The sequence below is a fragment of the Elgaria multicarinata genome, chromosome 3, assembly GCF_023053635.1.
Source record: "Elgaria multicarinata webbii isolate HBS135686 ecotype San Diego chromosome 3, rElgMul1.1.pri, whole genome shotgun sequence".
Lineage (NCBI taxonomy): Eukaryota > Metazoa > Chordata > Lepidosauria > Squamata > Anguidae > Elgaria > Elgaria multicarinata.
In genome coordinates, this window is record NC_086173.1 from 145,430,780 (window position 1) to 145,495,158 (window position 64,379).

The 64,379-nt window shown below is 46.2% G+C and overlaps 1 protein-coding gene across 2 annotated transcripts; it reads right to left on the minus strand.

The window, feature by feature from the left end:
• Positions 1 to 24,051: 24,051 nt before the first annotated feature.
• Positions 24,052 to 45,157, minus strand: ZNF692 (zinc finger protein 692). Of its 2 annotated transcripts, none has more exons than XM_063122132.1 (12): positions 44,870 to 45,157; positions 41,081 to 41,286; positions 39,969 to 40,000; positions 39,196 to 39,729; positions 38,034 to 38,088; positions 36,967 to 37,122; positions 34,874 to 35,005; positions 33,477 to 33,539; positions 32,578 to 32,656; positions 30,525 to 30,639; positions 27,523 to 27,622; positions 24,052 to 25,401 (listed from the first exon to the last, which is right to left on the minus strand). In XM_063122132.1, the coding sequence occupies exons 1-12, from the start codon at positions 44,954 to 44,956 to the stop codon at positions 25,083 to 25,085; spliced, it is 1,878 nt and encodes a 625-aa protein (XP_062978202.1). In that variant the 5' UTR covers positions 44,957 to 45,157; the 3' UTR covers positions 24,052 to 25,082. The 2 variants fall into 2 exon arrangements, with proteins under 2 accessions (XP_062978202.1, XP_062978203.1); XM_063122133.1 differs by lacking the exon at positions 44,870 to 45,157 and adding an exon at positions 44,536 to 44,860.
• Positions 45,158 to 64,379: the final 19,222 nt, after the last annotated feature.

Consider the following 64,379-nt stretch of genomic DNA (forward strand, 5'->3'; position numbering starts at 1 on the left):
AATGGGGCTTAAATAAGAATAAAACTAGATTCAACTCAACAGTCTCTTGTATCACCACATCATAGCTTTCCCCAACCCATCCAAAGCCCATGCAGACATGCCCTATGGTTGCAGAATTAGGATCGCAGGACACTTAATGCCATGCCTCCACCCAGAAACATCTATTTCCCTCCTGCATATCCGGCCTGAGGAAGAGTTCCGTTTAAGTCAGAAGCTTGCATACCCTAGTTAATGTTAATAAAAAGGTATTTTACTGAATCTGAAGCAGATTGGTAAGGCCATGAAAATACTTTTAGCCATGATCATGTGCTCTCAGTTAGGATGGCCAGAGTGTTGTAGAAATTGCGGTTTTCCTCTCATTCGTAACACATAGTTAGCATGTAAGCCGTGGTTCTTTCTCACCTGTAAGTTTGGGAAACAGGGTGAGCAAATTAATTCCTCGCGTATAAGAAAGAAGAGAAAAGGAATTCCTAGAGGAGAAGCCCTGTACTCCAAATTGGGGTGGGGGGCCAATTGATAAGGTCTTTGGAAAGACACTGATTCGTTTTACCCACTGTGGTACGAAAAAAAAAGGGTTCGGTACCACGGGATGGGGGTCGGGAGAAACGAATCAATTTTAGACTATGTTCTTTGCCCATATTCTTACCTGGAGCCGAAATCCTGGTCAGGGTCTCACCTCAGTTAGCTTTAGCGAAGCCTTCCTCCTTCCGACGTAGCTCTCCACAACTACCATTCAACTCTAGAAAAGGAACAATAAACCACAGGAAGTTCAGCATGTAACATAAGTCCTACGGGGTTGGGACCAATATTCATCCCTTCGACAATCCAGGAAATAGGTGTGTGTCATATGACCAGGGAAAAAACGACAAGAACCATCAGGCTGAGCTGCTTCTGTGCCTTTAAGATATGCAGCAGTCAGCATAGGGGAAGCTTTTCACACCCTGGAGCTAAACCAGTCCCTAAACCCATCTGCCGCCCCTTCAGCCCCCTTTGTTTTGAGGGAAGATCCTGGGGAAAGGTGGGCCATAACATCAAAGCCTCCGTCATACGTTAAGGCCGCAATTCTATGCCTATTTAGAAGTACATTCTACAACTCCCAGCATTCCCCAGCGAGCATGCTGGCTGGGGAATGCTGGGAGTTGTAGGATGGTGATGATGATTTTTAAACAGGCATAGGATCGCACCCTAAATGGTCTAACGATTGCCCCCTCCCCCCTAGACGGCTGTGTGTAGAATGTTTTTAGGATGTTTTTTAGAATGTATATTATGTTTTAATTCAGTTTTATGTATTTTATCGATTATTGTTGTTCCCTGCCTCGATCAGAAGGAGAGGCAGGTAAGAAATAAATAAATAAATAAATAAATAAATAAATAATAATAATAATAATAATAATAATAATAATAATAATAATTACTTCAGCTGTGAAGCTGACAACTAACATTTCTCTTCCCTCCACTTTTCCTTACCACTTCCATTCCATACTTTATAACTGCGGGGAATTGTAAGACTTTTTTTCTTGTATGAACATACTATTTCTTTGATTCTAAGACACACTTTTCCCCCCATATAAACATCTCTAAAAATGGGGTGCGTCTTAGAATCGCAGGTGTGTCTTAGGGTTTTTTTTTTCTGTTGGTGATACTGAAATTAGTGTGCGTCTTACAATCGAAGAAATACGGTACATAGAACTGTGAACTGATTTGCTTATTTCTCTCTTTCTTCCCCATCACCTTTTTTCCTTTTGTGTCATGACTGTTATTAGTTTATTACATTATTACCAGCTTTCTTCCCAGGAGTTCAAGTCCCCTGCTCCTATTTTATCCATACAACAACCCTGAGAGGTAGATTAGGCTGAGAAATAGTGACCGGGCCAAGGTCACCCAATGAGCTTTAAGGCTGAGTAGGGATTTGAACTTGGGGCCTAGTCAGGCACTCTAATCACCCCACTTGTAAGAAATGACGGGGTTAATTGAACTCTAAGCTGCCCTTTGTGCTTTCTGTAGACCCTGCGAGAGGAAGTAGCTGACTCACACATTCCAGAGAGATGTGGAATGGCAGGGAAGGGGGATGGGACTAGATAAAGGTATCCTATTTAGAAATGTATCCCACTCCTCTCACACAGGTTGTGTAAATGTATCCCACTCCTCTCACACAGGTTGTGTAAATGTATTCCACTCCCCTTTTTCTTTGTGCATCCCACCCCCTTCATTCCACTCCCCTTTTTCCATTGTCAGCTGACCCTATGTGAATAAAAGTGGTGTGCAAGCTCCGATCAGGGTCCAACCCTGTTCGAGTCGCACCTCAGTATACTGATACGTGGTGTCCTCTGCAGTGTTTTTCTATGCTCGTCTTTTGTACCTAAGGTCAGGGACAAGAACCTGCCATATTTCTAACACACTGTTCTTCCTTTTATTAAGACTCTAAACCTGCAGGCAGGTCTTTTTTTAAAAAATGTACAGCACCTAGAAATTATAGACACTTTATGAATGAAGGAATACATGCCTACAAATCAAATTGTAGTCAGAGAAGTTGGCAAGCCTAGATGGAGCGCGATGGGATTAGGTTAGGAGCAGAAGGCCTTCCTTGACACCAGCCTTGCACCCATTTGTGAAATTTGATGGGCCTTTGGCTAGGGTGACCATGTGAAAAGGAGGACAGGGCTCCTGTATCTTTAACAGTTGCATAGAAAAGGGAATTTCAGCAGGTTCCTTTGTATGCATGCAGCACCTGGTGAAATTCCCTCTTCATCACAACAGTTAAAGCTGCAGGTGCCCCACCCTCTTTTAAATCTGGTCACACTATAGCTGCAGTATAGCTCCTGCATTATAAAAAATAGATGTTCAAAACATGGTTACACGTGCAGTTATCCGACTCCTGCTTAATTTTATGCCTTTGCTGCCTTTGTAAGTTAACATTTTAATTACACCAGGGTGTTGAACCCCTTTTAGCACGAGGGTTGAATTGCACTTTGGAGAAGCTCTTGGGCCACATTCCAGTGGTGGGGTTGGTGGGGGCCAAAGGCACAAAGGGTATGGTCAAAAGCTAAAGGAGTAGAACTAAAATACCCCAAAATACCACATATATTAGCTTGAAACTTCTACTGCCATTAACCAGGCCTTAGGAGAAGCATTTAACGCTTTTTAGAAGGGGGGACAGGGAAGGCAAAGAAGCCGTGAAAACACAAAATGATCTGTGGTTGGGGTACAGTGGCATGGTCATCTAGAGAAATCCAGAAGACCATATTGTGACCCCAGATCTGGCTCCTGGACCAGAAGTTCTCAACTGTGCCTTATAGTCAACCCACAACCCAAACGCAAATCCCCACGTTGAAAAACAAAACATAGACACAGTCACACACTTCGGTGAATAAAGCTGCAAAACCCCTGATTTATTGGAAGAAGTTCATATATGGTGTTTCTTTTCCATTTAGAAGCAGCTCCACAAACAGTTCTTTCAAATATATATATTTGATCATGGCTGTTCCCCCCACTCAACCTCTGCTGGTTCTCTCAGACATTATTGGGATCTTTCTCCGGGCACCGTTTAGTCCTCTCCCTTCTTGCCCCAGCTGGAGAAGGGGAGGCATGTTCCTCTAGGCACATTCATTGGTGGTGGGTTCGGACGTGTGCTTGGCCAACTCCTTTTCCATGGCCCCCTTCAAGGCAGTTTGCACATCAGCACCGGTGATGGTGGATGACTCATCCTTCTGGCTCAGGGTTTCTACCTCGGTGGCCACCTGGTGGTAGAGGTCCGTCAACAAGGTCTTCACCAGACCCCTGGCATTGGCCTCCATCCGCACCTTGGGCATCTGCCGCAGTACCTTGGATGCAAAGAGCCTTGGGGAAAAGATCTTCTTCTCCTGCTCACCGCTCACTGCCTTTTTGGCATACGTCCGCTTGACTTGACGCTTAAGAGGAGACTGGCGCTTCTTCTGTTTTTGAGGCTGCAGCTTCTTCTGCTTCCGTCCGACTTTTTGATTCTTCTTCTGGGTCATCTTTCTCTTCACATCCCTGGTTTTCTTCCTGCCTTGCTGTTTAGCAGCCATTGTTCTTTTCTCCTTAAGCACCTGCCTCAAATGTCACCAGACTTTGGCCAAGCACCATCAGTTATAGGCAACAGCATGCAAATGAAGGAGCTGCATTATGACTGGGTGGCTTTACCTTCATTGTAGCCAAGGAACCATTGTTACCCTAAATGTGATTATTATCCTTGCCCTGTTATGATGCACATGAGTCTGACAACTCCTTGGCTCCTGGAAGATGAATTTGCAATGAAAATCAGCTTTCAACAGCCATCATTATTATCCTTAGCATGTTTTGAGAGAATCAACTTATATTCCACCAGCCTAAAATCTGGCTGGGATATCCATAGCTATACCAAAACTGGCTTTAATGTCATGAATATCACCCTGTCTCTCCTGCAATGCAGACCAGGCTGGAGTGTGCTTAATTTTATCCATGGGAAGACTGCCAACATCTTCTAAGGGTTAGCTAGACCTAAGGTTTATATACAAATGACACCTGCTGAAATTCTCTTTTCAATACAACTGTTAAAGATACAGGAGCCCTGTCCTCCTTTTCATATGGTCACCCTACCTTTGGCAGTTATTTATATTTACTAATGAATATGATGTTGCCACTCCAGGTATGAAGAAAACGGAAGCCTGGTGCTATGGCACAAGATGAGAGCATGTCCTCCAACATGTCACGGATGAAAATAGGGATATATCAAGTACCAATCCTATTAAACTCCCCCCCCCCCCGGCAAGTAATTGCATGTTGCTGTAATGTTCTGCCTGAGATATGCTCTATTTTTTTTATTCTGCCAGTGTTGATGGTCCAAGAAGCAGAGCCCAATTGGTGTGTCTCCCATCCCTTTGCTAGGGCCATCCCTCTAAAAAGTCTTGCTGCACCATTCCGACACCCATTTTTGCCTTCATCTGTTCCTCCACCCACCCTGCATGGTGCCACCTGAAGCAGGGATGGTCTCATATTCTGCCATTGCTTCTCCTTCATACACTCAAAAGCAAAAAAGGGAATTGGTTCTTTTGACTAAAGATGTATGTTACAGAAAAAACAAAGCAACAACAACAATAATAATAATAATAATAATAATAATAATAATAATAATAATGTGAAATGGTGTATTGGTGCTCATGTGCAAATAGTTTTTTCATGTGCACTGGAGCCAACACAGAGATCAAGTGGCTAAAGTGTTGGACTGGGAGTCGGGAGATCCGGGTTCTAGTTCCCACTCAGCCATGGAAGCCCACTGGTGACTTAAATCAAGGGTGGAAAGCTTGGAGCTCTCTAGGTTTTTGGCCTACAACTCCCATCAGCGCGAGCCAACTTAGCCAATGGTGGATGGGATTTATAGGCCAAAACATCTGAAGAGCCACAAGTTGCTCACCCCTACCTTTAATAGGATGACCCTATGAAAAGGAGGACAGGGCTGCTGTATCTTTAAGAGTTGCATAGAAAAGGGAATTTCAGCAGGTGTTTATTTGTATGCATAATCCCTCATCGGCACACCAGTTAAAGCTGCAGGAGCCCTGCCCTCTTTTGTATCTGGTCACCCTTGCCTTTAACAAATAAAATGTGGGTAAAGTTAACACAATGGCTTTTAACGGCTTCTTCCAATATATCTTGTGTAAAAAAAGCTGAAGACCTTTTTATTTTCTCAGTATTTTAACATCTAAATTTAAACTTTGCTGTTTTAGTTTTGTATTTTAATCCTATATCAATTTCTGCTGTGTGGTTTTATCCTGGTTGTGCTTTTTATATTGTATTTTGTATTTGGGTTTTTAGCTTGTTGGATGTTTTATTATGTTCCTAACGGTTTTGGTTTTTGTGAACCGCCCAGGGAGCTTCGGCTATTGGGCGGTATAAAAATGTAATAAATAAATAAATAAATATAAATAATATGCAACTCTTAAGTGACAACAAGACTTTAAATGTGTCCCCAAAGGCCTTTGTCACTCTGTGCAACAAGGCCTGTAATGATGGGACACATTCTCAGCTGGAAAGTGTCAGGAACTTCTTCTTGCGTATTGACTGTAGAAAGCCGGACACACCTTAAGGCGTGTTGCTGAGGGATGGCGTACATCAAGAGGCATAGAAGTACAGATTTTTTGTGTCCCATCTAAGGAACAGCTGAACTGAGTCAAGCTTCAAAGGAACTGATTTAGTTTGGTGATTAACCAAATTATCATTTTGACCGCTGCACAAAGCCTTAAAGGCGGCTGCATGGAATGGAGCTGTGGTGGAAGGTCAGAGCAAAAGGGATAGCCTTATGAAAACCTCAGAGGGCCAAATAAATAAATAAATAAATAAATAATAATAATAATAATAATAATAATAATAATAATAATAATAATAATAATTTTTATTATTATTTCTTACCAGACTCCCTCTGGATTGAGGCAGGGAACAACATTAAATACAATATAATACGTAATTGGGACCCCAGGAAGGCGAGATTTGACCTATGCGCTTAAGGTTCAGCACCTTGATTCTATCATCCAATGAAACTGACAGTCGATTTAGAACCAGCCAAAGAAAACAGCTTCTTCTGTAAGATGTGGGTGGGAATGGCTTTCAACTTCCCTGGCTTTAAAAAGGACATTTAAAAGGACGAATTCAGAGAAGCTGGGTGTATCACTGGGTATTTAACATGAGAGATAAATTGAACCTTTGTGTTTAAGAGGCAGTCTCCCTCTATATATCAGTTGCTGGGGGCAAGAACTGAGCAGGGAGCTGATTCCCTTCAAGCAAGAAACTGACTGGCCACCGTAGAAAACAGAGCACTGGGCCTTTGGTCTGATCCAGCAGGGTGCTTATGTGTTTGAAGGTAGAAATCGCTGAAATGGACATGCTGAGAAACACAACTTTTTATTTCATTCTGGGGGACAGGCTGAAATAGCTTCGTTTGATATAGTGAAGCCTTCAAACACGCTTTCGCAGTTGTGAGATTTAGACACATTATGCCCACCATGTCTGAGTGGAGGTATGCCAACTGGCACCTCTAGCATGGTCCCTATACCTCCCTGAGGGAGGGCTCTGCCCACTCCATTTTCCTTGGGTGGGTGTGGATGTGGGAGGAGCCTAACAGCAAGTGGGAGGGGGCAGGCAGATAACTCTGCCTCTGGGCCTGCTAATCTCCTCTGGATTCAAAGGGTATGGACTACAAAGCTACATGCTACTTACTGTATTTCTTCAATTCTAAGACGCACTTCCCCCCCATATAAATATCTTTAAAAACGGGGTGCGTCTTAGAATCGTAGGCGTGTCTTAGGTTTTTTTTTTCTGTTGGTGGTACTGAAATTAGTGTGCGTCATACAATCGATGGCGTCTTACAATCGAAGAAATACGGTAAGGAGGGCTTTCCTAGTGGCTGAAGATGCTACTGCTGTCTTCAACCACATGGGCACATTTAAATTATTAATAATTTATGCATTTTAGTGTGGTGTAGTGGCTAAGGTGTTGGACTGGGAGTCGGGAGATCCGGGTTCTAGTCCCCACTTGGCCATGGAAACCCACTGGGTGACTTTGGGCCAGTGACAGACTCTCAGCCCAACCTACCTGACAGGGTTGTTGTTGTGAGGATAAAATGGAGAGGAGGAGGATTATGTATGCCGCCTTGGGTTCCTTGGAGGAAAAAAGGCGGGATATAAATGCAATATATAAATGAGAGTGCCTTGGACTGCAAGAAGATCAAACCAGTCCATACTCCAGGAAATAAAGCCAGACTGCTTACTTGAGGGAATGGTGTTAAAGGCAAAACTCAAGTACTTTGGCCACATAATGAGAAGACAGGATACCCTGGAGAAGAGGCTGATGCTAGGGAAAGTGGAAGGCAAAAGGAAGAGGGGCCGACCAAGGGCAAGATGGATGGATGATATTCCGGAGGGGACAGACTTGACCTTGGGGGAGCTAGGGGTGGCGACGGCCGACAGAAAGCTCTGGCGTGGGCTGGTCCATGAAGTCATGAAGAGTCGGAAACGACTGAACGAATAAACAACAAATAAATGCAATAATAAAATAAATAAATAAATAAATAAAATAACTCTGAGATGCACACCCCTAGGGCCCCCTTAGAATGCATGCCAAGTTTCAGTTGACTAGGTTTTGCAGTCTTGGTGCTATGATGCTGACAGATGGACAGACAAACTGATGGTCACGCATCCTCTTTTATTATTATAGATTGAAATTTGCACTGCAATGTTAAAAGGTTAGACAGACATTGCATTACTGTAGAGGATACAATTAAAAGAATTTACAACTAAAAACAATTATGTGCTACCCAATTCTATACAGGTTTACTTGGAAGTAAGTCCAACAGAGCACAATGGGGCTTACTCTCAATTAAGCCTGCATAGGACTGCAACTTTAGTTGTCAAAATTAAGCATTTTTGTTTTGTTTTGCAGATGACAGTGTCACATTTTACACAGAGTTTTGGTTGAAACATAAACTGCAACATTACTATAGTGATACGGCAATTACCACAACCTTATCAAGCAAGAGAAGAAAGCAGGGACGCTTTCCTGGTTGTGTAAATAGCTGTGATACAGAAATGTACAGAAAGAGTCTTGGTGTTTATTATGATACTTCTATCCATGGACACTTTAAAAGACTCCTGACACTTTTAAAGGACAACTCAGCCTTTTTTTCCAGAGCTTCCAGCCCTTTCCCTGGAATAGCTTCTGCTTTCTGAAACCATTTCAGACTCAAGTACTACATAATTTGCTCTGGCACAGAGCTACACCTGACATATATGAGGAGTGAGAGAGCTCTAAGGCGGCGCTCATGCACTTTTCCAGGTGTTTGTTTGTGTGCTCCAGGACAAAGCTAAATATATAGGTGACAAGTTTGGAGCAAGTGAACGAAGACACCAAATCCAGTTGCAGACTTCAGGCAAAATCCATGCGAAGTTAGGCACTTTTAAACTCAAATTAATTTTGATGGGCGAGTAAACCATGTGCTGAAGACCCATCGCAATCTATGGCAGGCAAGGGCTTCATTTTGGCTGGATCAGGCCTTTTGGCACCATTTTGCTCCTCCCTTACTTTTGCTGTCTTCTCCCGGAGGGGAAAGGAGGCTACTATTCTTGCGAGGGGTGGGGTGGAGGGACACGTCCCTCTCTATCATTTGGCAGACTGAATATATATTTAATTTTTAAAATGTGGTAAATAAATCTATTAAACAATTATAAAAATAGGAAAATAATGGGTTGGATCTAGATTTACCTGGATCAACTGCAGTGGACTTCCCCGCCCACGGTAGCCCTTCTAGGCCCCTGAAAATCCTACACAGAGAGTCAGGAGACCCTACTTAATGGGATGAGCTGTGATGCAAGTACCTTCTGCAAACAGAGCGCTTTCTCTTGGCAGAAGACAGGTAAGGGGCTAAAACGCTCGTATCTCAGTTTGCTTTTGAAGGGAGGGGTTGAAACTGGCTGTTCTCACCCCATTTCCACCTCCAAGAGCAACAGTCCTGCCCGTGTGATCATCGGCACGGACACAAGAACCATTTATTTTTGATATGCTTGCCCCTGGCTTATTGAATCAAACACAGGTTCAAAAGCTTTCAAAGTTTTTCTAAGAAGCCAAAAAGGAGTACTACCGACATGGGTGGATGGACAATTCTGCCCCCGCCCCAAATTTAGTTAAGGAATGAGCAGCCTTTGACCCCATCTGAGCCAAAGCAAAGAATCTTGGGAGACCTCCTTATTCATGAGTTGGGGGACAGGTTCAGGGGGCTTGCCCCTCTCTTGACCCTCAGTGACGACCACAGTCCTGCTATGACATTGGTCTGGACAGCTTTCCCAACCAGTTTGGCCTCGATAGCTTTGATATCATTACAGTGCTGCACAAGCTGAGCCTTGGTGTTCTGGGAGGTGTCCTCCAAATTGGAAATCCTGTGCTCAGCCTCGTCAGTGCACCCGGAGAGACTGCCTAGGGCATGATGGATGCCAATTATTGTGCTGTGCAGGCTGGAGACTGCAGACTTAATTTCTGCAGTGTCTGCAGCCACTTGCTGCAACACGGCTATTAATTGGGCCACAGTAGACTCAGTGACCATTTTGTCTAGAAGGGGAGGGGAAGAGCATCTCTGCTGAGGTGCCAGACCTTTGTGATCTGAAGAGGAACATTCTGGGCCTAAGGACATGCTGACAGTCTCTGATCTAGGATGAAATGCGTTACGGGTCTGGGCATTGACTATTAAAGGATTTTGTCTTGGGTGTTCCTTTAGGCCCTTTCCTGCCTCAAGAAACCTGCACCTGCTTTGTCTGTAGCCCCTCTGGTCCACCCAAAGCAAACGTTTTTGGCGTTTCCATTTCAGGTGGGTTCTCTGATGTGCTTCAAGAACAGACTTGATGTGCATGTTTCTCTCTTTAAAATATTGCCCTTTTTTGCCAAATCGTCTGCATTTTATAAAAGCTGAGAGGCCATCAGAGTTTCCCCCAAAGTAAGAGCAGCTTGGCTGTATGATAGGATCTGAACTTTGGGTGAACTGTCTTGCATGCTTTAGACATGTATTGAGGTCTTCCCCGTGGTCAGTTTTCTGACTGCCAATGCATTTTGAGGGTTTATCTTGATGCCCAGAATTGATGCACATATGCTGGGCTTCCAGGGCTGATTGAGTATCTGGGTAAAGCATGTCTTTTGTTAGTTCCCTCAAACTATTTCCAGAAAGAATGGGTTCCTCCTCCTGTCCTTCATTTCCCAAGCTGTTGGCCTGGTGTTTCTCCAGAGTGTGGCTCTCACTGACTGAGTCTGCAGTCCCATTCAACTCAGCAGGACTTAATGTTGAGGAAGTGCACATAGGATCGGCCGGCAAGCCTTGCTCAGGACAGACATGCTCAGGACAGACCACAGACATTTCCCATGACTCCTTGGGCAGTACCCTCCATTCAGAATCTTCTCCACTATAGATATTCTGATCACCGACCAGTGTTAATGATTCATCTTGTTCTGTCCTTTCAGTGGATATGCGCTGAGTCTCTTGACCTAGTCTAGTATCTTGATGAACTGGGCCCCTCAAAAGGATGGATTTCCCTTCTTCCTTTCCCAAGTGGTTTGACTGTTGCTTCTCCACATGGTTCTGGTCCTCTTTTATTAGAGATTGCTCAGGATTCTGGGGACTTTTCTTCTCAGATATTACATGCAACTCCTCAGATAGTATCATAGGCCCTGGGTCTTCTTCAGTGGAGATTTTCTGCGTTGAAGATTCACCCCGTTTCTCACAATCAGTACATATGCACCACCTCTCAGTATCTAAATGAACTGGGTCTCTGGCTAGGTCTCCCAAACCCTTTCTGAAATGAACAAACTTTTCTTCTTCTTCTTCTTTTCCTGAGCTGTTTTTTGTCTGCCTCGTCAGACAGTTCTCCCTGATCATGTCTCGTTCAGGGCTCTGTGAAACGGCCTCCTCAGATTTTCCCAGCAAATCCACCACAGAGCTTGTGCTGGGTCCCCACGAAGTGTCCTCCTCTTTTCCTTTGCTGTCTGTACCATCACCTGCTGAGGCAAAGGAACAATTGTCACTCCCTAAACCCATAAGAATACATCTGCACCAGAGCCTCTCTTATTGCAATTAAGAAGCATTCTGAATGAAATATTATTAACTAAACGTTATTTGTAAAGCATCTTGATGCTAGGCACCATGCAATCATTGAGGCAAAAAGAACAAACTTCGTTCTGTTCTGATGCCCTTTATGTTTGCAACAAAGGTGCAGAGGTAGGACAGTCATGATAAGGGGTGAGAAACAAGAAGAAACCAGCCAAACAAATTCTTCAGTTCGTTTGTGTATTGCTTTATAGCAGGGCTGTCGAACCTCTTTCAGCCCTAGAGCTGAATTCAACTTCAGAGATGCTCTTGGAGGATGCATTCCAGTGGTGAGCAGGGCTGAAGGCAAAAAGGGTGGGACTAAAAAGGGGAGGGACTAAAACACCAAAAATACCCCCAATACCAGCACTTTAGCTTAAAGCTCCTACTGCCAGTAACTAAACCTTAGTGGAGGCATTGCAACCTTTCAGAATGGGGAAAAGTTGTGCAAAAGCTGGGAAACTACCAATACACCCATTGCTGGGGAACATGGGTGGGAGGGTGCTATTGCACCTGCGTCCTGCTTGGGAGTCCTTGGTCGGCAGCTGTTTGGTTACTGTGTGAACAGAGGGCTGGACTAGATGGACTCTTGGTCTGATCCAGCAGAGTTCTTGTGTTCTTAATCTGGGGGGGGGGGCTTATTGGGGAACTGTGGACCACCTGACTGGGACCTCAAGTGGGGCAGATTTGACCCACATGCCTGAGGCTAAACTTCCTGCTTTATAGCTTGCAATTCTTCTGAGGAACTTCATAACCAAGCAGGTATTTAAACTCGTGTCGTTGTCCCCGCTCCACAGACCAAAATCCAACTATCTTTCCGCTACATCAGGGGTGGGCAGAAGGAAAGTCAGGATCTACTGGTAGATCTCTGGGTGATTTGTAATAGATCGGCAAGGGCTTGATCCCCAATGATCTAACAATAGTAAGAACTATAAAACTTCCTCCCGCTAAATTAGGTTGCTGAAAGTGTATGCTTGGAGGAGGGGAACCAGGGTGGGATTTTTTTTGGTGAAAGGACATGAGGGCTTTATTCTGGTACTGATCACACATTCCTGGGTTCAACATGTACTCAGTGGCACCCTGGTTCTTTATTTTTAGAGTATGTCTGTCTGTTTTGCACCTGGGCTCTGATTGGTGGACCTCAAGGTTCTAGTGAAAAACAAAACAGATCCTGCAAACCTGAAGTCTGTCCACCCCTGCAGTACATCATAGTTGCTGTCCAATATATACAGTCATTCAGTGCACACTCTAGGCCTTCCAGCCTTAAACCCCTACACTAGAATTTTCTAAGAATTCTTACCTAGCCAGGCCACATTATCATAGTTCTGATGCATGACGTTCCAGTAAAGGTTTTTTTCTCCATGGCCCAGCAGAGCCCACTCTTCCTCCGTGAAATGCACAGATATGTCTTCAAAGGTCACCAGGCCCTGAAACAGCCAAAGGGATTCTATTAAAATCATGATATTTTGCAAAGACCAGGAGACGGGATTTGAGCAAGTCTCAGCTCCACCAAAGATTTTCTGCACAGCTTTGAGTAAGCACTTTCTTCAGTCTCAGTCCTAATTTGGAAAATGGAAATAAATGATGCATCACACATAGTTTTTGTATGAAGAGATATGAATGCATTAGGTGCCCCTTAAGCCTAAGGAAACAAGGGTGATGCTATACATTTTAAAGAGTAGGAGAAAAATTACAAATCTCCTAAATTAACTCTATTGCCATCTAGAAAATAGTACTATATTGAATTATACCACCAGTCACCAGCAACAGCCATTCCAGCAGGCTGTACTGATGGAGATGAGAGGGGACAGCAGGGGCATTCCACCAGCCCTGCTGAAAGACATTTTTCCCCTCTTCCCTTTTTCCTTGTGTTATGTCTTTTTAGATTGTAAACTTGAGGGCAGCGGCTGTCTTGTTTTACTGATATGTAAACTTCTCTGGGAGCCTTTTTGGCTAAGGAGCAGGATAAAAATACTTTTAAATAAATACATATATAAATAAATATACCCAATCGTACACCTCACTGGTATGATAGGTAAGCAATGTTTCCTCTGCTTCCTTTCACAAATATTTGCCACAATATGTAGTGATGGTCACTAGCTTAGATGGGTTTGACACATTCATGGGCAGTAGGTCTACCAAGGGCTATTGGCCCTAGACTGACCATATGAAAAGGAGGACAGGGCTCCTGTATCTTTAACAGGTGTATAGAAAAGGGAATTTCAGCAGGTGTCATTTGCAGCACCTGGTGAAATTCCCTCTTCATCACAACAGTTTAAGCTGGAGGAGCTGTACTGGAGTGACCAGATACAAAAGGGGGCAAGGCTCCTGCAGCTTTCAGTGTTGTGATGAAGAGGGAATTTCACTGCACACAAATGGCACCTGCTGGAAGTCCCTTTTCTATGCAACTGTTGAAGATACAGGAGCCCTGTCCTCCTTTCCATATGGTCACTCTACGCCTAAGGCTTAGTTATTGGCAATAACAACTTTAAGCTAAAATGTGCTGGAATTTCCCCCCCCCCACACCCCTTTGCCTTTAGCCCCACCCCTTTGCCTTTAACTACACCCACCACTGGAATTCCAAATTGAAGTGGGACTTGCTGCACAGGCTGAAAGTCGTTCAACACCTATGGGACAAAGAGACTTCCTCCTGCTCTTAGGGCCATTCCTAGACGCTGGCAGTATTTCCATAGCTTTAAGAATTGCCGTGAAGGGAACATTCTAACAGCTGCTCCTTCTCCTGTCACTGTAGCAGTGTGACGGGAAAAGCTGCACTTGATGAAAATTCCCCCTGGGTGTAATAATATCATATCAAAAGTATGAGTTACATTGGACCCTTGTGATTCATATAGCTATTCTTCATCTCACTGTGAATTATTTTAGTCTAAGTCTTGTTGGTGGAGGGTAGGGATATGATTACTTAAGAACATAAGAAGAGCCGGCTCGCGCTGGATCAGGCCAAGGGTCCATCTAGTCCAGCATTCTGTTCACACAGTGGCCCACCAGCTGCCCACAGAAAACCCTCAAGCAGGACATGAGTGCCACTGTACCCTCCTGCCAGTGTTCACCAGCAAGTGGTGTAACTAAGCATACTGCCTCTGATACTGGAGGTAGCACAGAGCCATCAGGAGTAGGAGCTGGGGTATTGGTTCTCAGCTGTAGTTGGACTACAACTGCATGCATGAGGTCTCAAGATCAATCCCCAGCATCTCCACTTCAAGGGACCCAGCTAGGAGGACTGGAAAAGTGCCTTGCCCAAGACACTGGAGACTCTGGGCCAGTCGGGGAAGACAATGCTGAACTAGATAGACCAATCTAGACCAATCAGTGTAAGGCAGTTTCAGACATTCAGTAGCTTGTAGTTGGATTCCACACCAGGATTATTTGCTTTAGATCATAATTTTCATCATTTTCTAAAAAGCCACATTCCCCTCTGGCCCTGCACCTTCCATTTTTGCAGCATAACATATAGGGATGGTTTGTATACAGCCCCACACTGTTTCTGATCATGCATTTCTATACTGTTCCATGTCACAGCACCTTGTGAATCCCCTTCATCTTGGTACTCCGCCCCGCCCTGCCCCGCCCCATGCATTTTTCTCTAATCAAACTGAATGCTAGACGAAGGGAGGACCAGATAGCAAGATGCTTCCCATTTTCTCAGGGGCTGGGGATTAAGGATAAACTTCACAGCCCATCTGTTTAATAAAAGGCACAAGCATTCCATGTTAACAGCGAAGATGCCAAACGGGCAGCAGACGGACTGGTTATGCAATCAGATTATGTGTGTGAGTGTGCAATCTGTGCATGAATCAGGAAGTGCTGGCTAGCCTGCTTCAACATGGGGAGAGCAGCCAATATTTTCTCCTCTCAAGCCTTTTGGAGCTACAGAGGGGGGAAAAACCCTCTTCTAACATGACATCTGAATAGCAGAAACATGCTTTATTTCAAATAGCTTTTAAAAGAAAAAAAAATCATAGGAGCCCTGCGAGCAACAAAAGCTGGCACCCTTAGATGGCCTGGGTAATGCCTGGGTTACCAGATAAAGCCTTTTCTACAGTGTAGGCACAAATGCATCTCTTGTATTTGCTATAACCCCTTGCAAACTGCTTTCTAGTGGATGTTCTAGCTATAAGAAAAATATCACAACAGACATCCATTTCTGGCCAGGGAGACAGAATTCATTGGTCCTTATAGCAGGGCTGTCTGCATTGCTTGCTGCTAGTTCAGAGAAGGCACTCAAGGGCAAAGCCAGATCCTCCAGCACCACATTAGAATCAGACACATATCAGCTTTGCATTCTAAAGAGAGCTCCATTCAATGCACCTGGAGCGTATCCCATCCCCAGCACCTGAGTCATGTTGGCTGGTTCCTGCTCCCTGCTATAGCCCTCGGCCAGTTGAGCTGCCTCCTTGCTGCTGCCTGGCTCCCTGGCTCTCAGCCATGCCTGCATGTCCACTGGCAGCACGTTCAGGAACTGTTCCAGGATGACCAGGTCCACAATCTGGTCCTTGTTGTGCGCCCAAGGACACAACCATTGCTGAGCTGCCTCGCTCAGCTGGGACAACATCTTCTGGGGAGCTTCTCCAGCTGGGATGGGGCCCGTGCGGAATCTCTGCCGGCCAGCTTCTTGACTGGTCCAGGTCAAGGCTGAACGGGATCCCGCCTGTGTCTCGATACTGAGAATGGGGGCGGCCATGAAACTTTCATCCCTGGATCCGTCTGAACACTCTTGTAATCTGGGAGGTGTTAGTGAGGGTGATGAAGGTGGGTCTGCAGCAACTGTTTCAGCAATGGCGGCAGGCTTCTGCAAATTGGATATACCTTGACGGGTTGCATTCAGACATGCTCTCAAGCGCTGGATTGTCTGCTTTGGATTGTTTTGGATACGGGGTTTCTTCTTTGCCACAGCCCCTAGCAGCACATCACAATTCGCTGTGACCCTTTCATGGGCTGATTCTTGGCTGGAGGCCATTTCTTTCATGCCATACACCACCTTCTGGGCTTCTACTGGGGTCTTGTGGGGAGGGTGGAGATGTGGCACATACTTGACAACTTGGTCGTCACATGTGTGGGCTCTTCCTGTGCAACGATACTTGTGGTAGTCAACACATTTCCATACAATTTTGTCTCCACTCGCCCGCTCTTTCTTATGCAGGTATCCTTTATAAAGCAGTTGATTCCTACCTTTTTGACTTTTGATGTATTGCAGTGACATTTTCTAGTTGTATCCCGGGGTGTGGTTAAGGAAATCAGAGATGGACGGTCTCAAAGGAGAAGGGGAAAAAGATAACCAGGGAGGAAACGAAAAGCCCTGCAAAAAACCCAGAGAAAATGTATCTTGTTGAGATACTTTGCCAAAACGGCTCTTATTGTGAGCTAAATCCAGGGAATCGTGAAGAGATGCTTAATAGCTACCAGAGAGTACAAGGTCTTCTTCTGGTGCACAGTCAAACTGCGCCCATTTTCTCTGCCTTCTTGAAGGCGATCCGAATCAAACCGGTTCGTTTGCGTCTGACTCTTTCAAAGCGGAGGAAAAAGCTTTGGCACGATCTCCCAACGAAGTTCTTGGGTTGATTCCTTACCTCGTTACGCCCGAGCCCCTTTTCTTCCCGGCGTGTCTTAATCTGAGATATTCTAGCCAGCGCTTAAACCGTTGGTTGGAGATAAAGAATCCGACAGCATCTAGCTAGTTCCCACTCCGGTCCGCCTAGTGACAGCTGGTCCAGCTTTGACCAAGAGCGTCGGGCGCTGCTTAGTCACGCCTCCGAACACGTATAAAGAATAAAGGCGGAGCCAGTGCCGGATCAGACAGGGCGTGGACTACACAAACTGCGTGCCTGGGAAGTAAAACCTCTGCACAGAGAAAGATGGAGAAGAAGACAGGCCGCGTTTCTTTCGATTAGCAATATTTAGAGAGCCCTCTAGTGTGGGAATTAAGCCAACTAATGCTGCAGTCCTATACATCCCTACCTGGGAGTAATCACATTGAATTCTATGTCACTTACTTCTGAGTAGACAGGTATGGGATTTCACCGTAAATTTACTCGGTCCAGTTTGAATAATCCAGATGGTATAATCTAACTAAAATTCCCCACTCAAAACTGATCCCCTGGGGGGAGGATAATCTGCATCACTTTAAACTCCTTCGAAGGAGGCTAGTATAAAATTACATATTATTTTATGAATTATTAAATGCATATCCCAAAACCTTCTGCTTGAATGCTCGGAAAGCAACTAACAAGCTTAAAACAATACAACTCTTCAATGTGAAGAGCAACGGACTTTGGCAAAGCCCCTCCTTTATTGCCAATCACTTTTATCCAACTCTTGAGCTACATTGATCTCTACCAATTTGTGGGATCGGATGCAGTTTCTCTCCTGGCGACCCAGGAAAAGAAACACGGATTGGGGTGATATTTTGGGGGCGACTGTGCACTCAGCAGGTATTCACAGATCTCAGCCCGTGAGAAACGGCTTGGTCGGGAGTCAATTGCCCAAAGAGCTGCTGACACAAGTTTCCATTTCGGTCGGATGCCGAAAGGATAATACTGATCGCTGCTCGACACTTCCCGCGGGAAGAAAAATAGAAAGCTAAGGGAGTCGCCCAATCAAGACACTCAATATATGCTCCTCCCACTGTGACAAATTTCCACTTTCTGGTCTTTCTTTCTCCAGGTTTCTTGTTTTGCTTCATTTTGCTGCTAGCTTTCAGGCTCCGCTTGGTGCTGCTTTAGTCACCTATCTAAACGCAGGAGCAGCGATGAATACTTATACAGGAAGAGGCGGTCTATTCTGCACTCCCCTTCCTACTCCGTCCCGACGCTCTTTTTTGAGTAGGGTAATAAGAGAATCACACTTTCCCATAGAAATAAGTGCACTTATGAAATGCACAGAACATTTTCATCAGACAGGATGGATTCCCCATAGCTCCTTCTCCGGTAAGCATCAGAGAATCCAGGTGGGACAGACTTCCTATGAGTGCTCTTCTTGTGGAAAAAGCTTCTCTCAAAGGTCACACCTAATTAAACAAGAAGGAACCCGCAGGGTCGAATAACCTTATGAATTCCAGCATATGACTCAAGCTTCGATATTATCTCAGACATTATTCAACAAATAAAAATTCACCAGGGAAAAAAGCTCCCTGCATGCTTGGTATGTTGGACAAAATGCAGAATTTGTTCAACATCAGAGATGCCACCCTTTCAAGTTCCTTGTGTGTGGGAAAGGTTTTAGTCCGAGCTCCAACCTCACTAGACATGGAATAATCCACAAGGAGAGACAAACCTGCTTGTAGGAGGGAAAGCTTTAGTCACAAGTCAACCTCAATACATACCAGAGAATTCCTGCTGAAGTAAAGTGAATCACGGGGGCCATCTGTGGGAGAAAAGTTTAGCTGCAATTTCCAAGTTCTTGATCATAAGAGAAGCCACACAAGAGGACCAACCCACTTCACTCAGCAGCTGCATGTAATTAAGCACATGAAATGTTATGCTAGAGCAATGCCCTATAATTATTGGTGTGAGACCAGATCCAATTGCTGAACCTAATATGGCATATGAGACAATTATTTTGCGGGTGCCAATCATGGAGGCAATTTTAGCCACAGTATATACCGCCTCCAAAGAGGGTGGGTTGAGCTTATGTGAATTGTGGTGAAGGTATTTAAAAGAAGTACTTTTTTTTTGCTAGGGGCAGCTGAATGTTTTTGGAGGGAGGGTTAGGTCAGTATCCCAGATCCAGTTTGGCTTTGCTAATCAAAACTACCATGTTCAGAGCTGTGGAGAAAGGAGAAGCTGCTCATACATAGGGTGACCATATGGAAAGGAGGATAGGGCTCCTATATCTTTAAAAGTTGCATAGAAAAGGGAATTTCAGCAGGTGTCATTTGTATGCTTGCAGCACCTGGTGAAGTTCCCTCTCCATTAGGGCTGTGCATGGACCCCCCGAACCGCTTCGTGGCCCGATCCGGAACCTCCCCCGTTCCACTCTGTGGAGCGAGATCTGGACGGGTGGATCGAGATTTTGCCCACCCCACTTACTTGCTTCCATGGCGGACGGCGGAGGCAGGTAAGTGGGAAAGGGGGGACAAAATGGGGGCTGATAAGCCTCCCTCCCCTCCCCCACGGTGCAGACCGTGACAGCCTGGCCCTCAGTTGAAGCCTGTGACAGAACATGACAGAGGCAGGTAAGCCCCCCTCCCCCCTTACCTGGCTCCGCCGCCATCGCCGCATGGACCGCAGTGGAGCCAGGTAATCCAAACTACCCCCCACCCCCTTACCTGTGTTCGTCGCAGCCTTCAATTGAGGCCCCAGCTTGAAGCCGGAGCTGTGGTGTCTTCCAGCTTGAAGCTGGGGCCTCAATTGAAGCCCGTGACGGAGGCAGGTAAGCCCCCCTGCCCCCTTACCTGGTTCTGCCGCCATCGCCGCATGGATGGTGGCAGCGGAGCCAGGTAAACCAACCTCCCCCCCCCACCTGTGTTCGTCAGAAGAGGCCATGGTAAGCATCCCCATGGCCTCTTTTGGCTTGAAGCTGGGGGCTCAGTTGAAGCCTGCAACGGACACAGGTAAGCCCCTCCCCCTTACCTGGCTCCGTCGCCACACAGATTGCGGCACCAGCGCCAGGTGAGTCGCCCTCCTCCCCACTTACCTGCGTCTGGAGCTCTGGATTGAGGTGAACTGCTTCGCCTCGATCTGCAGCTCCCCTGACCCGATCCGTCTTTGGTGGAGGCGAATCAGGCTGCTCCGGTATTGCTTCTATGAACCGAAGTGAAGTGGAGCACAGCCCTACTCTCCATCAAGTGCAAAAGCAAGGAAAACCCTGTGGGGGAGTAAAAAAAGCCAAAGGCAAGGGTAGAACCAAGCAATCTTCAAAAACAAATATTTGCAAAGGTTTATTTACAGTGCCAAGGTGCCTACGCGTTTCGAACGCAACTGCGCTCTTCCTCAGGGCTGTTATCTAAAGTTGCGTTCGAAACGCGTAGGCGGTACCTTGGCACTGTAAATAAACTTTTGCAAATATTTGTTTTTGAAGATTGCTTGGTTCTACCCTTGCCTTTGGCTTTTTTTACTACTCTCCATCAAAGCAGTTAAAGTTGCAGGAGCCCTGCCCTCTTTTGTATCTGGTCACTCTAGTATAGCTCCACCACTGGAATGTGGCCTATGAGAGCTCACCCAAAATTGAATTCAGCCCTCAGGTTGAAAGTGATTCAACACCCATGAGTTAAAAGGATCAGTTAGCAGTTGCATTCTCAGCCTGAATCTTGAGAGAACCATCACTGGGTGAGATGGACCAATGTTGGACCCAGTCGAAGGCAGCTTTGCATAGTTCCTACTATGCTTTGCATAGATCTCACCACCCATTATTAGACAAAGAGCAGAAATAAAGGGAAACCAACATGTATATAGACCCAAGATTAGTTTATTAACAAATATTTGTCCCCCAAAAATTATTTATTTTTTTGCAATTCCCATAAGGTGTGTGTGGGGAAATGACACATCTTCCAATCTCACACAACATGTCAGCCTCAAAGAGATATTCAAAACAGGAGCAAAAATCTAGTTTTGGCATTACAGGCATTCTTCCAGTTAGGAAAACAAAACAAAAAATGTTTTCAATGGGAAGTTAAAAAGTCGTAAACCTTCACTTCTGTTATGTATATTTATAGAATGAAACTCAAGATTGTTTCAGAAAATGTCTGCAGGTTAAAAGTTTCATTGATGTGACGGATGAAGCATAGAATAAAGCCTCTTGTACTCTTGTGAAGTCACAAACGACACCTTTCCCCGATGTCTGTTGGTTTGAGGCTATGCAACAACTTCCTTGGGACAAAGCAAGAATCTCCACCAGATGTAGAGAAAGTGGACAGTCCTCCCTTATAATACTACAACTTGGGATCATCCAATGAAGCTGAATGGTGGGAGATGCAGGACAGAAGAAAGGAAGTACGTCACACAGCGTAGTCAAACTATGGAATGCACAACCATAAGATGGTTAAAAGGGGGTTAAACAAATTCATAGAGTAGAAGGCTATTCCCTCCAGTATCAGAGGCAGTATGCCTCTGTATATCAGTTACTGGGGAACATGAGCAGGAGTGTGCCATTGCACTCATGTCCTACTTTTGGGCATCCCAGAAGCATCTGATTGGCCACTGTGCCAACAGAATCCTGGGCTAAATAGTTTGATTTGACCCAGCAAGGAAATGGCCAGATGTCTATCCACCATCTTGTTTCCTCTGGGAAGCCCATAAACCAGGCATGAGGGGGAACTCCTCCCCCCGCCTGGTGTCCATTTGTCCCCAGCATTTATGGGTATAGCATACAGACCTATTCTGTTAAATTTGTCTCTAGGATCAGGCTGCAAGTGCCATCTCTGCAACCCTGAGGACTAGATACTTTAGTTTACTATAGATCCAGGCCAGTCACACTTGTATTCTTGAAATGATTAAAATTCAATTTAGTCATGACTCATTTGTCCAATTGATTTCAATAGGACTCAAGGGCAACTAATTTTGTCTGAGTCAGGGTTATACTGTTTTAATAAAAATAACTGAAGAATGTCCAGATTCTTCTCAAATGGTGAAATTGTTTTATGAGTGGAAGGACAAGATATTGGTTAGCTAACCATGCTACGCTGAGAGCAAGGGTTCTCTGGAGCGTTGACGCTACATGCTGGTAACCATTGTGGTTCAGGCACTACTGTTGCATTTCAGTCTGCTCACCACGTGACACAGCAGGCCTACACATTTGAGGATGGTATACATGCAGGTTACCCCACTTTAACTGGAGAGAAAGTGACTATCTCAAGGTTAACTAACAACTCTGAGGGTTGAGAGGGGAATCAAAACCCTGTGTGAGATATTCAGGGAACTATAGGCAAAGTTGCGTTGCGTTTTAATTATAAGCAAGTATAGAAAAATTACAGAATGTAGATTGCCACATTCGGCTGCATAATAATTCCCTTTCAAAAGTTATTGCAACTTTCTAGTCCTCAGGGCTGAAAGATCCACTACATGTGCAAAGCCCAATAAAGCAAGAGGAGCTTCTGAATAAGATGGCCAGACAGTAGGGCTTCAGTGCTGTATGTTCCTCCTTTTTCCTTCCCATGATTAGCAAAATAAATTTCACAAAATAGAACAGTCCATATTTGTTGCATATTTGTCTTGGTGTCATAGTTTGGCGTAGCTCTGGTTCAGAATTTAAACTCCTACTCCCCTTTTGCAGAAAGTGCACAGAGATTTGTGAGGGAGGTGAGAACTCTTGTTATGAAATCCCCTCCTCAAATCTATAATTCCCAGGGTTCATCATGAACTTGCGTGAGACTGTTAAAATGGTTTAAGTTTGTGGGGTACACGAACACTTGGACTTTAATCTGTGCTCAGCCATTACTTCAGTAGCTATGGACTTGGAATGATCTTTTATCATGAATTCCCCATAAAACTGGGAATAACAGTGCTCCAAAAATCAATGAAGCTAAGACAATGATAATGCACTTCGCACACTGAACCAGTGTTTACAAAACATGTGGTAACTGAGACATATTTTAAAAAAAATCTGAATGAAACATTGAAGGGATAATTCCCTCATATCCTTGAGGAGACTGAAAGGAGGCACAACCAGAAAACCAACTCTTGCAGAGATGCAGTGGGTGACCTCCTTTGAATGGGGATAATTTGGGCATCTCTTTACAGCAGTTATGTCTGAATGAGACATCAGTTAAATGCCCTCCAAAGAGGCATGTTTGGAGTCTTTCCATTCAATCTATTTCTCATGGCACCCTAGTGATTCTCCCAAGTCAAACTAGCAATGACTGTGCTAGACAAATAAACGTTTCTAAATTAAGAACATGACGTTTGGGCCTCCTCAAAAGGGTGGATCTAGATTCCCATGTCATTCATATGACCAGCTTACCGTTTTCATCACAAATCTGCCTTCTGATGATCACCCTGTGATATGGCTAATCTGAGTCTGCCCGTAGCATCCAAAAGATGCAGGAACATAGCTTCAGGCACAGAGGTCCTCAAACGGAATGTCAAAAGTGGCAGAGAGCCCAGACTGCTCGCGCTGGTTTCTAAACATCAGCTTCCTTTCCTTAAGCTGTGATCTATAGATTCTCTCATACCAACACCTCATTGGGCTTAGAATACTGTACGAATGACAGCAAGATGTCTCCAGCTGACAAAGCACAAAACTGGAGTCTCAATCCGGTTGATGTGAAATGTCTCGCTCGCTGTGAGGAACGAAGGGGTGAAGGCTAAATTCGCTAGCAGCCAACAAAACAATTCAAAAGCCAGGCAACCTAGGCAGGAAGGGGAAGCGGCCATGGCCAGAATGGCATGCATTTAAGAACAGCGCCCAAGCCCAGAATTAAAATGCAGGGTGTAGGATTGGCTGCACAATTTAGCTTCCTGAGAATCTTAGCTTCTGTTTAAAAGATACCCCCCCCCCCTCCAAATAAACCTCCAGCCTTCCCTAGCCTTTTCACAGCAATAAGGGCTCGATACTTGTTAATAACTCTAGGCTTAAGAATTTGTGGGCAATGCCTGGTGGATTTCAGAAGCCAATGTGTAAGATTTCTAGCAGCAAGAGGTAGGACTAAAGGGCCCATCTCATTTCCTTGCCCATCTCCCTAACTAGTCAGCCATGACCAGCAAAACGTCACTACGGAAAACAAACACACACAACACGAATTGCATAATTTATACAGGTTGCAAAATCCAGTTTTTCTCAGCACAGAATTCAGATCCCCTTAGCGCAAAGTACCCCCGAGCCCTGATCGTAGCTCTATAGCAGAGCACATGCTTTGCATAGACAAGGGCCCCGGTTCAATCCCTCAGCTCAGCCGGCATGATCTCTGGTTAGCAAGAACGGCTTTTGCAATCATGCCCAGGATGAAACACGAGGCAAACTGATCCCAGCAATGAATGGGAGGAGGAGAAAGCGTGGTGGGCCATGTGGGAAGGAGGCATCTTTGAAGGTCCCCAAAGGGGAAGCTTTAGAAAGCGCCAACAGGGTGCTGCACATCTTTCAGCGTCAAACGATAGCAAGCTAAATCCAGAGCTGCCATCAACGCAGGGCAAGAGTTAGGGAGGAACATCTAGGCCTCCCCTAGCAGCTGTCCAGGCCGCCTTAGCTTCTCTCGTGCTAAACAGGAGCCTGGGAATCATCCACCACCAAGGTAAGGCTGGCGAGGGATTCCTACTGGACGACTCTTCGTTGTCCTTTCCCCAGGCAAGGCCGAGTTCAGGACCCTCTTTGTGTTGCTGGGACTGAGCCAAAAAGGAGCTGGGTTAAAGGAATGTGGTCGGTGGGCCACTGCTTCGTGGGTTCCAGGCCTTCCAGCGTCCCCTTCTGGGGAGTCTCAGCCATGCATCCTCACTGCAACCAGGAATAAGGCCCTAGAGCCTGTTTCTGTTGCTAACAGGATTAGCCAAGAATCCTCTCTGCCGTTTGCCTCCTCGCTTTGCAGAGTGCGCTAGTCTATAATGACTGCAATGACCAGGGGAGATGCCTCCACCCTCTTTTCTAAGTCACTAGGCTGGCTCTGCACGGCGTTTTCCAGCTGCTCCACAGAAACCGGGTGACCCAGAACCGGAGCCTCCTGCACAGGCTGGGGAGGCCCAGCGGCTGCCTCAGGGTGGCTCTTGCTCTTGTGCGCCGTGACGTTGTCTTTCTTCTCAAACTTCTTGCCGCAGAGGTCGCAGGAAAACTGATAGAAGGAGTCGGCGTCGTGCTTCTTCATGTGCCAGTTCAAGGAGGCCTTCTGGCGGCAGGTGAATCCACAGATCTCACACCTAAGCAAAAAGGAGGGCGGCTATCATTACGAGAGATGGAGGGCTGAAACAAAGGTCACACTAGAGATCCATGATTGAGTACCCCTGTACTTCATAGAATCATAGAATAGCAGAGTTGGAAGGGGCCTACAAGGCCATCGAGTCCAACCCCCTGCTCACTGCAGGAATCTACCCTAAAGCATCCCTGACAGATGCTTGTCCAGCTGCCTCTTGAAGGCCTCTAGTGTGGGAGAGCCCACGACCTCACCAGGCATCTGATTCCATTGTCATACTGCTCTAACAGTCAGGAAGTTTTTCCTGATGTCCAGCTGGAATCTGGCTTCCTTTAACTTGAGCCCGTTATTCCGTGTCCTGTACTCTGGGAGGATCGAGAAGAGATCCTGGCCCTTCTCTGTGTGACAACTTTTTAAATATTTGAAGAGTGCTATCATGTCTCCCCTCAATCTTCTCTTCTCCAGGCTAAACATGCCCAGTTCTTTCAGTCTCTCTTCACAGGGCTTTGTTTCCAGACCCCTGATCATTCTGGTTGCCCTCCTCTGAACACGCTCCAGCTTGTCTGCATCCTTCTTGAATTGTGGAGCCCAGAACTGGACGCAATACTCTAGATGAGGCCTAACCAGGGCCGAATAGAGAGGAACCAGTGCCTCACGTGATTTGGAAGCTATACTTCTATTAATGCAGCCCAAAATAGCATTTGCCTTTCTTGCAGCCATATTGCACTGTTGGCTCATATTCAGCTTGCGATCTACAACAATTCCAAGATCTTTCTCGTTTGAAGTATTGCTGAGCCAAGTATTCCCCATCTTGTAACTATGCCTTTGGTTTCTATTTCCTAAATGTAAAACTTGGCATTTATACCTATTCAATTTCATTCTGTTGTTTTCAGCCCAGCACTCCAGCCTATCAAGATCACTTTGAAGTTTGTTTCTATCTTCCAGGGTATTAGCGATCCCACCCAATTTTGTGTCATCTGCAAATCTGATAAGCGTTCAGTGGCAGAGGAAGGCTGGGTTCACACGTAACACTAAGCCCTGATGGGTTGCTAACCATGCATCATAGATTATGCAATCAGCCTACTATGCCCATTCTGTAGGATGTGGGTGTTTGGGCACCTTAACCCATCGTGGGTAGCAGAAATATCCCACAGACAACACACAAACCTATTATGGGTTCCGCCAGAAAATAAACCATCATGGCTTAGTGTGTTGGGCAAACCCAGCTGAAATGTTTTGCATGCAGAAGGACACAGGTTTGATTCCCGGCATTTCCAGGTAGGGCTAGGAAAGAATCCTGCCAGAACCTCTGGCGAGCCACTGCTGCCAGTAAGTGTCAACAATGCTGGGCTAGAAGGACCAATGGTTTGACTCAGTAGAAGGCAGCTTCCTAAGTTCCCATCCCCCATCCTTATACTTACACTTACACACACACACACACACACACAAAAGCAGCCACTTTTGATCAGAGCAGTGCTGCTAGGAGAGGGGCCATTTCCCTGTGCTGTTGCCTCCATCTTAATCACCCTCTCAAGTTTTTCTCCCTCTTTCCCGAAACTGGAACTTCATCCAGATAAAGGGCATCGTATCCAGGACAGCCGAAATAAAAGTACTTCTTTATACAATGGATACTGAAATGTATGGAATTTGCAGCTGCAAGATGTGAATGCTGCTGGTTTAGATCGGCCTTCCATAACCTGGTCTCCTCCAGATGTGTTGGACTACAATTCCCATCATCCCCAGCCAGGGAATGGCTTTCAAAGGGGGCAGATTTGTGGAGGACGGCTCTGCCCATAGCTACTAGCTGTGTTGGCTATACGAAAACTTCCAGATTCAGAGGCACTAGGAGGGAAATCCTATGCTGGCTGGGGCATACTGGGAGTTGTAGGGTTTTTTCTTCTGTCTAAACATGCATAGGATTGTGCCTTAAGTCACTGTATACCAGTTGCTGGGAGGAGGCGGGGTCAGCAGTAGCGGCAACAACAGCAGGATGGACAATGCGATTGGCTTTCTGACTTGCTTGAAAGCTGAATGCTGGCCTGGATAGGCTCATGGTCTGATCCAGCAGGGCTCTTCCGCTATCTTTATGTCACTACTGAGGCTGGGAAGTGCTGGGGGAAATACTCACTGCAAGGGCTTTTCCCCTGTGTGGATCCGTCTGTGGATGATCAGATTGCTGCTGGTTCGGAAGGAGCGGGCGCAGAACTCACAGATGTAGTCCCTTTTATCTGCAGGAAAGGGATGTCACTCAATGGCAGGTGGTCGCCCCTCCAAGCACTGACCAGACCCAGAGCTGCTTAGCTTCAGCAAGGTGGCTGCTTCACATGCCTTCAGACCAAATCAGGGCCAGCCCAACTCACTTTGCTGCTAGAGGCAAAGGACAAAACAGGGTCCTACCCCACCCCCATTCCACACACAAAAGCCAACCAGGTTGGCAATGGGGCAGTGTCCCCCCATCTTCCACTGCACTCAAGGGGCAGCAGCCTGGCTTAGGGAGCACAAGTCAGGCAGTGTGGCACACACATCTCCCATGTACATTGATGGTGCTATATAAATAAATAAATAAATAATAATAATAATAATAATAATAATAATAATAATAATAATAATAATTTATTATTAATTTATATAGCACCATCAATGTACATGGTGCTGTACAGAGTAAAACAGTAAATAGCAAGACCCTGCCGCATAGGCTTACATTCTAATAAAACCATAATAAAACAATAAGGAGGAGAAGAGAAAGCAAACAGGCACAGGGTAGGGTAAACAGGCACTGGGTAGGGTAAAACTAACAGTATAAAGTCAGAACAAAATCAAGTTTTAAAAGCTTTAGGAAAAAGAAAAGTTTTTCTCTACCATGGAAGAAGGCAGGTTTGGTGGGGAGGAAGAGAGGCCTTTCTCAGTGGCCACTCCCAGGCTCTGGAGCTCCTTGCTGAGGAAGGCTAGGCTGCCTGGGGCAGTCTAGAGGTAGAGCCAGTTTTGATTAAAACAGATTTCTAAACAATTACAATACAAAAACATACAAATAAGCTCCAACACATCTTGGCTTCGATCCCAAATTACTCCATCATTCATGTAACGGTGGGGGTGATTTCTGCCAACTTCCCCCCTCTACCTGGAGCCCTCTGACCACATCTCACACCATTCCCAAGGCTCCCCAAACCCCGGAAGAAGATTTTGGGGGGTTGCAAGGGGAAAAGGAAGGCAAGAAAACCTTATTCAGTGAACCCGGTACTGTTCATGGAAGGAAAGATAGGATCCAAACTGAATCCAACTGGTTCCAAAGGCACTTAGATGGTAATCCTATTGCCACCTACCTGTGAGTAGGCCTCATTGAGCTCAATGGGACTTACTTCTGAGCAGACATGCATAGGATTGCAGTGCAAATCTCTGAAAACGTTTCTTTTTCTGTACATCATTCTTTCATTAGGGTGAAGAGGCTAGATGTGTTTTCTGGTGTTGCACAGCATGTTGCCAGTTTTAAGCCTTGGGTATGCAATAGTATCTGAGTCTAGGAATCACACTGCCAAGCTTAAAAACCATTGACAAGGTCCCAAGGCTTCGGGCACAACCCTATGCCGGTTTAGAAAGAAGAAAGTCCTATGGCATGCTGGGAGTTGAAGGACTTTTTTCTTTCTAAGCATGCATAGGATAGTGCCCTAAGTCACAAATTGGAATTGAATTTGTGGAACCTCCCCAAATATACGTCTGCGTACCCCGCAGTTCAGGCTGGTGCAGTATTAGCATTCCTCCTGCATTCGTTGCACGATGGAGCCTCCATGAGTACAAAGGACCATTCTGCTGGCCCCATCCTCAATGTCACCCAGGTCTCCCACACCCAGCATCCCCTGTGCTGGGTTCAGACATCAGCACAGGGGAAGTCTAGGCAATATCATGGAGCTCCTGCTGCTTCTTGCAGTGAGGAAACAGCTAAAGCCTTCCCCACCTCCAGCGATTGTCATCAGGACTGCCAATGCGCTCTACATAGGGCTACCTTTGTGCCTAGTCCGGAAACTTCAACTACTTCAAAATATGGCAGCCATGTTGGTCACCGGTACACCTAGGGGGGACCACATTACACCAGTTTTAATTAGTTTCCGGGCAAAGTATAAAGTGCTGGTTATCACCTTTAAAGCCCTACATGGTTTGGGTCCAGGCTACCTGCGGGATCGCCTTCTCCCGTACAATCCGCCCCCCACACTCTCTGGGAAGAATCTACTTCAGTCAGTCAAAGTTAGGCTGATGGGTATTACCCAGAGGACCTTCTCTTCTGCTGCTCCAGACTGTGGAATGGCCTGCCGGAGGAGACACTTGACAGTCTAGTAGCATTCAAGAAAGCTAAAGACTGATCTCTTCTGGCAGGCCTATCCAGGGGAATTTTAGGATGTTTTTAGAATGTTTTTAGGATGTTTTAACAATGTATATTATGTTCTTAATTCTGTTTTATGTATTTTATATTTACTGTTGTTCCCCACCTCGATCAAAATGGAGAGGCGGGTAAGAAATATTTTTTTTTTATTATTATTTTCTCGCAGTGAGGAAACAGCATTCTTGATGAGCACCCCAGTGATCCAGCTCAGGAGTGCATCTAAGGCCCACCCCTGGGTGCCTCCCTAGTGGAAGGCTCAGAAGGTGGCAACAAGGTGGCCCCCAATTCTCAGTGGTGGCCCCCAATTTGGGAATGATCTTTCTGACAAGGCATGCCTGGCGCCAACATTTTGTAACCTTTCTCTTTTCTCAGGCATTTGGCAGTGTGTGATGAGCTTTAATCAATTCCTGGATTTGTCTTATGGTTAGGGTTAATTGCTCAAAGTTATTTTTAGATATATGTTGCCTTTTTGCACAACTGTATGTTTATGTGTTTTTATATAAACTTTGTATACCGTACCCCCAGAGAGCTTTGACTATGGGACGGTATAATTTTAATGTAATAAATATAAATAATAAAGAAGGCTGTGCCTAGTGATTATCCCACACTATCCCTCAGCTTGAATCAGGGGGCACTAGCAAAGAGTATGACGCTGAAGCAGGTCAAAAGCCCTTGGAGCACTGGGGGAGCGGGGGGGGGCGTGACTCTACAAGGCAGGCCAGAGAGGAGTCCTCAGGCTGTCGCAGGGGTCTGCTTACCGCTGTGCAGTTTCTCGTGCTCCTTCAGGTGCTTCTTGAAGTTGAAGGACTTCCCGCAGCTGGGATCAGAGCACGTAAATGTTTTTTGGTGAACGTGCTGATATTTCTTGTGGTGCTGGTGGGAGGACACACACAAAAAATAGTCCAAGTAGAACATACACACTCACTTCTGTGATAAACTGAGCTTACAAAAACACAGGAAGCAATAGAAAAGTCTTCTCAAGGGAACACTGGAAGCTGCCTTATATTGAATCAGGCCCTTGGGTCATCTAGCCCAGTACTGCCGGCACTGACTGGCAGCAGTGGCTCACCAGGCTTTCCATCAGGATTCTTTTCTTTCCCTAACCTGGAGATCCTGGGGATTGAACTTGGAACCTTCGGCGTGCAAAGCTGGTGCTCTACCACACTGAGTTACAGTCCATCCAGTATTACAAACATAGGAAACTGCCTTATACCAAGACAGACCCTTGGTCCATCTAGCCCAGTATTACTGACATTGACTGGCAGCAATGGCTCTCCGGGGTTTTAGGAAAAAATCTTACCCAGGCCAACCTGGAGATCCTGGGGATTGAACCTGGGACCTTCTGCAAGATGCACTACCAGTGACTTCTCAAGGGGATAGCACATCATATAAACAATGAGGACAATTTGCAGATTTCTGAGCATGCAGGGTTGCTGCCGCTTTGCATGGTCTTTCCAAACCAATTCAGGACTTTCCAGTGATACTATGAACACGGGGACGTTCGCATGTCTACTCCACATCAGCACATCTGATCCATCCAGATGCCTACAAGCAGGACACGATGGAAATAGCTACAGCATTGTTCATCCTCAGAGCAATGCCTGGGAATTCAAATGGAATACAGAGGTTCCACCAGAAGCTCTTAAAAGATGGGCAATCTTCTACATTTTCTTGTGCTCAGGCCATGCAGTCATTGAATGTGGGTGTTGGGAGAGGGGGGTTGCATGGAAATACTCTGCAGTAAACGGATTGGGGGCGGCTATGGGCATATGAAGACCCCATTCATCAGATGGCATGTCGGCAAGCCAACTCAACCTGCCAATCCTCTCCAACCAACAATCTACAGCAGGGGTGTTGAAACTCCGGTCTGCAAGCCAAATGTGGCCCTACAAGGCCGGCCATCTGGCCCAAAGAGCCTTTGGCAAGGCCCCTTTCTTATGCCCCACCCTGTCAGATGGAAGATGGGTGGGGTAGCGACTGAGCTCGCTTCACTGCTCCAGCGTCTCCCCAACTGAGGTCCCGGCTGAAGGAGCTCCCAGCCCCTGCTGACATCATAGATGTGGCTCTGCCCTTTGATGTCATCAGGCAAGTGGGGAAGGTTGGCAATCCGGCCCCATGGGCAAGAAGTCATTCAACACTCCTGACCTACATGATTTGCCCTTCCCCTGCCTTTTACACCAACTTTTGCTGCTGTTGGTAATCCTGGAAGCCCAATCCAAGCTGCTGTGTTAACTCTGGATTTTGTAAATATGCAGTGCCATAAGGCAGCCTTCCCCAACCTGTTGTTAGACTAGATATCTACCCCAGCCATGGCAACCTAGATTGGGTATCCAGCAGCCACTGGGAGCAGCAGGCCAGGGAACGGAAATCCCCACCCCACCCCCCGCTACACACACACACACACACACACACACACACACACACACAGAGTTGGCACCTCAACTGTGGAATGCCCTCCCCTTGGAGGCCTGATTGGTGCCAACATTGATTTCATTTCGACGCCAAGTAAAAACATGGCTTTTTAACAAAGTCTTTGATGGTTAAACTCACTGGCACATTGTTTTAACTGCTTTTACTGCTTTTAAATTATATATTATTTTAACTTGGATCATGGTTTAATTTGTTTTTAACTGTGCATATTTATTGTTTTATACTGTATGTTTTTATCTGTACACCGCTCTGAGATTGTAATGATATAGGGCGGGATATAAATGTTTTAAATAAATAAATGACACAGTACTGGATCTTCTAGGAACCAGGCCTGTTTTCATAGCCGGATGCGAACAGGGCAGTAGTGCTTCCTACACTTACATTCAAGTATTGGCGATTGGAGAAAATCTTTCCACAGCCGTCGTAGTCACAGAGGAGGATCTCTCGCTTGGCTGCCTTCCTGTGGAGAAAGTGAATGGAGAGAGGAACCCGTAAGACCTCCTGCTCCAAAGATCACAACAGAATCACAGAAATGTATCACAGTCCTTCTGTGTACTGTAGTACAGCACACAGAACTGTGCAAGAATCCGACGGATGGCCCTCTATCCGATCTCAATACAACTAAGCTCCTAAGGGTGGGCTTTTAATGGTTCAAAAAACTTTTGGTCAGTTTGGGGATCACGTACTCCAGAGCATCCTTGAGAGGGAGCCCACAGACAGTGCCGTGCTTAGTGGTCATGGTTGTGGCATCCTCCAAGATGGATCCACAGCCAAGAATTAACTTTATTAGAACAGCCAAAATACAACTTGATACTGCTGCAAATTACCAAAACAGTTAACAGCTATTGTGAACCAGCGTTCCTCTTTCTGGTGTGTGTTGGACTACAATTTTAATCACTTTCAAGTTAGTCCTAAGTACCTGGGGGGGGGGGGGCACCAGGTCAGGGAAGTCTGTTGCAAACCAACGGAATTAACAGTTTAAACAAACTCCAAGAACTGCAGTAGCATCAGCTTCATAAATATTTGGCATTATTTGATCAAGGTTTATTAGTTTATTTTTGTGTAATACTTTGTTAGCCACTTTCAGCAGTGCCTTTTTGGAGGGGGAAAGAGGGATATAAATGTCTGTATCGATAACAAAATAATAGGCATCCAATTGACTACTGTGCCAACCCTAATCAGGCCTTGAATTAGAAGACTTATTCCATGCCACCTTGGTTTCTACATTTGGCCCAGCAACGTGCCCTTCTAGGTTAAAAAGCCAATGGACCAGCACCCACCTGATTCTCTTTGGACCGATCTGGGCCACATCCTCATCTCCAGGCTGCGCCCGCTTCTTGCAGCTGTAGAGGAAGAAACACGCTTGGCAAGTGTAACAAAGAAACCTGTTTCTCCAGAAGGACCCTCAAGCTGCCAATGGGATAAGGATAGAGGAAGCCACCATCTTTAAAAAAAAATGGTCGGAAAATTGAGGGGGGCAAAAGATTGTCTGGCGAGTATTGATTTTTGGACAACTCCTCTAGGAACAGAGGCTGCTTCATACTGACTCAAACCATTGGTCTGTCTACCCTGGAGTAGCTACACTGACCGACAGAAGCAGCTCTCTAGGGTTTTGGGCAGACGTTTTATCAGCCCTACCTGCTGGGGAATCAAACCTAGGACCTTCTGTAAGCAAAGCAGCTGCTCTACCATTGAGCTATGGTACCTCCCCTCTGCTCAGCCAAGCTCTGGTCACCTAGGAGGTCAAATCAAGCTTACAATGAAGCCTAGCAGGCAACTCTACCCTGATGGCTACTGGATTCTAGAAGGAATGGTTTACAGGCCACCTTTGAGGTGCCATCCACTCAAGAGTAAATTCATTAAGGAGCTCGGCTCTTACACATTAGAGAAGTTTTTAGCTCTGGGCCACTTCACACAACCATTTGGTTATGGGGAGCTCATCATGTTTCCTTTTAGACTGCAGTGGCTCATCCACTTGGCGGTGAAATGCAATACTGGCTGCACCAGGCTTGGTGCTGAGCCAATCTCAAGGAATACTGGAACGTCAACAAGACTTGCCATGGCAAAAAGAGAGGCAACTCTTAAGCTTCAACAATGTGGTTTAACGCCACAGCCATAAAGGAGGAGGGGGGCTAAAGTCCTGCATCGAACATTAAGTGTCACTGCTGATCGAGGCCAAAGTAGACGAGACTTGGGAGACACATGGAGTTTCTTTTGAAATTCCACCCACACCAGCTACTTTCTTCCTACAGGGAAAAAAGTATGTGTGATATTCCCCACCCCCGGTGTGGAGAAAAATAGCTGGTGCGTGTGAAGGGGTGTGTGTCTGTGTGCGTGCATAAGAGAGAGAGAAAGAGAGAGAGAGATTTTGGTCAGGAAAGCAGCTTGAGAGGAAGCGGTTGAGCACTTCTTTCCCTGCCCCTCAATGCTGCTATTCTAGATAAATTCAGGAACACCCCCCCCCCCCCCCCACTATTTCTCCACACATCTCCCATGTCACACAGTCTGGCCCTCTGTTCAGGGGTTTTCTCATTGAATGCTAGCATCTGCTTTGCACATTTGAAGAGTTCTGGTGCCCAGTGCTGCCCCTCTGCATTTTGGCTGAGATCAGCAAATCCCAGGCTCCTCTGTCCACCTCACCCCTCTTTTCTCACTTATGGCAGATTTGCCCCCTCACCCCACTCCGCCGCCACCCTTGTCCTCAGAGGGGCTGTGGCCAGTGGGGCAGGTTTCACTGGAGGGCTGCTCCTCTTCTGTAGGGCTCTTGCAGCTCTTGGTCAGGTTTGGCTGTCTTTGCAGTCTGGAGTCCCTGGAGATAAAAGTGAAACGGAGGCAGAGTTTGATTCTAGCTTTTGTCCAATGTGTGGTCCGTGCAGGGCACAGAAAAAATGTTAACTAATATGAAACAAAAATAGCATCTGCAGTTGGTTCATAGAATCATAGAATAGCAGAGTTGTAAGGGGCCTACAAGGCCATCGAGTCCAACCCCCTGCTCAATGCATGAATCCACCCTAAAGCATCCCTGACAGATGGTTGTCCAGCTGCCTCTTGAATGCCTCTAGTGTGGGAGAGCCCACAACCTCCCTAGGTAACTGATTCCACCGTCGCACTGCTCTAACAGTCAGGAAGTTTTTCCTGATGTCCAGCCGGAATCTGGAGTCAGCATTGCTATATATTACCCCATGAATTCAATTATGGGGGGCCAGGTTGCAGCATGTGTGTCACATGCCTTACGGATTTCCGGTCACTGGAGAGGCGCAGAAGAGCCTGCAGACCTGGCGATGGTATAGGTGTGCAAAAAGTGCAGCCCCCCTGCAAGTTTTGTCTGGCAGCCCCCAATGCCCAAAATCTGCTGCTGCTCCCACCCCCAAAAGGGAAAAACACTCTAGGAACAAGCTCTATGGTTCCTGCCATAAAAGTCTTATTCCTAGAGTGTCCTAGGAAGCAATGCTTGAAGGTTCCTGCTGGTATCCTAGAATGCTCTAGGAACAACACTTCTATGGCAGGAACCATAGAGCCTGTTGCTAGAGTGTTTGTCCCACTCTTTTTTTGGCGACCAGGTTAGGATGGATAGGGAGGGGACTTCGACACCTTGCTGCTGTGACATGAAACAGATGCTGCTGTGTGTGGGTGTGATGCAAGAAAGTGGTGTGCGCATATGAACATGCGCGGTCCCCACCCCAGGAGATATCTGTTGTGGCCCTCGGGGCTGAAAACGATGTGCACCCCTGCCACGGAGCTAAGCTTGTACTCCTGTGTTCTCCTCCAGCTCTGCTCAGAATATCAGAGGCGAAGCCATGTCAAGGCACGGGAGCTGTATCGTTGCACAAAGAGAGCGGTACTCTCTTGTGCTTTGGACTTGATATGTGACACACTGGGTCAATACTGCATTACATCACATGATTAGCCATCTTTCTTCCCCGGACCCTCAAGTGGCAGACATGGGGCCCCAAGGAGGTCTCCCATCCAGGCAGTGACCAAACTTAAACCTGCTTAGCTTTAGCACGGTGCCTGCATCATGTGGCTTCAGACCATTCCACTGGACCAACCAGGTCATCAGCTCCAGCTTGATCCAGCCTGTATACTGTCCAGACACTAAGAGTGCACCCACAAAGTCATTTAGATGAGTGAGCATCCCTGCTGTCTGCAGGATGTATACCCATCTCACACCAATCCCTCCTTTGTTCCCATCAGCCCACACTTGCAGGAGCAGCAATTGCCAGACCGCTGCTGGTCTTTTAGTTTGCATGGAAAGAATCGCACTGCGAGGCTGTTCCCTTGTTCAAGGTACCTGCGAGTCAGAATTGTATTTAGTTTCTGTATCTTGCTGCTAAGGCATCTTAACTGACCTGTATTTTAAATTAATTGGGTGCTGCTGTTGTAGAATTGTTTGGTTGATCTCAGCTTTTAAATTTAAAACATAAGAAGAGCCATGCTGGATCAGACCATGGGTCCATTTAGTCCAGCACTCTGTTCAAACAGTGGCCAACCAGGGACCTACAAGCAGGACACGAGTGCAACAGCACCCTCCCACCCATGCCCCCCAGCAAGTGGTGAATATAGGCTTACTGCCTCTGATACTAGAGATAGCACCTTGCCATCAGGGCTAGCAGCCATTGATAGCTTTCTCCAAGAACACACACACACACACACAGAGTATATATATTTATCGTGCATGTCACCTTGTGATGTCGGAGTTTAAACAGCAGCATCTGTCAGCTTTTCAGGCCCCCACACCAAATGAGAAGCTGCTCCCTCTAAATTCCTTACCTGTCTAGGGAAGGATGGTAATTCTCATCTCGCAGGTCATCTGTGTATGCAAGGTCGTCTTCTTCTGCCAAATCCTCTCCTTCTCCTCCTCCTTCTCCTCCATCCTCTGGTTGGTCAGGCAGTGACTCAGGCGTCCCCTCTGGTGCAGTCAAAGTGCTGAAGGAAAATCCCCCCCACAAAAACAAAATTTATTAGGAGGAGGGATGCAGAACACCTAGAAATTGATCTTCTTTCATCTAGTTCAGCCATACTTCAAAGGCAGAAGAATCCCCCCATCACCAACACATCACTGACAGATGCTTCCCCCCCCATCCCCTCCAGGAATATCTCCTTCCATGCCTCTATGGTCCAATTTGGCATAAGCCTTGCTCTGCCAAATTGCACTAAAGGCCTATCTAGCCCACCATTCTGTTCCCACTGTAGCCAGCCAGATGGTTCTGAAGCCCACGAGCAGAACATTACGGAAGTGACTGCCTGCTGTTTACTTGGGCATCCAAAATTCATCTGCATTCCTTCTAAATATTAATCTATCTTTATCTGATAGATTAACAACCAAAGCTTTAATTGAGAGCTGTTGGCACTCAGGCCCAGGATCCAAATTCAGCCTACCCAGTGTCCCCAGATTAGCCTGCCTTTCCCCGTCTCCCCTGGGGCTACCTAAGATTTCTATGCAGGGCTGGGCAGAGGGGGACTAGTTGGCATGGGCCTATGATTTTGAGGGGGCCTACTCCGAGTCCCCCTGGGCAAAGTTGCTTGATTTTTCTGTTGTTGATGATGAATTTGCCCAAAGAAAAGCACGTAAAGCATTTCTGAATGTGAAGAAGTGATGTCTTATATACACTTTGAATAAAAGTGCTTTTTTATAAATCGTTCTAGTTCATATGTATTTAGAACTGACTAAAAAATACTTAATGAGCAGTTTGAAATGGGGCCTACATTTCCTATCTGGCCCGGGGCTATTACCAGCTTTGCCTGGCCCTGTCTCTGTGTGGCATTATAGCAAGCAAGCCATGCACATCTGTAAGCCGCCTCGGAGAAGCCAAGAGGAAATGAGTGAAGAAACTTACTTTTCTGGCCCTGTGATTAATTCTGTGCTACCTGGAATCTCTTCTGAGGGAACTGCTGCAAGAGAAAACAGGGCATCATCAGACCTGGGGGGACAAGAGCTGCAGAATGTGATCAGCAGGACTGCAGGATTTGTAACCTAGAAAATTAGGGGGAGTCCAGCTAGTGAAGCAAAAGGCCCACTTCAACCAAAGCATAACCATGCACTTCTACTATGAAAATAGGTGTGTTTCTTCTTTTTTGGGGTGGGGGGGGAGAGTTGTTTCACAGCTCAAGTGATTTGGCCAGAAAGGGGTGAGTTGGCAGGACTGGAAGCAGTAGTAATCATCATAATTAAAATAATAATAATAATAATAATAATAATAATAATAATAATAATTTCTTAAGCAGCCCAACACAAGGTGCTGTACAGGCATGGCCGGCCCAAGACATTTTGCTGCCTGAGGTGAAAGACAAGATGGCGCCCCCTCCCATTCCATGTATAAAAGCTGGCCGGACCGGTAGATGAATCTGTCCTCCACACTAATGATGGGACCACGTTCTCCACTGAACTTGAAGGCAGCGGGTTAACATAGGGGGTGGCAGAGTAGGCTGCAAGCACACAGTTCTCTCCTTGAATACCTTGCTGTTGCCTCTCAGCACCTGCCGCCTGAGGCAATAGCCTCAGCCTGCCTGATGGTAGTGCCGGCCCTGTGTACAGTATATAACAGTATTAGCAATGGCAGAATCCTACCCACAGGCTTACAATCTAAATACACAGACCCACGAGGAAAAGGAAGGACAGAAAGACAGCAGCAATAATAAACCCACCCAGTTTCTTAATGATTTCTCATCAATTATCAGTAACCTGCCAGACACTTTCAGTTTCTTAATAGCCATGAGGACTAGAAAGTTACGCTTTCCAGACCCTGTTCTGCAACGTGTAATGTGATCATGACTGTGAAGATTCCTGTAAGTCATGGACTACTACATTTCTGGGCTGGCCCTTTCCAGCTTGATTTCACGGTGTGCCTACAATTGACTCTCGCGCCCCAACGCAACCCTCCACGACGCTCCCTTTCCACGCCCCCCCTAGCCTCGGCCCCAGCGGGAGCTTCCGCAGCCCCTGCCCATCCGAGTTGGCGGACTTGGCTCCCGCCTCCTACGGCCTGCCAGCTCCCTCACCTGTCTCGTCAGTGTTGTTGCCACTCAGCAATTCTGCCTCCTCGCCCAGGCCTGTTCCGCTGCCAGGAGACATGCATGCTGTTCTCTCTCTGTCCGCACCGCCCTCCCCATCCTCTCGGGGAGATGGCTCTGCCTCGTCCACTGGACATGGTGAGTCGGAAGCGAGCGCTAAGGAAAAGGCATGGGCTGCCGCTGCCCTGCGGAGGGAGCGCCGGCGTCGGATGACCGGGGAGGGTGGGGGGCTGGGCTTGGAACTCACGGCTTTCTCCGCCTCGTCTCTGCCTCGGGAGGCCGCTTTGCGGGGGGGTGGCGTGCAGGTCTGTGGGGCGGGCGGGGGGCTCCAGGAGAAGGTGTGGCCAGCCAGGCACTCCCAGACCATGCTGCTGGCTGGGACTACTGTCTTCTGCTCCAGCAAGGAGGGCTTCACGTTAGGGATGAAGCCACATTCTTGGCTGTGGTTGTGAGAAAGGACAACGAGGTGCTGCAGCGCATCAGGAGGAAGGGGAAAGGGTACAATGTTGGCGCTATCCTGTCCTGAGGAGGAAAAGAGAGAGAGAGAGAGAGAGAGAGAATAAAAACAACGTGAGGGAGACTTCCTAGGCTGAGCTGGAACGCGGGGGCTCTCCCATGCACACGCATGCAAGTATTCTGCCCCACAACACAATCCAGCCTCCCCCAACCTGGTGTCCTCTCGATGTATCACACTCCGATTGTGCTCTAACAATATGAAAGGACGTCTTATGATCTACAGAGAATCTTGCAAGCAGCCTCACCTGTTTTCAGCGCTGAGCCATGCAAACTGTACCTGCATGAGAAAGAGAAGAGGTGAGGTGAAGAGACAAAGCACACTAACCTCCACCTGATTAATAATAATATCTATACCAACTTTCAGCAAACAAAGAGATGTTGTTGTTGTTAGTGCAGCACTTTAGAGCATTCAAAGCACTTCAGGTATTTTATCTGAGGCCTTAGCTAGGCCTAAGGATTATCCCAGGCAAATGGAGGGGTCATCCCTCCCTGCTCCCAGGATCCTCTGTGTGTCATTTGGATGCACAGGGATGATCCCGGGACGATCCTGGGATATAGGCCTGGTCTAGCCATAGCCTCAGATCCAGTTTAAATGTACAAAACAACTTTCCCGTGAGGGTTGTGTGACCCTACATGTGCTGTATTACCATGTCGTGGAACCCTGATATGTTAATGCTCTAAGTACAGGCACTTTCAACCCAGTTTGAATGTTTTTTTAAAAAAACCTCCCACACATTTAAATCAGGGCTCAGTAGTTGATACAACCACCATCTAAATTAGGTCCACATTATCTTCATACTGTAGTGGGGAGAGGCGCTAAAGCTAAGAGGCAATAGCACCTGGTACCACCATTTTTGTCTACACGGGTACGATAATACACACTACCTAAGTTGTAGCCTAACAACATCCAAAAGGTCACAAGTTACCCATCCCTGTGCTAGGGAGAAACTTAGAAATGGCAGCGAGGCTGAACGTCTCGGTAACCATTGGCTAAAACAGTCTTCCTCAACCTGGGGCGCTCCAGATGTGTTGGACTGCATCTCCCAGAATGCCCCAGCCAGCTGCCTGGTGCATTCTGGGAGTTGTAGTCCAAAACATCTGGAGCGCCCCAGGTTGAGGAAGGCTGGACTAAAACTATAGATACCAATCTCCCATAAGCCTGCCCGGCCCTCTGCTTTGTAGGGCAACCGCATCTCCTAGAAGTGGCAAAAGGGCCGTTGCTCCCCCGCAGATAGCAAATTACTGAAATGCATGTCTATCTAATATTCAGTGCACACACATCTAATAGTTGACCACTAGCTTACCTTTAGAAAAAGGTAGCAAAGGTCAGCAATTGTCCGCATGCACGGATCCTCACCTGTCGAGGAGGTACTTGGCTAGCTGGGAGTGCAAGGAAAAACCCAGCTGCTCCTTAAGCTGGCACCATTGCTCCAGGTGGGTGCCAATACGGATGCGGCACTTGCTGCGCCGGGCATCCAGCTCCTTGCGTTTCTGTTTGCGGATTGTGTCCGAGGCCCGCTGGCGGCCCTGGCGCCCATGTTCCATCATCTCAAAGCCACCTTGCTGAGAAAGACACCAACAACCCGATTATGATCTGCAAGGAACACCTACGGAGCCACCAGCCTGTCGTGCGCTAGCGTCTCAGACAAAACAGGAAACGTGCCCCAACCCTCAGGAGTATGACAGGACAACAACTGGGATGGGCTAGCTGGTGATGACAAAGGACACTTCTAATCGCGAGAAACTTGGCCTGTAAAACGTGTCCGAATATATAGGCTTTCTTACTTTCTGATATACCTTTTACTTGATCATTTCTTATGTACTGGACTACTGATGAAGACTTTGTGTCAAAACACGTTTGGTTTTGATTTTGCTTGGTAGTGCTTACTTCTGGTATTGTTGGATAATAATATTGTACTTCCTTCTATTATTATTATTATTATTATTATTTATTTATTTATTTATTTATTTATTTATATAGCACCATCAATGTACATGGTGCTGTACAGAGTAAAACAGCAAATAGCAAGACCCTGCCGCATAAGAGCCCTGCTGGATCAGACCAAGGGTTCATTTAGTCCATTATTATTATTAGTTACATTACATTAAATAAAACAACAGTGTAGTAGTAGCACAGTCCAGCACTCTGCTCACACAATGGCCAACCAGATGTTGACCAGGGACCCAAAAGCAGGACATGGTGTAACAGCACCCTCCCAACTGGTGAAGATACGCTTACTGCCTCTGCTACTGGAGGTAGCACATAGCCATCAGGACTAGTAGCTACGGACAGCCTTCTCCTCCAGGAATTTATCCAACCCCCTTTTAAAGCCATCCAAATTGGTGCCCATCACAACATCTTGTGCCAGTGAATTCCATAGTTAAACTATGGGCTGTGTGAAGAAGGACTTCCTTTTATCTGTCCTGAATCTCCCACCAATCAGCTTCTTGGGATGATTCCAGGTTCTAGCATTTTGGGAGAGGGAGAAAAATTGTTTTAATATATGTTTTAGTTCACACAGATAAAATTATACTATTGGATATTTTTGTATGTATTCTTTATCCCAGTTGTTTTATTGTCATATGCTAGAATCTGCCAACAAAGGAAGACCTGCCTTCATCAACAGATGACGCTAAGGCTGGTCCACTCCTTTGCCCAGGGCCATCTCAAGGTATTCTGGCACCCTAGACAAGGTGCAATTTTTGCACCACCCTGCTGCAACGCTACCACTATTAGTTCCTGAACAGCATAAAATGGGTGGTTGAGGCCTTTTACTGCTCCACGCTGGCTACGCATCCCCTTAAAGTTTGTGAGCTGACAGGTTCCATTTGCTGTCTCACACACTAGGGAAAATATTGTGATTCAAAATGGCAGACAGCTATCTGGCCATGCAGCACTTTCCTTTACCGTAGGCCAAACCTTGCATGGCCATTATTGCTGCTGCCTGCCTGGGATTAGTTTGGTGCTATGGATCTCTTGAGTGCTCCAAGGCGACCACCCATTTTGCGTCCTCCTAGACACAGCTCTACCCTTGTCTCTGGGGTCTTCAGAAGTCACGGCTGCCGGGTGCCCAGCTGCTGTCAGGGAAGAAAGACTTGCCTCCTTCCTCAATCACGGGCTGAGCAACCATGGCTGCCTAGGAAGCAAAGGTCGGAGGGCAACACCAAAGAGGGACAAATATAGGGTGACCCTATGGAAAGGAGGACAGGGTTCCTGTATCTTTAACAGTTGTGTAGAAAAGGAATTTTCAGCAGGTGTCATTTCTATGCATGCAGCACCTGGTGAAATTCCCTCTTCAGCACAATAGTTAAAGCTACAGGAGCCCTGTCCTCCTTTTCATACGGTCACCCTACCAAATGCCAAAGGCTGAGGAAGGGGGCAGGAAGCTCTCCATACACATTCCTCGCAGCACCACATAAAAGCCACATTGTTGCTGTTCCTGATTCTTTAATGTGATTTTCTTACTGCAAGGGTCATTTTGGGGTAGGCTTTGAGGGCTCATCAAGGCAGAGATTGGTCTCCTCATTGTCAGTCTGCAAAACAGGAGTTCTCAATGTGGCGCCCATGGACATCATGGTGCCTGTGGGAAACTCCAATGACACCCATGAAGGGCTTCCCCAACGTGGTGCATGTAGGCACCCAAAATTTATTTTACTTATTTTTTCTGTGTTTTAATAGACTTACATGGATTTGTATGAATGGCATACAACTTTCTAGTAGTTATACATAGGCTTCAACAAAAGCTGACCAAATATCCTAATAAGGTTATTTGAAGGTTCAAATATTGAAGAATTATAAGGTTCGCAATCCATGGCATTAGAGGATATCAATGTTTATCCTGCCAATGTTGTAATTTCAGTCTTTTAGCTGACAAAAAGATGCAGAGAATCCATTTACACTGCCCACTTACTAATTTCCATGATAACTAATTTAAAAGAGTGTGTACATCTGAGATTAAAGACTGTTCCAGTACAAAATTTATCTGTGTAATGACCTGGCTCCCAAAAGCAACTACTGGAGATTGCCAAACATGTTTTTAAAAGAAGCATTCGCTGTATTGCACTGCCAGTAATTAGCTGAATTAGACAATCTCTTATTAAAGAGACGTTGTGGTGTCCAGTAGAACATGAAGCAATTTTGTTTACTGAATTAGACACAGCCTAAGATCCACAGATGCGACAGGTAGACGCCAAAGCAGTGATCCACTGATTAGGCATTCTGTGGTGGTGCTGCCCACAGCATTTTCTCTAATTCCCAAATGTGCCCATGGGTCCAGGGGCCCCTACTGTAAATCATCATGCACAATAATGATGTACATCAGGGGTAGGCTATGTGGTGCACTACAGATTTGTAAACTAAAACTTCCATCAGCCCCAGCAAGCATGGTCAATGGTAAGGGATTATGGGAGTTGTAGTCCAAAACATCTGGAGGGCAAAAGGGACATTTTTGGAGTCAAAGTGCTTGGCAGATACTTAGAAATGGCAAAGAGGCTGAGTCTTCAGTAACACTTGCCTAAAGCCTTCTGTAACACTTGACTATCATCAGCCATCATCTCTCATCAGCCATCCTGCCCCGTCTTTTGAAGGGCAGTCAGATCTCCTAAAAATGGCAAATAATAATAGCAACCCGAAGACTGCAAGTTCCCCAGAATTTCAGACTTCATATTCACTAAGTTAAAACAAGAGAAGGGAGGCTGCGATAGAAAAAGAGGTTCCAGGGGAAATCCCCAATGCCAATAGTTTGTAACCATCTTAAGATGGGGTACACGAGATGTTATGCAGACTCAGGCTGAAAACTTTTACATACTTACCTCGGATTGTCATTGAACTCAATGGGACGTACAGTACAGGATTGCACTGTCAGGCCACAATCCTATTTCTACTTGGGAATAAGCCCTATTAAAGGCACTAGGGCTTGATTCCAAGTCAAGATGCACAGGTTTGTGCTGTTAAAACTGGGTTAGCGCCTGCTAGATGCCAAAATGGATTTCTAGTTGCGCCAAGGGAGACATCTGAGCGTATAAGAATCCATCAGCAGTAATTCGGTTCCTCCTCTGGCGTGTTCATTGGACGGTCGAAGACACGCGCGGGCGGGTCACTTGCGACGCAGAGACCAGCAGTCAAGAAAAACGTGGTAGTCCTTACTGTGGCAAAACCGGGAAGGGCCGAGTAGCCGCAGCTTTCCGCCTCGTTCCGCACTTTCCAACGGATTTCCACGGCGAAGTCATGCATGAAACGTCCTACAGTGAGGGGGACTTGGGAGAAGCGGCAGAAGGAGACCCTCTTCCCGGGCTGCCCGCCCCGCAGTTCCTCATTCTCTCGGGCTGTCTGGAAATTCGCTAAGCATGGCTGATACTTCTGGGGCTGCGGGACCCTCTCCCGAGGCGATGATTGGAAGAACGGTCGGTGGATCCCGAGGTTGATGGCGCTAATCTCCGGGTCGCAAATCTCCCGGAGCGACTTTCGCAAGCAAGCAGCGACTGCGCGGCTGAAGCGGAGGCGGTTGCAGCCCGGCACGCAAATGGAAACGGCACAGGAAGGGGCTGGATCAGCGCTCGGGGTGGCGGTGCGTGGCCAGCCCGGCGGACGAATCCGGAGGAGCAGATCCGGGGTGGGGAAGAGGCAGAAGAACAAAAGGAGCCGAGGCGGCGGGCTGTTTGTTCCCGGAGCCCAGTGAAGGACGCTTGCATTTCTTTTCCAGCATGAGATGGGAATCGCGAGGCGGCTGCAACGCCGCGTGCCGGAAGTCCTGGGCCTGAACATCCCGGGATGATCCCGGGGGAGGACTGTCGAAGGGGTTGGGGGGACACACGCCGATTCCAGTTTTCATTGCGAGCCCAACCGAAGCGGTTCCCTTGAGGCGCTGCAGTAGCCATTATGAGCAGAGCAGCCAAAGGTTCCCGGTAATCATTTAAAAAAGAGGTCAGGGAGAAGATCCAGAATATGGAGGTAGTTTAAGGGCGCAAATCGAGGCATGTGTAGACAGGAAAAAAAATGCCTACGACTCCCAGCATCCCCCAGCCAGCTGGCTGGGGTGGGTGGGATGGTGGGAGTTGTAGGACTTACTTTCTGTCTAAACATGCATCGGATTGCGGCCTTATTGTTTTACGCCGTCCATGTAGGTAATCTTATTATATTAGCCGTCCAGAGAGGAAGTGGCCGGAGCGCATAACCTAAAGCCTCTGCCATCGACCCAGCCGGGCTTAATTTGTGCCAGGGAGTAACTTGTAAGTACGCACACACTTGCGTGAGAGTAAACTCCACTGAGTTTACTTTCGAAGAAGCATGCAAAGGAGCTCGAAATGTATCTTGGGGCTCAGAGCTCAACCCTCGAAAGCTAGCAGAGAGGGACGTGGAGAACAAGTGTGACTCTGAGCATATGCAAAGAGCATCTTTTTCTGGACCTCTAGATAAATAATGCAAGATATCCTTGTTCTGTATTAAATGCTGGCAAGAGTCTCTGAACTGCATTTCTAAAGGGAGGACTTTGGGAAGAAAGTAAAACAAGGATCCATGAAATTATGAGGACCCTCAGGGATTTCCATGATTTCATATGATATTTTAAAAGGACACTCATAAAACAATCATCCAATCACAGAGCACATCTGCCACCACAGACTGAACCACAAAAATCAGGATTCCTCCACTCATGGGCATGGCCATGGCGCAAAAACATGAAAAAGAGGCAAGGATCCTCATGATTGCATATGGTTTTTACAGAACAACTCCCCAAACCGATCATATTAAATGATATTTAAAAAGGACACTCAGAAAACCACCATCCAATCTTAGAGCCCATCAGCCTCCAAGGATTGAACCACCAAAGTCAGGGATCCACCACTCTTATGGATCCTATACTTCTCAGAGCCAGGATGGGGCGGAAAAGGGATTCAAGATGTAGTTCCTTATGGGTCTGCTGGGTTTTAATGTAGTGTCCCCACAAATGCAAGGTTATATCATAAGAACATAAGAAGAGCCCTACTGGATCAGACCAAGGGTCATTTAGCCCAGCACTCTGTTCGCACAGTGGCCAACCAGTTGTAGACCAGGGACCCACAAGCAGGACATGGTGCAACAGCATCTTCCTACTTACGTTCTCCAGCAATTAGTATATACAGACTTACTGCCTCTCATGCAGGAGGTAGCACTTAGCTATCAGGACTAGTAGCCATTGATAGCCAGGAATTTGTCCAACAGAGAACACAGGCAGCCCCAAGCACAGTCTCTCCCTCATCTATGGCTTCTCTTGTTTAATTTGATCATCTTACAAACAATTTGTTTTCCTTCCCTCCCAGTTGTGGTCCTGATTTCCCAACTTCTTTTTGCTAGTGCACCGTGTTACATTTAAAGAATATCTTTTTATTCCACCAGGTTAGAGATGATAGTGGAGGAGAACATGGTGAAACTCCTTGGAGGAAGAGGGTGAGGAAGTTCTTCTGGAGGAAGATTGTGATCAGAAGGAAGAGGGCAAAATAAGGGAAATAGAAGAATATTATATAAATGTTTTTCAGATTTCTGGGGATACAGAAGCCCGTGGCAGTGATTGTATACAGCTGTGGAACCCAACAAAAGTCTTAGTCCAGAAAGAAGGAAGGATCTCTAAGTGCTCTAACTGTGGAAAAATCTTTGAGATTTTTTTTTAAATGTAAAGTGGTACAGAAATTCTCTTTGATTAAAATAAATAAATTAAAAAATTCAAACACTGTTTGCCTTTTCTCAGGGCTTCTCTAAATGAGAGATTTATTGCATGCTCGTGATTGGCCACTCATGAAGGTTTGCAGGACTTTTACATGATGTGGTGAATGACCAGGACATCTGTTGTATCCCTTAGAAATTCCACCATGACAAGAACCAGTTTTAAAGTGGTAACATCCTGAAAAGAGCAGGCTCTTCCACCACTAGATGCCACAGTCTCAATTGAGATGAATGGAGAGCACTGAGAGGGGAAGCATTCAATTCAAACCACGTGGTCAGCCCTCTCTACCCATGTAATACAACCCATAGCAATCATGCCAAAAAGCAGGAAGCACCAAATGCCATGAGTAAGCAACGCAATTTCCCTTTAATGTAAAGATGTCTTCAGACCCCTAAGAAACTACACTAAGGAAAAAACTGCCATTAATGATTGAAATGTTTCAGTGATAGCTCTGCCCATGTGAAGCACCAAAATAACCATGTAGGAAATCTCCCACATGTCTTGAGGTGAGAAGAACTTTCCTAAAGCTCATCCTCTATTGCACATCAGAGAATACAAACTGGAGAGAAACCATAGAAGTGTTGTGGAAAGAGCTACAGCAGAAGGTTGTGGAAAGAGCTACAGCATGAGCTCTAATCTTGTTGCTCATCAAAGAATTCACACAGGAGAGAAGTTTTCTTGGGTCTCTTCTCTGTTTGGAAGACCTTCTGGTCAGTTTCTATCTTATCAGACACTTGAGAATACACACAGCAGAAAAATCTTATATTTTTCAAGAAGGACAAGAATACTTCACTCAGAGCTCCCCCCTTGTTCACTGATGAAAAATATTATCTATGTCCTGAAGGTAGGAAGAATGGTAAGATCTCAGATATGATCTAAGATTGGAGAATTCACACAGAAGCCCTACAAAAATTCAGAGTGTAGAAAACATGACAGAAAAAACAGATGCCTTAACCAACATCAGCAAATTCACAAGGAGAGAAACTATACTTTTGTTGGAACTCCTACCTGGAGCAGATCTTACACAGAGTTCTGAAGGCGTCCTGAAGGTGCTTGCGTGCACCTCCAGGGCACCCCGAAACTCTTTGTGTAGATCCTGCCGTTACCTGTCCAGAAGAAGAGGAGGAGGAGGCGGTGGTGGCGGCCCCACATCGCCCCTCGCGGGGACGGGGTGAAAAGTTCCAGGGCTCGGCGGCTTCGCTGGTGAGTCCTTGCTGCCGCCGCCGCTGTTGCCCACCTCCCCGCCGGCCTCCTGCTGCCGGCGAAAGAGCCACCCAGGTTGGAGAGCTTGGCAGAAGAAGGCGGGGCAGCAGCTTCCTGCATTGAGCAGGGGGATTGGACTCGATGGCCTTGTAGGCCCCTTCCAACTCTGCTATTCTATGATTCTATGATTCTATGATAAGAAGTGCCCTGCTGGATCAGACCAAGGGTCCATCTAGTCCAGCACTCTGTTCATACAGTGGCCAACCAGCCGTCAGCCGGGGACCAACAAAGCAGGACATGGTGCAACAGCACCCTCCCACCCATGTTCCCCAGCCACTGGTGCACACAGGCTTATTGCCTCGAATACTGGAGATAGCACACAACCATCAGGGCTGGTTGCCATTGATAGCCTTCGCCTCCAGGAATTTGTCCAACCCCCTTTTAAAACCATCCAAATTGGTGGCCATCACTACATCTGGTGGTAGTGAGTGCCATAATTAAACTGCGCTGTGCGAAGAAGTACTTCCTTTCATTTGTCCTGAATCTCCCACCATTCAGCTTCATGGGCTGGCCCCGGGTTCTAGTATTTTGAGAGAGGGAGAAAAATGTCTCCCTATCCACATTCTCCATACCATGCATAATTTTGTACACATTCTGATTTCCAAATGGTTGTTCTCAAACCATTTTGTATCAGGCTTCACCCCCCACATAACTATTTTGCAATTGGCTGTGGTTAATGGACCTTGAGTTTGTAGCAAAAAACAAAATAGATCCTGGAAGCATGAAGTCTGTCTACACTTGCTGTACAGCACAGAACTGTTTTGCTCTCCATCTTTTTACAATTAAGAAAAGCATACTAGAATATAAAGAGAGATAAAGGCAAATAACACTGAGAAGAAGACATAAGGATTAATTTTATCTGGTTGCTTATTATTCCAGAAAATATTTTTAAAGTACATTCTTGATAAAAGTACCTAAAAATATGTACTCTTCTTTTTATTTTCTGGAATAACATGCATCAGCATTTCATAATTTGCCTTTTTTTCTAAACAGTGTAGCAGGGGCATGGGGAAGAATGGTCATAGAAGAAATTACAGATTCCTCAACACCCAGAATTAATGAGATTCTCATTGTCATGACCCACAGCCTTCAGGCCTTCTAATGTGTAGCAGAGGATTCTGATGAGGATGAGGCACAGGGTACTTACTCAAGGGTAGGACAGTCAGTGCCTTATTCAGGGGCATCCTGGCTGTTTTTGGGTTTATTGTTTTCTCCCTTGGGGGAGTTGGGGCTCAGGGTCAATGGGGGTGAAATTAACCAGCAAATTCTTGAATATTTATTACATTTATATCCTGCCTTTCTTCTGAGAAAGCCCAAGTGAGGTAGGTTGGGCTAAGAGTCAGTGACCGGCCCAAAGTCACCCAGTGAGCTTCATGGCTGAGTGGGGACTAGAACCTGGACCACCCAACTCCCAGCCCAACACTCTAACCACTGCACCACACTAGCTCTCAACGTCTTTGTGTCTGCCTTAGTACACTACAGTCTCCTTTCTTGTTGGGACTGCCTCTACTTTCCCCCGTTTCTTATGTATTGGGGTATTGTGTGTTCTCAAATGGCACAGTTTGGCTCCCCCCCCTCAATTTCTGGGTGATCTGAGGGCATTGTCTCTGCTGCACCTTGACATTGGTGGGCAGTGGTATAGTTCCCAGGAACGCCATAGTTAATCTACCACCACCATCCCAATTCTTGTAGTTTCATTTTCTGTGTTTCCCCCCTATTTATTTATTTATTTATTTATAATATTTATATTGTAAATATAATCCCTCCCCATTGAAAAATTTCAGAGCGGTGTACAAGATGAAATGAAAATAAAAACAGAATAAAACAGTTAAAACAAAATTTAAAAGAAGCAAAAACAGATTCAAGGCTGCATATTAAGGAAAGGCTTCTTGGAATAAAGATGTTTTCAGGAGGCGCCGAAAGGAGTACAAGGTTGGTGTCTGCCTGACCTCCAGAGGCAGGGAATTCCACAGGAGGGGAGCCACCACGCTGAAGGCTCTTCCCCTGGTGGACTCCAATCGGAGGATGGATCTATGTGGAACCACCAGGAGCAGGCCCTCAGATGACCTCAGTGACCGGGCAGGTTGGTAAGGGAGAAGGCGCTCTCTCAGGTATCCTGGTCCCAAGTTGTTTAGGGCTTCTTGATTGAGTATACATAGGATAGGGCATCTGCAACCTGACATAAATGTAGGAATACGGTTTGCTCTGCCCATAACATATCTCAGAGTTGTGTACCAAAGAGTATGATAGATTTCATCTGAACACCAGCCTGATTAGGAGTTCTGAGAACTTGAAAGCTTATATTTATTAGAACTTTAATGGGAATTTTACATTTTTGTTTCATGTTCTAGTCTGTTTTTCTCTTCCGTGACTTTTGTTGGTTTATTGATCTTACACCAAATTAACACTATTTCTCAAAATAAAAATGTTGAAATGCTGTAAACAGAAATGTGGCTTATAAACATGCAGCAAACAAATAAATAAGGTGGTTAAATGTGTGTGAGGGATGACAATGAGGTAAATCATGATGTGTTATAAATAACTGGCAAGGAGTCCAACTGCATGAAGGGGAGGCATCCCAAACAGGCGGCCCCGTCTTGGTTTTTATTAAGAACTAAGTGGTTACATTTCTTGTATACAAGCTATGATTGGTTGTTAAGTACAGCATGTTAAATGCATGATTACCTCGTGCACAGGGGGTGCACAAGAGGTGTTGGTTAGTGTGTGTTCAGCATGAATATACCATATAAGGGTTAAGGAAATACGTGATCACAGCATAGTGTCTTCAATACTGTATTGTATTCTGTAGCTCTTGAGTCAGTGCGTCAGCACATTCCAAGGCATTGGCCAGCAAGTACCAAGATGTTTCTTAGCAAGGCTTTATCTTAAAAGTGTTATCCTGTGTTCTAGCACATCTCAGCATGGTATGCCAATACTGAAAGTGTGCCAAAGAGAGGGATAACAATTTCCCCTACAATGATGATTATCCTGAAACTAGCAAAAAAGCCTGTCATACGACAGGTGTGGAGGAGCAGTCTGGTGAGGAGGTGAGTGGGTTTTTGGCCCCTCTGCTAGGCCGGAAGCTCCTGGCGGTTCTCTTCCTTTGGAACTTGGAACTTCCATAGAAGGCTGCAGTTCTGAGAAACGTCGCTAGATGCTGCCAGAGGGCAAAACCTAGAAGTGGCTTGGAGGAGCCCCCTGGCCTTCTATCTTGGAGCTTCCCTAGATGGCAGTTATTTTTCTTGGTAGATGGCAGTTATTTTTCTTGGAACTTCCATAGAAGGCCCTGTGACACAGGTCAGAATTTTTAAACATGCAAATAGGAGAGAATGCAGAGGCAGTGGATTGGCCTACAAGTGCAAATAGGAGAGAACATGCAAATAGCCTATTAGTGCAAAGGAAAGAACATGCAAATAGGAGAGAAGGCAGAGGCAGTGGCACTGCCTCTGCCTTCTCTCCTATTTGCATAAGTGGCTTGGAGGAGGCCTCTGGGCTTTTATATATATAGATAATAGGCAGTTATGGAGCAATGGGAGATAAAAACACAGCATAGGTTTTTGTCTTGATCCGACCCACTGGCCAAGGAGGAAATGGCATGTCACAATCTCCTCTGTTGCCATATAAGGGAGGAAAAGGCCAGGGATGCCCATTATGAGGTGCCAGAGCCTGATTGGATACCGGTGCTACATCACAACTTGCAACACTGAATCCACCAGCCAGACCACCATCACTGGAGGGAAGAGCAAGTCCCTCCTTTTTGAGCATCAGCCACTATCATAGCAAAGTTCAGAGCAAGACTGGCATCCTCAAGTGGAAAATCGAGCTGAAGTAACTTGGAGTCGATTGCTGCAATGGCTGCTGCTCACAGAACAAGAAGGAGAACCCATCTTCCGAGGAGAAGGAAACAGACGGCACGCAGGAAAACGGTGCGTAGGAAGCTCTTGCCAAAGCGGAAAAAGCAAAACTTAAAACGAGGGAAGCAGGGACGGAAGGTGGCAAGAAAGGTGGTCTCCAAAGACTGCAAACAGGCTGGGCCCCCAAAGCAGGGAACGAAGCGGACCTGTGATGAGTTTGTGTCTAAAGTGCTGTGTCGGCTGCACCGGGACAAGATCCCCATATCAACCAAAGCCAAGGGAAAGATGATCTCCTTCATAAAAAGGTTCTACAACAATGTGTCCGATCACGCCAAGTGCAGCAAGAGAGCCAAAGTTAGCTCTACCATCGGCACCAAGGAACTACAAAATGCACTGAAGCGGGTGATGCGCAAAAAGCAAGCCATGGAGATGGTCCAGACCATCCGCAAAGTGTCACGACGCCGCTAGAACAACATCCCTTCCAGCCTCCCTTTGGCTGGCACAAGTGGGATCTACAGAGGAGAAGGGAAGAACGAGCCGGCCTTCACAAGAGAAAAGCAGGGGGGAAACAAGAACAATCTAGCTTCCACCTGATGAAAAGTCCTGATGCTTCCCTAAAGATGCTGAGGAACTTCAAAGCCCAGCGACCAACAGCTCTCCATCCTTGATGAACTAAGAAGGGATCTGAGCAGTGGACAAATCCTCGCATCTTTGGAAAATCTTTGGGAGAAGAAACATCTAATTCTTAGGAATATAATAAAATAGGGTTTTTACCAGGTTCTTTAGCTTTGATGTGGTTTTCTTTCTTTTAAGTCATGTCAGATCTTGGGAGTTTCTACAGAGGAAGGTTAGGGGGACTCCCTGGTTCATCTAAAAGCCTTTGGGAAAACAGGTAGAGAAAAGTAGGTGATGGATAGGTAGTTTCATACCCCAATGGATTAATAATGGCACACCTGAGAGGAGAGAGAGAGAGCTGAGAGAAAACTGAATGCTTCTAAAGCTTGAAAGTATATAAGGTTGGATCCAGATTTAGTCACACTTGTGGCAGATGAATTGAAATCAATGGGACCCTCATTAGTCATGAGTCACTTAAGTCCCATTGACTTCAATGAGTCTTCTCTAAGTATGACTAACGGAGCTTCCAGATGAGGCATTTATTGTGCAGTCACCCTGCCCCATTCACTGAATTTTATCGGGCGGGTGTGCATGTGTGTGAATCCCAATGGCATCTATTTGTGCCCCTCCCGTGTTTTCCCAATGCTTCCTTCATCGCTTTTCTTCCCACAGAAAAAACATGAAGGAAGGAAAGACGGAATAGCTGTATAAAGCCATTTATTAATTTACAACATTTATATAGTGCTCCACATCTAAACAGATTCCCAAGTGGTGAACAATAATAGATAAAATAATCAAAAGATAAAAACACCATATCCAATTCATTCTTCATAAAAACAGTGCCAATAAAAACCATGTCTGGTCAGTTAAGGAAGACTTCTTGGAATAGAACAATTTTCTGGAGGCACCGGAAACAACGTGTTGGCACCTGTCTGACCTCAAGAGGCAGGGGGGTTCTTTAGAAAGGGGGCCACCACACTGAAGACTTTTCTCTGGGTGGACCAAAGGTTCATGTGGAACCATGCCATCCGATGATCTCAGGGACCAGCCAGGTTGGGAAGGGAGAAGGCATTTTGGGTGGGTAGTATTAAGAGTCATCTATCTGAAAACACCCTAAGTCTGGATACAACCCAAGTATTACTCAGATTGTTCAATCTGTACAATGTACATAAGAGTACATGTTCTGTCTGAGATGGTTCCATTCATTTCATTTTACCTTACCTTTATCCCATGATGGAAATCAAGGCAGCATCCATGGGGGACGGGGAGGGATTACCAACAACCTCCATGCCAACCACCAACCAGATCCAGACTTGATTAGATCCTGCAAGGTTGCTATATCATGATACCTTGCAGGATCTAAGCAACCCTTCAGATCATGCTTTAGGACCAATGTGGGTTTTAAATATACAGCCTACCCCATCCCCCAAACCCATGAGAGATAATAAAAGCAAAAATCTCTACAAATTCACACATGAGAACCTGAAATGTGTCCTGTCTTTGCCAAATTAATATTGAACTCCCAAGTTTAAATTAAGCACATACTTGTGCTGCAGTTGGCTCTTGAAACGTTAACATCATAGCAGGTTATTTCACCTTGTGCCCATGACTCTGGCAGAAGAGACACAGGTCTTAGCTAGACCTAAGGTTTATCCTGGGATCGTCCCGGGGTCGTCCCTGCCTGCTCCTGGGATATCCAGTGTGTCATTTACATGAACACGGATGACCCTAGGACGATAGGTCTAGCTGAGGCCGCAGTTTTCCTTCTCTGGAAGAGGCGCTGGGTTGAGAAGGGTTAATTCAAGGAAGGCTGCAAGCCGATATTCATTTCCCCTGGGAGTAAGTCCCATTGAACTCAATGAAGCTTGCTTCAGAGCAGACAACAGATAGGATTGCACTGTAAGGGAAACCGTTTAAACATTTTGGGGATGCCTCTATTGCTTCAAAGCAAAAGCTGTGATTTGGGCAGCCTTGTTAACAAAGGTGCTTGCTCTCAATTCCAGCTTTCAATATTTTCTTGGGCTACACATACCAGCCCTGTCCAATCTAAAACCTGGCAATCTGTAGACATATACCATGCACATTTAGCTTTGTATATCTAATTCTTGGACCCACTTGTTTGTACTATAACCTCTAAACATAGGATGTTCTGCTTTGGGGAAATGGAAAACACTTGGGTTCCAGAGTGGCTGGGTAGCGTCTCTACCTTAAAGAGAAATCGTATTGTTTACTTGGGGCTTTGTGCTTCCTGCTTCTTTGACACAATCGTTATGGGCTGGATTACACAGGCAGAGAGAGATAACCATGTGGTTTGAATTGAATAATTCCCCCTAAGTGTACTCCATTCACTTCCATCGAGACAGCACCATCTGGTGGTGGAAGATCCCACTTTTCCACCTTCAAAGTGGTTCTTTTAATAGCAGGATTTCTAGGGGATAGTGCTGGAGACATCCTGGTCATTGACAATGTTGTGTAATAGACCCACAAACTTCGGTGAGTGGCCAATTTCAAGTGTGCAATAAATTCCTTCAGCCACCACAGGCCCTCCAAAAGCAACAAGAACATCCAGAGCACAGGGGAAGAGACTAAACACCACCAATGTTTTCTGACAATGCAGACTGAGGCTAGTTTGATCAAGGTTGGATTACCGAATAGACTTAAAAGTCTTAACAACCTCAAGTCCAAACACAGCAGCATGATGAATGCTGAACCTGACTGGAGGCAAAAAATAACAAACATCACACACAACTTCACAGGACTTCCTGAAACAGCCACATCCATCTCATTAGAAAGGCAAGACTACAGTTATTAAAATACGTTGTGTATGAGGCTTGATCTGTTCAATACAAAAGTATATTAAGCGTTCTGGTGAAACTGAGCAATATTCAAGCGGTCCACGAAAAAGAAACAAAAGATTTGAGGATCACTGTATTATAGGAAAGGGAGCAAAGCACACGAGCTTTGCTCTCAGAACACAAAGACTTGGGTGCAGAATCGTCTAGTGGTAGCAGAAGGAGAAATCTTTTAAAATGACATGAAGATGACTTGTTGGATGCTAATTGACAGGGGGAGGTAAGGGCATGAATCAACACTTCCCTGACATGAATGAGTCTACTCATGAGTAAAATTAAGCACACTTCAGCCTGGTCTGCATTGCAGGCCAAACAGGGTGGCATTCATGACTTTAAATCCTACCCTCCTCCTCATGTACCTGGTAGCTCATCTACTGATCCCTCCTTCCTTGTGGTGCTACTCTTTAATGCCAGGTCAGTCCGCAATAAGACCTCTCTTATTCATGATTTAATCCTGGATGAGAGGGCTGACCTGGCGTGCATTACTGAGATTTGGGTGGGTGAGCTGGGTGGGGTTGATCTGACTCAGCTCTGCCCATCTGGGTACTCAGTGCAGCACCAACATAGATTGGAGGGACTGGGTGGGGGGGTCGCCGTGATTCATAGATCTTCCATCTCTATCACCAGGAAAGCACTCCATCTTGGAGCAGGCCTTGAGGGTTTGCACCTGGTGTTGGGCCAGAGAGACAGATTGGGGATGCTGCTGGTATACTGCTGCCCGGCATCCTCCCTGACTGAGCTGGCGGAGGCAGTCTCGAGTGTGGTGTTGGAGGAACCCAGGACAGTGGTTCTGGGTGACTTCAACTTTCATGCTGAGGTTGTCTCCGGGGATCTGGCTCAGGACTTTATGGCCTCCATGACAACCATGGGGCTGTCTCAGTTTGTCATTGGCCCAACACATGAAGCAGGGCATACCCTGGATTTGGTTTTTGCTCCAATCTGTGAGGTGGGTAGTCTGAAGATTGGGGGTGGTGGTCCAAGTAACCCCATTGTCATGGACTATTTCCTGGTGAGATTTGAACTCATGGTGTTACTACCCTCCTGCAAGGGTGAGGGACCCATTCAGATGGTCCACCCCAGGAGACTGATGGAATCCAATGGATTTCTGAATGCTCTTGGGGATTTTCCAGTGGAGAGAGCTGGTGTTCCAGCTGAGATCCTAGTCTCACTGTGGAACGGTGAGATGCGGAGGGCCATCGACTTGATCGCACCTGAGTGCCCTCTCCAGTCCCGTAGAGCCTGCTCTGCTCCTTGATATACTAAGGAGTTGCAGTCAGTGAAACAGGCTGGACGTCGGCTAGAGCGCAAATGGCGCAAGACTCGAAGCGAAGATGACCAAGCACGCTGTAGAGCGCATAATTGTGCCTATTATGTGGCAGTGCGGGCAGCAAAGAAGGCTTATTTCGCTGTCTCCATTGCCTCCTTGAGTAGCCATCCAGAGGAGCTCTTCCGGGTGGTCCGGGGGCTGCTAAAATCATCCCCAGCAAATGGGGCCTTGGCCTCATCGAGGACCCGCTGTGACCTTTTTGCATCACACTTTGAGGACAAGATTGCTTCTCTCCACAGCGAGCTTGACATTGTTTTTAGTGCAGCTCCAGTTGAGGTGTCCGATGCCACCATCTGTCTGATTTTGTGGGATCAATTCCAGTTATTGCGGCCTGATGATGTGGACAAGGTGCTTGCAGCAGTGCGACCGACCACTTGCCCTCTCGATCCCTGTCCCTCCTGGCTTATAAAAGCAAGCCGAGGGGGTCTGACTGGGTAGGTGCAGGGGGTGATAAATGCTTCTCTCCGGGAAGGGGTGGTCCCTGCTGTCCTTAAGGAGGCAGTAGTGCGACCACTCCTGAAGAAGCCCACCCTGGACCCGATGGTATTAGGCAACTACCGCCCAGTTGCTAACACTTCTTTTTTAGGGAAGGTACTTGAGAGGGTTGTGGCGGAGCAACTGCAGGCACTCTTGGAGGATACTGATTATCTAGATCCATTCCAGTCTGGGTTCCGATCTGGTTACGGGACTGAATCAGCCTTGGTCGCCCTGATGGATGACCTTTATCGAGAGAGGGACAGGGGGAATGCAACCCTGTTAATCCTGATCGATCTCTCGGCGGCTTTTGATACCATCGACCATGGTATCCTCCTGGATCGACTCTGTGGGATGGGCATCGGAGGCACTGTTTTACAGTGGTTCCGGTCCTACCTATGGGGTCATTTTCAGAGAGTAGCATTGGGTGACCAGTCCTCGGCCTCTTGGCAATTGAGCTATGGAGTGCCACAGGGCACCATCTTGTCCCCAATGTTATTTAACATCTATATGAAGCCGTTGGGAGCGATCATTAGGGGTTTTGGAGCTAAATGCCATCAATACGCTGATGACACGCAGCTCTATCTCCCTGTGACAACTGAATCACGTGAGGCTGTGCAGGTCCTGGACCAGTGCCTAGACTCAGTAATGGGCTGGATGAGGGCCAATAAACTAAGACTGAATCCTGGCAAGACGGAAGCCCTGTGGGTGAGCGGTTCCTGAGTCCAGGAGACAGGCTCATTGCCTGTTCTGGATGGGGTTGCACTGCCTCTGAAAGAACAGGTTCATAGTTTGGGGGTACTCTTAAACCCATTTCTGTCGTTGGAGGCTCAAGTAGGTACCATGGCTTGGAGTGCCTTTTACCATCTTCGGTTGGTTCGCCAACTATGGCCTCTCCTGGACAGGGATAGCTTGGCCACAGTGGTACAGGCATTGGTAACCTCAAGATTGGATTACTGCAATGCGCTCTATGTGGGACTGCCCTTGAAGCTGCTCCGGAAGCTGGAGCTAGTGCAGAATGCTGCAGCTCGGCTGTTGTCTGGAGCTGCCCCTTTCCAGCATGTAACTCCTCTGCTGAGGGAACTGCACTGGCTGCCTATTCACTACCGGGCCAGGTTTAAGGTTCTTGTACTTGTGTACAAAGCCCTAAACAACTTGGGAACAGGATACCAGAGAGAGCGCCTTCTCCCCTACCAACCTGCCCAGTCACTGAGGCCATCTGAGGGCCTGCTCCTGGTGGTTCCACCTAGATCCACCCTCCGATTGGAGTCCACCAGGGGAAGAGCCTTCAGCGTGGTGGCGCCCCTCCTGTGGAACTCCCTGCCTCTGGAGGTCAGGCAGGCTCCAACCTTGTACTCCTTTCAGCGCCTCCTGAAAACATCTTTATTCCAAGAAGCCTTTCTTTAACATGCAGCCTTGGATTTCTGATTTTGCTTCTTTTAAATTTTGTTTTAACTGTTTTATTCTGTTTTTATTTTCATTTTACCTTGTACACCGCTCCGAAATTTTTCAGTGGGGAGCGGTATATAAATATTCTAAATAAATAAATAAATAAATAAATAAATAAATAAATAAATAAATTAAATCCTGCTTTGGTAAAGAAGGTCTGGCTATGGACATCTCAGCCAGGTTTTAGGTTGATGGAATGTCTTTATATATTTTTAAACTGCCCAATAGCTGAAGCTCTCTGGGCAGTTCAAATGCATTCTCTGAAAAGATGCTAGTGATGATGATAGTGGCTGAGGATGCTGAAAGCTGATTTTCTTTGCAAAATCATCTTCCAGGAGCCAAGGAGTTGTCAGATTCATGTGCATCATAACAGGGCAAGGATAATAATCACATTTAGGGTAACAATGGTTCCTTGGCTACAGTGAAGGTAAAGCCACCCAGTCATAATGCAGCTCCTTCATTTGCATGCTGTTGCCTATAACTGATGGTGCTTGGCCAAAGTCTGGTGACATTTGAGGCAGGTGCTTAAGGAGAAAAGAACAATGGCTGCTAAACAGCAAGGCATGAAGAAAACCAGGGATGTGAAGAGAAAGACGACCCAGAAGAAGAATCAAAAAGTCGGACGGAAGCAGAAGAAGCTGCAGACTCAAAAGCAGAAGAAGCGCCAGTCTCCTCTTAAGCGTCAAGTCAAGCGGCCGTATGCCAAAAAGGCAGTGAGCGGTGAGCAGGAGAAGAAGATCTTTTCCCCAAGGCTCTTTGCATCCAAGGTACTGCGGCAGATGCCCAAGGTGCGGATGGAGGCCAATGCCAGGGGTCTGGTGAAGACCTTGTTGACGGACCTCTATCACCAGGTGGCCACCGAGGTAGAAACCCTGAGCCAGAAGGATGAGTCGTCCACCATCACCGGTGCTGATGTGCAAACTGCCTTGAAGGGGGCCATGGAAAAGGAGTTGGCCAAGCACACGGCCGAACCCACCACCAATGAATGTGCCTAGAGGAACATGCCTCCCCTTCTCCAGCTGGGGCAAGAAGGGAGAGGACTAAACGGTGCCCGGAGAAAGATCCCAATAATGTCTGAGAGAACCAGCAGAGGTTGAGTGGGGGGAACAGCCATGATCAAATATATATATTTGAAAGAACTGTTTGTGGAGCTGTTTCTAAATGGAAAAGAAACACCATATATGAACTTCTTCCAATAAATCAGGGGTTTTGCAGCTTTATTCACCGAAGTGTGTGACTGTGTCTATGTTTTGTTTTTCAACATGGGGATTTGCGGTTGGGTTGTGGGTTGACTATAAGGCACAGTTGAGAACTTCTGGTCTAGGAGCCAGATCTGGGTCACAATATGGCCTTCTGGATTTCTCTAGATGACCATGCCACTGTACCCCAACCACTGATCATTTGTGGTTTCACGGCTTCTTTGCCTTCTCTGTCCCCCCTTCTAAAAAGCTTTAAATGCTTCTCCTAAGGCCTGGTTAATGGCAGTAGAAGTTTCAAGCTAATATATGTGGTATTTTTTGGTATTTTATTTCTACCCCTTTAGCTTTCGACCCCACCCTTTGTGCCTTTGCCCCCCCCCCCAACCCCACCACTGGAATGTGGCCCAAGAGCTTCTCCAAAGTGCAATTCAACCCTCATGCTAAAAGGGGTTCAACACCCTGGTGTAAATAAAATGTTGACTTACAAAGCCACCAAGGCATAAAATTAAGCAAGAGTCAGATAATTGCAGGTGTAACCATGTCTTGAACATCTATTTCCTATGGAGATTTATAATTCTAGTCTACTATAAAGCCCTATATGGCTCAGGTCCAGGTTATTTGATAGGCCATATTCTCCCTTATGAGCCTGCCCATGCTTTGAGATCTTCTGGAGAAGCCCTTCTTTCAGTCCCACCATCTTCACAGGCGCGCTTGGTGGGAATGTGGGAGAGGGCCTTCTCGGTGGCTGTTCCAGTGCTCTGGAACTCTCTTCCTGGGAAGCTAGGCTGGCTTCCTCCTTGATGGGCTTTCGGAAGCAGGCTCAAACTTGTTTGTTCAGCAGGCGTTTGGAGACTAATTTGGTCCTCCTTCTATGTTAATTACTTATAATTTTGCTGTGTATTTTAAACTGGGGTGTTTTTTTTTACATTTCTTTTCCTAGGTTTTACAATGTATCTTTTAAACTTTGTAAGACCGCCTTGAGGCCCAGTATTGGGCAAAAGGTGAGATACAAATATAATAATAATAATAATAATAATAATAATAATAATAATAATAATAATAATAATAATAATATAGCAGAGATCGCCAAACAATGGCCTGCATGCTCTATTCATATGATCCCCATAAAGATTGTGGAAGAGTCCAGATTGTTTGTTCTGGCTCTGCACTTGATTTTTTCCCCTGATGCTGGAGACTGAGGTTGTTTTGATCAAGGTCAGATTATTGAACAGGCTACAAATAGGGTGACCCTATGGAAAGGAGGACATTGCTCCTGTATCTTTAACAGTTGCATAGAAAAGGGAATTTCAGCAGGTGTCATTTGTATGCATGTCGCACCTGGTGAAATTTCTTCTTCATCACAATTAAAGCTGCAGGAGCTATACTGCAGCTATACTGTGACCAGGTTTAAAAGAGGGTGGGGCACCTGCAGCTTTAACTATTGTGATGAAGAGGAAATTTCACCAGGTGCGATATGCATACAAATTACACCTGCTGAAATTCCCTTTTCTATGCAGCTATTAGAGACACAGGAGCCCTATTCTCATTTTCATATGGCCTAGCATTGCCTAGATGATAGGATTGCTAGATGATAAGAAGTTGTTTATGATCTCATCTAAGTCTACCTATGATAGGATTATTTAGAACTCTTTTACTTGATCTTAAATAAACCTCAGTAATTTGGGCACTGGAGAGAATAGATCTTTTGTCTAACCTGCATCATCCATGCACCTAGACTGTGTGTCCATGCTACAGGCTGGCAAGGAAAAGCTAAAAGGAAGCTATGTATCAGGCTCCTTGCCTGGTGAAGACCAAGGCTTGCTAACAGTGCTCCTCCACTCTCAGGTTAATTCCAGCAGCTCTTATGGGCCTCCTGTTTGAAATTAAGAAGATGTTGGCAGTCTTCCCATGGATAAAATTAAACACGCTCCAGCCTGGTCTGCATTGCAGGAGAGACAGGGTAATAATATTCATGACATTAAAGCCAGTTTTGGTAAAGGTCTAGCTATGGATATCCCAGCCAGGTTTTAGGCTGGTGGAATATAAATTGATTCTCTCAAAACATGCTAGGGATAATAATGATAGCTTTTGAAAGCTGATTTTCATTGCAAATTCATCTTCCAGGAGCCAAGGAGTTGTCAGGCTCATGTGCATCATAACAGGGCAAGGATAATAATCACATTTAGGGTAACAATGGTTCCTTGGCTACAGTGAAGGTAAAGCCACCCAGTCATAATGCAGCTCCTTCATTTGCATGCTGTTGCCTATAACTGATGGTGCTTGGCCAAAGTCTGGTGACATTTGAGGCAGGTGCTTAAGGAGAAAAGAACAATGGCTGCTAAACAGCAAGGCATGAAGAAAACCAGGGATGTGAAGAGAAAGACGACCCAGAAGAAGAATCAAAAAGTCGGACGGAAGCAGAAGAAGCTGCAGACTCAAAAACAGAAGAAGTGCCAGTCTCCTCTAAAGCGTCAAGTCAAGCGGACGTATGCCAAAAAGGCAGTGAGTGGTGAGCAGGAGAAGAAGATCTTTTCCCCAAGGCTCTTTGCATCCAAGGTACTGCGGCAGATGCCCAAGGTGCGGATGGAGGCCAATGCCAGGGGTCTGGTGAAGACCTTGTTGACGGACCTCTATCACCAGGTGGCCACCGAGGTAGAAACTCTGAGCCAGAAGGATGAGTCGTCCACCATCACCTGTGCTGATGTGCAAACTGCCTTGAAGGGGGCCATGGAAAAGGAGTTGGCCAAGCACACGGCCGAACCCACCACCAATGAATGTGCCTAGAGGAACATGCCTCCCCTTCTCCAGCTGGGGCAAGAAGGGAGAGGACCAAACGGTGCGAAGAGAAAGATCTCAAGGATGCCTGAGAAAACCAGCAGAGGCTGAGTGGGGGGAACAGCCATGATCAAATATATATATTTGAAAGAACTGTTTGTGGAGCTGCTTCTAAATGGAAAAGAAACACCATATATGAACTTCTTCCAATAAATCAGGGTTTTTGCAGCTTTATTCACTGAAGTGTGTGACTGTGTCTGTTTTGTTTTTCAACGTGGGGATTTGCGTTTGGGTTGTGGGTTGACTATAAGGCACAGTTGAGAACTTCTGGTCCAGGAGCCAGATCTGGGGTCACAATATGGTCTTCTGGATTTCTCTAGATGACCATGCCACTGTACCCCAACTACTGATCATTTTTTGGTTTCACGGCTTCTTTGCCTTCCCTATCCCCCTTCTAAAAAGCTTTAAATGCTTCTCCTAAGGCCTGGTTAATAGCAGTAGAAGTTTCAAGCTAATATATGTGGTATTTTTTGGTATTTTAGTTGTACCCCTTTAGCTCTTGACCCCACCCTTTGTGCCTTTGCCCCCCCCCCAACCCCACCACTGGAATGTGGCCCAAGAGCATCTCCAAAGTGCAATTCAACCCTCGTGCTAAAAGAGGTTCAACTCCCTGGTGTGAATAAAATGTTGACTTACAAAGCCACCAAGGTCAGATTATTGAACAGGCTACAAATAGGGTGACCATATGAAAAGGAGGACAGGGCTCTTGTATCTTTAACAGTTGCATAGAAAAGGGAATTTCAGGAGGTGTCATTTGTATGCATGTCGCACCTGGTGAAATTTCTTCTTCATCACAACAGTTAAAGCTGCAGGAGCTATACTGCAGCTATAGTGTGACCAGATTTAAAATAGGGCAGGGCACCTACAGCTTTAACTGTTGTGATGAAGAGGAAATTTCACCAGGTGCGATATGCATACAAATGACACCTGCTGAAATTCCCTTTTCTAAGCAACTGATACAGGAGCCCTATCCTCCTTTTCATATGGTCACCCTAGGATTTCTAGATGATAGGAAGTTGTTGCTGATCTCATCTAAGTCTACCTATGATAGGATTATTAAGAACTCTTTTACTTGATCATAAATAAACCTC

Excerpts from the sequence above, each read along its gene's own strand:
- ZNF692 (XM_063122132.1), bottom strand. The coding sequence starts at position 44,956 with ATGCATGACTTCGCCGTGGAAATCCGTTGGAAAGTGCGGAACGAGGCG. Across the intron at positions 35,006-36,966 it reads TACCATCCTTCCCTAGACAG|GGACTCCAGACTGCAAAGAC; the intron begins GTAAGGAATTTA and ends TTTTATCTCCAG. Across the intron at positions 33,540-34,873 it reads AAGGGTGGCGGCGGAGTGGG|CTGCAAGAAGCGGGCGCAGC; the intron begins GTGAGGGGGCAA and ends CTTCCTCTACAG.